At 41.9% G+C, this 72089-nt stretch overlaps 1 protein-coding gene and 1 pseudogene across 4 annotated transcripts; both read left to right on the forward strand.

Annotated features, from left to right (window-relative positions):
• Positions 1 to 7862: 7862 nt before the first annotated feature.
• Positions 7863 to 49167, forward strand: LOC104612577 (katanin p80 WD40 repeat-containing subunit B1 homolog KTN80.1). 4 transcript variants are annotated; one of them, XR_737828.3, is made up of 19 exons: positions 7863 to 8207; positions 8527 to 8657; positions 9012 to 9129; positions 9493 to 9719; positions 9826 to 9928; positions 33036 to 33106; positions 35697 to 35771; positions 35860 to 36003; positions 36112 to 36292; positions 36886 to 37407; positions 38674 to 38730; positions 38822 to 38967; positions 44565 to 44690; positions 45361 to 45435; positions 45569 to 45681; positions 46553 to 46669; positions 46779 to 46847; positions 48624 to 48789; positions 48902 to 49167. XR_737828.3 is itself a non-coding variant. In XM_010280028.3 (18 exons), exons 1-18 carry the CDS (start codon positions 8183 to 8185, stop codon positions 48682 to 48684), a joined length of 2361 nt encoding a protein of 786 aa, XP_010278330.1. In that variant the 5' UTR covers positions 7863 to 8182; the 3' UTR covers positions 48685 to 49167. The 4 variants fall into 4 exon arrangements, 2 of the variants coding, with proteins under 2 accessions (XP_010278330.1, XP_088750520.1); XR_737829.3 differs by having other exon boundaries at positions 48910 to 49167; XM_010280028.3 differs by having other exon boundaries at positions 48624 to 49167.
• Positions 12932 to 20429, forward strand: LOC109115852 (pentatricopeptide repeat-containing protein At2g21090-like; annotated as a pseudogene).
• Positions 49168 to 72089: the final 22922 nt, after the last annotated feature.

Genomic DNA, 72089 nt, shown 5'->3' on the forward strand with positions numbered 1-72089 from the left:
AGTCTTGACAAAATAAAAGTTTTGGGGTAAAATATAACTGATCACCCGACCGATTCCCAGTTTTCACTGTCCGACCGTCCGGTCCGATTTTGAAAACCATGATCAATACTGATCATATTTTGTTTTAATTGTTGAGAAATACCTCACGAAGTTGTTAAGAATGGAGTGGTGTGGGTCTCAAGTGCATTGGGACTGGCTACTGGTCGAAGAGCAACCTACCCACTAACTACTCTGCACTCACATCCATCAATCACATAATTAGTTATATACTCAATCCAACCTAACTGTCACTTAATATAATCCACCTATTGAGTCGATGGGTGTCCTTTTTATCCGATCCAATGGAAAAGCTTATATGGGCTGCCCAATGCCAAGATCACTAAATTTGTTGTTCAGTTTGAGGAAAAAATAATTTAAAGAAAGCAGCTGATGAAGGGACTGAGGGAGTAGAAATGAAGATTCAGTATTTCGGTTGCTGTCAGATCACAGCAGGCGAAGCATGGTTGGAAAACCTGGTTGCACCTTGCACCAGATAGATCCAATCCTCATACCTACCAAATGGGTGGCAGTTTTAACTGTACCTTTTAATAACGCTGACTTGTTTTTAGGTTTAGCTTTTCCCCTACGCAAACCTGATGTGAAGTAATTCCATAAAAGCTCAACAATCAATCACTTTCTTTCTCTCTGCTTGTAATATAATACTACTCCACAAATAAATCAACTGCTCTCTCACCTGTCACCTTACAAATTACGTGTGGCTTATAATACTAACGGTCATGTATGGCCATCTGTATTTTACTTGGACGTTTTCTATACCACGAGGAGCTCCAATTCGACTTATGCCACTCACTACGTGTAAAACCTGGAAAGCCAAAGTATACCTTAAAGCGCATTTGGGAGGGTTTTTGCATTGAGTGAATCGCATTGGATAAGCTATTTTTTGAGGATTTTGAGAGTGGAAAAGTTAGTCAATGGGATTTTGGTTTCCATTGACCAATAATCCATACCAAAATCCCATGTTTTTTTTCAGATTTATGTAGAAATCAGGAAAAATTTATTTTTATTTTTTTGTATCACTTACCCTTCTAGGTGGGTAAATAACTTTTCCATCTAGGGAAAAATTGCCAACACTTAAATGGGACAAAAATACCCTTTTTAATAATAGATTTTTATGGCTAAAATGGTCATTGCCTTATTCACATGAGAAATAAAATAACATGAGTAAATGCACTTACTCATATAAGTGTTTTCCAAAAAAATTTATCCAAATAAATGCATTTATCCGAATAAATAACTTACCGAAAAGCAAACGAGGCCTTAAGATAATATAGCTTCACTGAAAAGTCCACTTTTGGGCACATATAAACCTATTTTTAGTTTTTGGTTTGCTTACCAAATATAGCTTAGCAGCTTTTCGGGTTTTTAAGCTCATTGGATGTCAGAAACCACCATGTGAAAACCCTCCCAAAATCCCAAAATAGGTACTTAATCCAGTTAATAGGTGGTGTTTGCCATGGCCTATTATATCAATTTTTTTTTACATATAAAAAAATGTAAAACCTGGGGGCAAAGAGAATGGTAAACAATAATTTTGCATTGACCAATAATATTGTGGACGATCTTTTTTTTTAAATAACAACAATTTTCATATTAGTAAAAAACAATTTTTTATTGCTGACCTGGCAATTGTTTTTTATAGTAACAAATCCTTCCATAAGAGCACCAGTGACTGCAAACCTGCAAATTCAATTAAGATTGTATAAGGTCAGACTCGACATTGAAAAATCCGCTTTTAGTTTTTCTTCCAACATGCTGACATGGCAAATCCATATATGCAATATAAAGATCATAAAAAATAAAAGACAACCATGCCAAACACCACCTAGATCATTCACATGCAGCGGTAGGACTCGGGATTAAAAACATCCCGGGTTTGTTCTGACATAAATGTAGTGACATGTGTCTTTACTATATTATCCAGTTGATTACCAAAAAAGAAAAAAAAAACCATATTATCCACTCCACTTCAAAATTCAAATCAGCCAAATAAATAATTTTTAGAAAATAGTAGAAAAGTAACAACCACAACTATTAATACTTTGCACACAAAGGACTTCTGTTTACTGAAAAACAAATGAATATTACTTCTCAAATACACAAAAATTAATTATATGTTCAAAGCTCAAGGTAATACATGTTCAACTACCAGCTAGACCTAATAAGAATAGTCAATAATAATTAGGATAAATTGTGGACAGCCACCCTATACTTAGGGGTTAGTGACATTTAACACCCCCAAACTTTGCATTGCGACAAAAATCCCCCCAATTCTAGCAATTTGTACTTGTTCTTGGCATTCGGTCAATTAACTTCTTAGAATATTTTATTAAATATTTTCTAAACCTCATATTATCTTTACAAATGAGTGATGGCTGAGTTGGTACTGATGTTGCTCAATCCGAGGTAGTGCATGAACCGATGTTGCAGATAGATAGTCCATGCCAACAGGCAGAGCCGAAGTGGTAGGACGGAACCGCGCTTCAAGACCTGTGATCAAGAAAGGATGTCAGAGGCCCGAGGAGTTATCCCCGGGTAGATACTCCGATGCTCAAGTCAGTAGAAGGTGGTGAATGGTCGGGCCAAGCAATAAGGGTACTGGTCTGAGCAGAGTAACAGTATGGATGCTAGAATTTGGAATCCCTACCTTGAGCAAGAGATACCTCTTTATAGCCGAAGGTCTGTGTCTTGGTCAGATTGGGCTTCCAAGGTTGTCAAGATGAGGTTAATCGTCGAGGTCTTTGGGATAGAGTCATATTCCCCAACGGAGTTGTCCTCCTCCCTTCTCCTATCCTTAGTCGTGCTTATCCGTGTGATGTGTAGTTGACGTGGCTGAGATGATAAGATGGGGGGCTACAGTAATAGCGTAGCGCGGCCACAGCCGCATAGTCGGTGTATGCTGCAAAGCTGGCTGGGGATGACCAGGCGATGATTGGGCGGTTGCGTGTCGTCTAAGGCTAGCTCAACCATAACCCTGTTAGACAGTTTTTGTATGCCCTTAGCTTCAATCAGAATGATGTACTTTATGAGTTTATTGTAAATGAATAAAAGTGCATATTTGATTCATGTTCCCTTGGTATGTTTCTGTGTAATACCCTTAAACTGAACACTTAATGAGACTCGTGTTAGTTTACAATGTTCACAGCCAGTGGATCGGTCTGGGGAGACCTATCCTGACAAGGTTGACACTGTGGTGCCACCAAGTCGGTTGGGGTGGCCTGTCTCAGCTGCCAGGGTGAGACCCTAGGCACATACAGTGTAGGATTAATTGAATCTTTGAACTGGACCAGATTTCCAGTATTGCCCTGGACCTTGGAGATTGATGGGCAAAACTGGAAAGTTACACCCGACCCCTAGACTCGATTATGATACTGCACTAGGTGTCGGATTGGGCTGTCTTTGATGTACCATTCAGTGAGATCCTTAGCGGGGGTCAAAACCTGGGTATGTTGGGACAGTCTGAGAATTCATCTGAGTGGGTGATCATAGTGACAGGATCAACCCCTTTGTCGGACAAAGGTAATGATCAGGGATGCACTCTCACTAATGGAAACCAAGATTGTCGGCAGCCGATTTCAACCGTTGAGATTTGTTTTGCAAAGTATATTTTATATGAGATATAAAAGTATATATATTATGGTTTCTAAAATGTTTGCAATAAGGTTTTAATTCCCGGGATCCATATAAGTAGAGTGCAACACTGTTCCTTACAGCCAAGGGAGAGGTCTTCTCTTGTCGGGCAGTGTATGATCATTATGGGCTGAGAGGTTAAGTGTAAGACCATTGAGGATAATACCTGATGGGCTAATCTTGCATCTGCCCACAGTCCCTGGGTGTTGCAAGGTGGCTTGGCCCAGGGACCACTTAGGGTAAGTGTTGGGCCCATAGAGCCCATTTGATGGGTTTCAGGGGGTGCACTGTCCATAACAGTGTATTCGGCCAGGCCTTGTAACAAAGGCTGGGCCGAACCCATGTGGCTGATGTGTAAATCAATGCTTGGGTCCCACGCCATACAAGGAAGCCCAACTGGGCAGCAGTTAGGAAGGTTAAGTGAGCACATAAGCTTAATAGGCCTAAAGCCCATTTCGAACTGGGCTATTTTATTAGTTAATAAAGGGGCGAATTCTGAGATGGATTAGCAGATACGATAGGGTCTTGACCCTATCCACTCATAGAGTCCAGATCTGAATAGAAACCTCCTAATGAGATTAGGATAAAGCTAATCTAATCTACAGATAAGATAAGGGTTTATCCCTATCACCTAAAAGGGGTCTTATCCAAATATGATTTGGATAAGTAGCTCCTAATTGGATTAGGAGCTGATCTTTTAGGTTAACAAAAGGAGGGGGCGGTAGCCTTAAGGAGACACACAATTAGATTTTCTTTAGTGCTGAAATCACAAGAAGAGAGAATTCTGCACCCTGCAAATTCTTTATTGCCGCCTCCCTGTTCTTGCCGCCCTGTTTTGCCAGTTCGATCTCCACTAGTGGGAGAAGTCAAGATTTGATCTTGACATCAGTTCTTGGAGGAAGAATTGATAGGAAGTTGTGCTCACGTGTCATCCTGCTGTTTCTTGCAAATGACAGAGTTCTTGGAGAAGAACATTGCTGATTCTGCTCCATCTTGCACTACGCCATTTTCAGTGGGAGCAGATTTTGGATCCTTCCTTGGGCGTGAACACCTCCATTGGGAGATACTGTTTCTCCGTATAAGGTATAATCCTCTCATACTCTTTTTGGTTCAGATCTGGTTCAGTTTATGGTTCAAGAATGATCACTGAAAATATAATTTTCTAAATATGGAATGCGATTCCTAGTTGAAGGGAGAGAAATTTTTGAAATTCGCCCCCCTTATTCCGCAATCTTTGGGCGTCCATGGGATGGATCTCTCATCCCTTCAGACCCGAACACCACTCCCCCAGTTCTGAAGTCGAGGACTGAGGTGCTCGACCGAGGCATTGCGTGGTCGTGGGAGGAGTGCTCGGCCGAGGCATTGCGCGGTGTTGTTCGTAGCCAGATAACCAAGTAGGCAAATGTTGTTCGTAGCCTGAAGGCGGAGAGGGAGCGACTGAAGTAGGAGGGCCACCGAAGCGGCGATGGCTCAGTTCAAGGGCTCGGTTGAGTACCGACAAGAGATGGATGAGTATGCCTCGAGCTCTTATGAAGCAGGGCTCAACGTCTTCCGGTGGAAGGCGCTGCGTCACTGTCCATAGTTGGCTGACATTGTGCAGGCTTGGGGTGCGTATGACGACGAGACCCCACCCACCGAGGATAACCTTGTTGCTGATGAGGATGATGGGGGCGAGTATGGTGAGGAAGGAGAAGAGGTTGCTGATCCTCCCACCGAAGATTGAGTTGTCGCGGGTTTCTTTTGTTTCTCTTGTTCTTTTTGTAATGGCTCGATATGCCGAGCTTTGAATCATGTACTAACGATGTTAACTTAATGAAAATGTACTCTTTTTGTTCTGAACTTGCGTACCACTTATCTCTCTCCTTTTGTTTTTTGCTATTTGGGTTCCTCGGTCTTGTCGTGGCCGAGGTCTGGGGTTGGCCGAGATCTTCAGTCTCCGATTAGTGGGGCTAGAGTATGTTTCGAGCTCTCATCTTCGGGACGCTCAGTTACTGGTCTCAGGAGCTTTTTGGCTCTTTGAGGGCTAGCCGTTGCTCAGCTAGCTCTGGTCTAATTGTTAGTCAGTGGATTGTGGAGTTCAATGACCGCCCTCAGGCCCTAATGGGCGGGGGCATTCTTCTCCGCTTTAGGCTCGGACCATGGACAACCAAGGCAGTTTACTTGGTCGGTGATACGCTGCCGAGCTACGCGTCATGGGCTCAAGCCGTTCAAAGATCAATCGAGTCATTGTTGTGTGCTGAGCTATGTGTGTATTGCACGGCTTGTGTTGCACGGCGTGTGTTACACAGCAGGTGTTGTGCGACGTGTGTTGTGCTTCGACGCGTTTTGGGGTCCTCAGGGCGAGGGTCGTCCTTCGTACGCATCGGGGCGTGAGGGGGGACAGCCTGGTTGGGCAATGCTGCGGAACCCATCGTTTGCATCATCTTAACGATCTTGTCGACCTTTTCTTGCATTACTTGGAATTGCACAGGGTTAACCGCGGCTGGGGGTTGCGGGATTTCTTGGTGTGGAGGGCTACGACGGTGAGATTCTCGAGATGGGGATCGGCCTGTCGATCGCTCGGACTAGTTCTTGGGCATCTTGATCACTTTCTTGGTTGTGCGGTAAGGAAGAGATTTTAGGAAAGGCTTTTACTGCGTTTCCCACTGACGACACCAAACTGATACTGCTCAATCCGAGGTGGTGCACGAACTGACGGAGCCGAGGTGGTAGGGCGGAGCCGCGCTTCAAGACCTGTGATCAAGAAAGGATGTCAGAGGCCCAAGGAGTTATCCCTGGGTAGATACTTCGACGCTCAAGTCAATAGAAGGTGGTGGATGGTCGGGCCGAGCAAGAAGGGTGCTGGTCTGAGCAGAGTAACAATATGGATGCTAGAAATTGGAATCCCTTACCTTGAGAAGGAGATACCTCTTTATAGCCGAAGGTCTATGTCCTGGTCAGATTGGGTTTCTGGGGTTGCCGAGATGAGGTTAACTGCCGAGGTCTTTAGGATAGAGTTCTATTCCCTAGTGGAGTTGTCCTCTTCCCTCATCTTATCCGTAGTTGTGCTTATCCGCGTGACGTGTAGTTGATGTGGCTGAGAGGATAAGATGGGGGGCTATAGTAATAGCGTAGCGTGGCAACAGCCGCAGAGTCAATGTATGCCGCGGAGCTAGCCGGGCCATGCTGACATGGCCGGGGATGACCAGGCAATGATTGGGCGGCCACGTGTCGTCTAAGGCCAGATCAACCATGACCCGAACAGGTACATTAACTAGGTAGTCCTAGTGGAGATGCGGATTTAAGTCCTGTTAGCAACGTTTAAAGACACACAAAAAAAGTAAAACTCATATTACCCTTATGTTATTTGTGAGACCAATTTGTCTTTTTAAACTTTAGTTTTTATGAAATCTTAGGTGTAAATGTTTCTCAATTTTCTTTTAACAAAATTCATCTTAAAAACATGTTGAGAGTCATTATTTGTATGTATTTGGAACCGTAGATGTTTATTTACTAAATATTTATATTTGATTTATTTGTAAAATCAAGAAAAATAATAATGAACCCATTTATTGATAGTTAAGTGTCATTAAACATTACATCAGCAAAACATTTTATAAACGCCGACCTATTTGAGAGAATGTTAAAATGAAACTTTCCCTAACGATAGAAGCACATAAATCAATGCTTATTTTTACAATTCTCTATTTATACAAATCCGCATAATTATCACCCCTAAACATAGGGTGGCTACTTGTAATTTATCCGAGATGATTCAAACCGAGGTCAGCTACCGAAGAAGAAAAAGAGTAAAAAACCATCTCGGACCAATGTCTCTGGTAAAAAATACTCTCAGGGTTGACGGTCCACTTCTACAGTTCTACGGTTCTACCAAGAAAAGAAAAAGTTTAGCAGTTTACGGTCCACCGACCGACCAATGATATCGAGTCAGTTGATTCAGTCCAATCGGTCGTTAGGTGTCTTATTCGATTCGTCGTCGACTGCATGTGCGAATGCGAGTTCGAGGGCAGTTTGGTAAAATTGTGCTATCTTCAAACCAACTCAAACTGAGGGGCATTTCGGTCAAAACAAGTAAACAGAACAGAACAGTCCCAATCATGGTCTGAATACCGAAGCTGTGAAGAGTTTTCCTCGAGTGGCGGCCTTCTTTCTCTCTCCTCCTCCTTTTCTTACTTGGCGCGTCTAAAAAGCAGAGAGGGAAATAAAAAAACATTAAAAAACTCTGTCTTCAGGGGATCCCCCCTTCTCTCTCTCACACACAGTAAACCAAGGAAAATTCTAGGATTTCTCTGCAATTCTTCCAAATATACTCTCTGAATCGAGTCTTGCTTTTAGAGGCGGAGCTCATAATCCGCCCCACGATTGCTCTTGTTTTTTGGCTTTCGCAACCGCGCCGGTGTTGGATGAATTTGGGTTTCTCCAGCACATCGTTGTCGGTCTCCGATCTCGTTCTGTCGCTAGGATTTGACAAGAAAAATTTGCTGCTCGTTGGTTGATGGCGAAGCGAGGTTATAAGCTGCGTATCCGTTCATTTGATTTAGCTAAGTGTTTGGTTTTGAATGAGTTCTGCATTTAGATGCATTTGTCTAAACTTAGGGTTTGTGTTACTTAGCTAAGATTTTAGCTCGAAGAGAGTGTTACTTGGTTTAGCGGGGTGGCTTTCATTTTTTATTTATTTTTATATCTCTTGCTTAGTTTTTGTTCTGTTGAATGTTGCCCCACGAATTGGTGAGGAGGAATGTTTTAGACTTTGTATAATCCGATTCATTAAGTTCTTCTGTTCGGTGGATTCATTTTGCTCCATTGGATTGTTTATTTTGCTTGACCAATTTACTTTAGAAGAATTCGTTGCCCATGCATCGAGTGTGAACTGTTTAAGTATCGGAAAGAAATCGTGTAGACTTCTTGTGACCGGAGGAGAAGATCATAGGGTCAATTTGTGGGCGATTGGGAAACCGAACTCATTACTGGTCAGTTCAAATTCCGAAATTCTCTTCGGCTACACATTCGTGCTTTTCTGAATTTGTCATAATTTTTGAACTCATGGCTTCTAATAGGTACTTCTGTTTCTACATCTTGTGGTAAATATAAACTAATAACTCAAACCGAATTGAAATATACACGGTTTAGTTAACCAAAGGATAATTCTTTGATGGACTTAAACGGGCCACTTATTTTCTTTTTAATTGCATGCTAATGTTAATCCTATAACTTCTCATTGTCTGCACCTTTATCTAATTTGGCAAGGAGATCTGACGTTTAGGTACATAATTACCTGCTGTGACAGGATATCACCCTTCTTTTTTTTGTGTGTAAATATGCAGAGCCTGTCTGGTCACACAAGTCCAGTTGAATGTGTAGCTTTTGATTCAGCAGAGGTTTTGGTGGTTGCTGGAGCTTCTACTGGTGCAATAAAGCTGTGGGATTTGGAAGAAGCAAAGAGTAAGTCTATTCTTTTCACCCCATTGATTGTTTAAGTTGGAAAACACTTGCTAAACAGTTGGTGGCACAGCTTGCTAGGTAGTTTAAGTACCAAGATATGGCACCTGAAAATTGGAACTCATGGCACATGCACTGTAATAGAACGCATGAGTTAATGACTCAAGGAAGCATATAATTGAAATAATCCTGTTGTTTGGTCTCAGTTGGGCTTGGGAATCTAATCGCTTGCATCCCAAGTCTGACTCATTAATTTTGTTGATTAAGACCTTCACATAGCAATTCCTTTACTTTTTAAACTAAGGCTTGTATTCGGAGAATTTTTGGCATTTTCTAATTTGTTTTATGATTCTTGTTGAAGTGTAGTTGTTCGCACCCTTACTGGACACAGAATTAATTGCACTGCTGTTGAATTCCATCCATTTGGTGAGTTCTTTGCATCTGGTTCTCTGGATGCTAATCTAAAGATCTGGGACATCAGAAAGAAGGGATGCATTCACACATACAAGGGCCATACTCGGGGAATTAGTACCATTAGATTCACTCCTGATGGACGCTGGGTTGTTTCTGGTGGACTTGATAATGTTGTGAAGGTAACCATAAAGCCATTGATATACTCCATCCCCTCCCCCCAAATAAATAAATAAATAAATGAATGAATAAAACTGTAAATAACAGCTTCTAAAACTATCTGAACAGGTATGGGATCTAACAGCTGGAAAGCTTCTACATGATTTTACATTCCATGAAGGACGAATTACCTGCATAGATTTTCATCCCCTTGAGTTCCTGCTAGCCACAGGTGAGTATGACTTTTAGGTTATCTCTGTGACATATGCATATGTGTATATTATGTATGTATAGTGTATATTATGTTTTCTTGTTCCGTTTGAGATGCCAAGACTTGATACATATCCATAGTTTAATGATCACCTTATTTATCATATCGAATGCATTTCCATTTATAAAAGTTTATGCACATTTGTCGACTTGGTTTTCAAGAAGTGAACCGGCAATTAGGCTTCTTATAAACTTAGGAATCTCCTTCTGTATGGAGATGGTTGTCTGTTTACAGAAAGATCTATGCACCTACAAATAGACTGTAGATGGATAAAACAGGACCTCTTATAATTATAAAGAAGGAAAGTAACAAGCAAATCAAACTCAATAAAGCACGCGACTTCTGGACCCTCCAGACCTCACCCCTAATGATTAATATGACTGAATTCCACTCTCAAGATAGCTGAGTCACTCCCGTGACTCCCCCCTACCACCTGCCATCTCTCCTTCATTCTTCTTGAATTCTCTCTTTTAAGTTTCCTGTTGTCCTTTCTCTATTCCTAATATGAACATCTCTCAGGTCAGGATGTTAAAAACCTGCTTTGTTGTTTCACATGTTCCCCCTTGCTACCTTGGCCCTTGTCCAAGTCAGGTGTGCATTTGTGACAAGCTCCTCTTACAGTTTTTCAAGTTGTTTCTTCAGCAAATCCATCCCCATCTGTAAATAATAAATTCAATGGTCTTGTCACCAAGACTCACATTGCACAACTTGGTCCAAAGCCACAGGAACTGTTCTTTCTTTAGCGAGACCTCATCCAACATCACCTACTCCATATCTGGGTTACTCTTCCCACTTCTACAGCTGAACCATCTCAAGTATCCTCCCGTCCCCTCCCCTCCCCAACTAAACCCAACACCTCTTCAATAACTTCCATAATAAAATGTGCTTATAGGTTGTAGGATTATCCCCTCCCTTAGAAGCGGTATCAGATGCATTAAATGTAGGCTACGAGAGATTTCACCTGCCCCTGACCAAACCAACCATGGTTTATCTTCTGCAGAAGAAGATGAACAAGAAACTGCAACCACAACAGCTGGGTGGATGTGTGCTGAATTTGGATAAACTCTCCCAAGATGCTTGTCCATTTATGTATAAGATCAAGTTTCCTATGTCATTCCCAGGTGCTCCATCATTCTCGAAAATTGCAGTTTCAGTTCATAGTTTTCAAGGTGCCAAAAGGCAAGGCAGGCAACAGGGGGGCATCTTGTTGCCTAGGCACCCTAGGTGTCACCCAGATGATGGATTTTTTTTTTGAATGAAAACTATGAATCCTAGGGTAATTTCCCTAGGTTCCATAGCACCCAGCAAATATCTTTCACTAGTAATTATATATAATCTTCATAGAAAAGTATAAACTTCATATTAAAATATAGAAAATCAATATATTCATGAGAAGGATAGAATGAAAGAAAAGAAAATTCAAAAAATATAGCAATCATCTGAAATACAAAAGAAGAATGTATTGATTGGACAAAAATATGTTCTTACTTGCTTAGTTGCTTTATCGGCTTAGGTTTTGAAGTCTTCAAGGGTTCAAGACAGCATACACCAACATGTGTGTTGACTGAACCGTAACAAATAAGAAAATAACACCCAACTAACTCTGTTTTCTACAGAGTGGCCAAGGACCCTCTCCCTCATCAGTAATACAATTTCTTTCTCACTTTCCAAAAAAAAATATAAACCTTCAAAATTAATAACTTAATTTAGTTATGTCTATTTGGTATTATAATCTCAAAAAATAAAGAATATAATGACATTTCATATACAAATAGCTTGGCACTTAAGTAAGGCAACCCTTCATGGGTGCCTTGTTGTCTAAGTTTCAGCTTAACTGTTTCTTAAGTCCATGTGGCCCATGGGCCTTTAATTTGTTTTTTTTTTTTTTGAAATAAGAGTTAATTGATTGTATTGATAAAAGGAAAAGTACATGAGGAGATGTACAGACTACAACAAAACTAGCAAAAAGAAATTACAGAGGCAGATGATTTTCCCTAAAGGTACCTGATTTAGCTAAACCATCAGCTGTAGTATTCAGTTCTCTGGGAATCCAGATTAGATTTACAGTCAAGGTGTTCAATATGTCTCTGGCCTCAGATGGGTAATGGGCTAGTCTCCAAGGGCCCCCCCTCCCCTAACCATCTTATTGTGTTTGCAAAGTCTCCTTTTAAAGGGGATGTTTGGTATGGCTTCTGTTTATTAAATAAACATTTGTACTTGATTTGTCTTCAAAACCGAGAAAAATTGGTTGATAAACATTTTTCTAGTGTTTGTTGACAGCTAGGTGCCACATAAGCGGAACAGTAAATAAACACCTTTGTATTAGGGGAAATGTTAAAATGAAGCTTCCCTCAACGGTTGGATTGCACGTAAAGCGATGCAAATGTTTATCAGATAAACAGGCCCACCAAATAACAATTTGGGACAAATGCCTACATGGCGATGAGCTGGCACCGTTTATCTAATAAATGGAAGCCATACCAAACACCATCAAAGTTAGAACAGACCAGCCTTTTTCTTTAGCAATTCGAAGACCTGTGAGTGCAGCCAAGATTTCTGCTTTTGGTGAATCAGCAACCCCGATTGGGCCACTAAATGCCCACTTAATGCTTTCGTTCCTTCCTCTAAAAACTCTGCCAATCCCAGCAACTCCAGGGTTTCCCAAATCACTTCCATCAAAATTTAGAATCAGTTCTGATACCAAACTTACAGGAACAGCAATTGATACCAAACTTACAGAATCAGTTCTGCAGATTCCATAGATTGCCCAAGAAAATAATGTGGAAGAGTAAATCTTCAAAAGATCTGGTTGTGTTTTCAAATCTGCAGAGTCCATAGATTGTGCACCAATAAAATTTCCCCCTGCTGGGTCTCACAGAAAAATCGTCAAAACCCTTCCCAAGGTGAAATGGGGCCTACCAATTGCATGTGGACTATGTCGATGGCTATAAGCAGATCAGACACTGTCAATCAGGTCCACTCGACGAATGGTGGGTCAACTTCGCGTTGTCACAGCCGGCTGGCGGTGGTGCCCAGGGTGGAGCGTCCAAAACTTGGCAACTTTGAACCGGATTCATAGATGATGACACCTCACATGATCTTCTGCAATGCCCTCTCTCCCCTCCCCAAATCGCATTCTCTCAATCAGTCGGACCCGAAAGAAGAAATCCAACCGTCCCTGTGTCGTCCAATGCCTCATTGATCTCTGCTCGCAAGGGAAGCTCAAAGAAGCAGTTGGGTCCTTAGAGCTCCTATCCCGCCTCGGTCTCTGCTTAGACCATAGGACGATTACTTTTCTCTTCCAACAGTGTGCGAGCTCTAGATCTCTCAGAGAAGGAAAATGGATTCACCTCCATTTAAAGTTGACCAGCCTCAAGAACCCGAAAATGTTCTTGTTGAATCATTTAATTAATATGTACTTTAAATCCGGCAACGACCTCGATGCCCACCGGGTTTTCGACAAAATGCGGGTAAGAAATTTGTACTCTTGGAACAATATGCTCGCTGGCTGCGAAGCTCGGAATGCTTAAGCCAGCAAGGAGATTATTTGACAGAATGCCTGAAAGGGATGTTGTGTCTTGGAACACCATGATAATTTAATTGGCCCAACATGGATTTTGCGGTGAAGCTTTGAGGTTTTATGCTCAGTTACGTCGTTCTTCACTTGGGTTCAATCACTTTAGCTTAGCTGGTGTTTTGACTGCATGTGTGAAGTTGGAGAATTTGTCTCTTACTAGGCAGGTACATGGCCAGGTTTTAGTTGTTGGGTTCCTTTCAAATGTGGTTCTCTCGAGCTGTATTGTTGATGCTTATGCCAGATGTGGGGTGATTGGTGATGCTAGAAAATTATTCAATGACATGCCTACAAGGGATGTGCTTGCTTGGACAACTTTGGTTTCAGGGTATGCCAAATTGGGGGATCTTGAATCAGCTACAAAATTGTTTGATGAGATGCCAGAGAAAAATCCTGTGTCATGGACAGCTTTGCTTTTTGGCTATGCTTGGAGTGGTATGTGACATGTGCACTTGAGCTCTTCAGGAAAACGATGACTATGTGCATTAGACCGGATCAGTTCACTTTCAGTAGTTGTCTTTGTGCTAGCGCAAGTATTTCTTCACTCGGGCATGGGAAACAAATCCATGCCTTTATGGTAAGGACTGGTTTCAAGCCTAATACGATAGTTGTCAGTTCACTCATTGATATGTATTCAAAATTTGGAAGTTTGGAGCTTAGTTTACGGGTTTTTGATCTCATGGGTAATAAGCAAGACACTGTGCTATGGAACACAATGATCTCGGCCTTGGCACAACATGGCTGTGGAGAAGAGGCTATACAAGTTCTTGACAGTATGGTCAGCCAGAAATAAGAGGAAGAGAAGAGAAGAGAAGAGGAGAAGAAGAGAAGAGAAGAGAGGAGGGAAGAAAGAAGGGTTTTGCAATGTAACAGTGCTGGCGACGCCAACCTTTATTTTAATATATATAGGGCGGCAGAAATAACAAGGGAAAAGACCCTTGTGCCCCTGAGTACAATAACAGACATAACAGAAAGAAAAAACGAAATAAAAAACACTTTAATTATCCAAACAGGCCCTAACATTAGCAACTAAATTATTTTAACACTCCCCCTCAAGTTGGAGCATAGATGTCAATCATGCCCAACTTGTCACACAAATCTTTGTACCACACATGATGGAGACCTATGGTGAAGATATCTGCAAGTTGTTCTTCTAAGCTGACATATGGTGTACACACTTCTCCACTTTCAAGTTTCTCTCTAATAAAATGCTTGTCCACTTCAATGTGTTTCGTCCTATCATGCAGAACTGGATTAGCAGCAATATTGATGGCAGCTTTATTGTCATAGTAGAGTGACATAGGATTGCTTACTACGAAACCCAGTTCACCTAACAGATTTCTTATCCACATGATTTCCGCAACCCCATGAGCCATCGCTCTATACTCTGCTTCAACACTAGATCTAGCCACCACACTTTGTTTTTTGTTTCTCCATGTGACAAGGTTTCCTCCTACAAAGGCACAATACCCACTGGTAGACTTTCGGTCATTGACTGCTCCTGTCCAATCTGCATCTGTATATACTTCCACTTTTAAGTGACTGTGTTTCTGGAACAACAAACCAGCTCCAGGAAACTTTTTGAGATATTTCAAGATCCTCTTTGCAGCATCAAAGTGAGTTGTCCTAGGGCTGTGCATGAATTGACTAAGGACACCCACTGCATAGGCAATATCAGGCCTGGTCATAGATAAATACAAAAGTCTCCCCACGAGTCTCTGGAACATCTTTACATCTTTCAAAAACTCTCCCTGACTGTCTCCTAGATGGTGATTAGGTTCAATAGGTGAATCAAATGGTTTTACCCCCAACTTGCCTGTATCTTCTAGTAGATCTAGTACATACTTCCGTTGGGAAATAAAGATGCCCTTGTGAGAGCGGGCAACTTCAATTCCAAGGAAGTATCGTAAGGGGTCTAGATCCTTCACCTCAAATTTAGTGGCTAAGAATTTTTTCAGTCTCCTGATTTCAGCCTCCCAATCTCCTGTGATCACTATGTCATCCACATACACAATAAGGGTTGCAATTTTACCTTCACTTCTTTTCACAAATAGAGTATGATCTGACTAGCATTGTTTGAACCCCATCTATTGAACTGCTAAATGAAACTTACTGAACCAAGCCCGAGGTGATTGTTTCAACCCATATAGAGATTTTTTTAACTTGCACACCTTTTGTTCACTGCCTTTGGCATAGAACCCTGGGGGTTGGGTCATGTACACTTCCTCTTCCAAGTCACCATTCAAGAAAGCATTTTTGATGTCCAATTGGTGAAGATCCCAGTCAAGATTTGCTGCCAAGGAAAGAAGAATCCTGATAGAGTTCATCTTGGCTACTGGAGCAAAAGTCTCTGCATAGTCCACTCCATATACCTGTGTGAAGCCTCTTGCTACCAGTCTAGCCTTGTACCTTTCAATAGTTCCATCAGCCTTGTGTTTCACTGTGAACACCCATTTGCACCCCACTAGTTCCTTCCCTTCAGGAAGGTCTACCAACTCCCAAGTGCCATTTTTGTGTAAAGCATCAATTTCTTCCTGCATTGCATCTGTCCATTCAGGTTTTGACAAAGCTTCTGCCACAGTCTTAGGAATGGGAACACTGTCCACAGAAGAGAGAAAGGCATGATATGAAGGCGAAACATGCTTATAGGACACAAAGTTAGAGACAGGATGATTAGTGGTATAAGACCTAACACCCTTCCTCTTAGCAATAGGAATATTAAGATCATTGGTGACAGGTGAATCAACATTTAAAGGAGCAGATATATCAATGGGAGCAAGTGTACCTGGCTGATGAGACGGATCTGCCTCGGGTGAATCCGATGATGTTGGTTACATAGTGTCGGGCTCCACGGTTCTTGAACTCTGCTGGCTCTTATGGCGACGATGAAAAACCCGGAATGGAGGAGGATTGGGTAAAGGAGGTAGTTGAATTTGAGTCGTCGCCTGTTTCTCCTCAACCCTACTCTCCCCCTGAGGAGAAACCGAGAAAAAAGGTTGATTCTCAAGGAATGAGACATCAATGGAAACGTAGTACTTGCGAGTAATGGGATCATAACAACGATACCCCTTTTGAGATAAAGGGTAACCAAGAAAAACACAAGGAATAGCCTGAGGATCAAGCTTACCACGAGTAGGGGACATGTTATGGACAAAACAACGACACCCAAAAACACGCATTGGAATGGTGGACAGCGGGGCTGTAGGGAACAAGAGCTGATGTGGGGCCTTATACTCTAGTAGCCGAGAGGGCATGCGATTGATGATATATGTCGCACACAAGACTGCATCCATCCAGAACTATTTTGGCACATTCATATGAATCAACAAGCCACGAGCGACTTCGAGAAGGTGACGGTTCTTCCGTTCAGCCACACCATTTTGTTGGGGTGTTCTGGCACAAGAGCTTCGCTGAAGTGACCCACTCGAAGCAAAAAACTTCGTGAGATCACTATGGAAATATTCCTTCACATTGTCCGACTGGAAGATATGGATTTCCGTTTGGAACTGAGTGAACACCATGCATTGAAAATCTTTCATAATTTGTGGCACTTCATCTCGAGATCGCATAGGGTAAACCCAAGTGTATCTAGAATAATCATCAATCAAGGTAATGAAGTACTTATAGCCAGCCGCAGTAGGTAGAGTAACAGGGCCCCAAACATCAGAATAAACAATATGAAATGGAAATTCAGATCTTTTATTTCGTAAAGGTAAAGAACTTCTACAATGCTTACTCAACTGACAAGTTTGACACTGTAACTGACTCACTGACAAGGACTCAAACAACTTTGGAAACATAACTTTTAACGACTCAAAAGAAAGACGACCTAAACGACTATGCCATAAATAGGCTTGACTCTCACTTGACGAACTCGTGGACTCTGTTGCCACTAGACCAGCATTATTCTCCAACACATAGAGACCATCCACCATGCTTCCTCTACCAATCGTCTTCCCCGAGGTCAAATCCTGAAACACACATGAAGACGGAAGAAAAGTGATTGAGCAGTTCAAGGAGTGAGTTAGACTACTAATAGACATCAAATTAATAGGTAATTTCGTAACATGCAGTACATTAGGAAGAGTAAGGCCAAGTGGGAGAGGTATGGTGCCTCGACCAACTATGGTAGAAAAAGAAACATCAGCCAGTCTTACCTTATCTCTCCCAGAGAGAAGGTTATATGTCTGAAACAAATTAGACTTACCGGTCATGTGATTTGAGGCTCCAGAGTCAATAATCCAAGGCGAATCAGTAGTATGAGATGACACATGGAAGGCTGTGGCATTACCTGATGTAGACGCAAACGAGGTAGAGGGAGTAGGCCCAAAATCCATCTGGCGGAGAGTCCTACCATACAATTCCAAATGTTCATGGAAGGAGTTGATAATATCTTCCTTAGGGTCAGAACTGGGATGTCTCTCCTGAGTTACCGAAGGACTAGTTTCTGTCGATGCCATATTAGCTGAGTTATACCTTTTTTTATTCTGCTGGCCTGGTTTCTTGCCCTGATCAGGTGCTGACTTCTTACCCAAATCTTATGCTCATTTAGGTTTTCCATGGAGATCCCAACATGTATCTTTCGTGTGTCGTGTCTTCTGGCAGTGAGTGCACCAAAGCTTACTCTTATCATCTGATTTTTTCTGAGTGTCACCCTTTTTAAAACCACCTCCGACATTTGTATCTGAATTTCCCCGGACAGCTAGGGCAACTGACTCCCCTTCTACACCATTCATCACACTTCTTCTGCTTTCTTCTGATTGCACCAAGGCATACACCTCCTGAACTGATGGCAAGTCTTTACTACCCAAGATCTGCACTCTGATGGACTCATACGACGGATTCAGCCCTAGGAGGAAGGCAAACACTCGTTGCTAAGATACAAGTGACTTATAGGCCTTTGCGTCTTCATCACACTTCCAATTCACATTCTGATAGTGATCAAGTTCTTTCCATATTGATGTCAAATCAGAATAGTACATCGAGAGACTCCTCTCCCCCTGCTTGCAAGTAGAGGATTCAACTTGCAGTTGATATATCTTGGCATAATGTCTCTGCTCTGAATAGGTGGACTTCGCTTGTTCCCATATCTCACAAGCAGTTTCAGCCCACATAAAAGTCTTCCTTACTTGTGGCAGCATTGAAACCAAGAGCCAAGACATCACCATACTGTTCTCTTGGTTCCACCTATCATGCTCAGCACTTCCATACTTCGGTTCCTTCACTCTCCCATTGATGTATCCTATTTTCCCCCTAGCAGTGATGTAAAGTTTTATTCCCCTAGACCACTCAAGGTAATTCAGACCATCAAAGGGAATAACAGCCATGGGAAAGCTCATATCCATTCCCCCACTCACTCCATTGTGGCTCCCTGAAATCTCTGAAGTAGCAGAATTCTCAGTCGACATGGTCAAACAGTTAATCAGTCCCAAACACCGGACTTAGGACCCCTCCTTACTCCACAAAACAATGCTCCACTCAGTTCACACCCACACACTTGGGTTTAACAACCAGGTTGAGCACAAACAGTACCAAATTCCGGACAAAACAGAGGTAATATTCGGCAGATTTCAGACCTGTATAGTTTTAACAGTTCCAACCTACCAGAATTCCAGAATATCTAACAGCCATTAATCAGCAGGAGAGATCCTTCTTACTTATAGTCAAATCAAACCATTGAGAAGACAGGTCATCCTTGACCTACAGTTGTCTTAACACATGAACAGGATCACACGATCCAAAAAAACAGGGGGTACACAGATTTGACAGCATTCAGCCGCCCAGACTCATAGGGTTTTCACTCGGCACATGACCAAGGAGGGTAAAGAAGAGAAAAACAGGGAGAACTGTACCAGTTGTAGCTGTTTTTCAGTTCAGAATCCGATTTCTGTTCCTCCCAGGTTCTGCTAGTCTGTTCGATCTGTTCTCTCAGTAAGGTTGTTCGATCTGCTCTCTTTAATCAGTATTCCCACTCTGATACCATCTTGACAGTATGGTCGGCCAGAAATAAGAGGAAGAGAAGAGAAGAGAAGAGAAGAGGAGAAGAGAAGAGAAGAGAAGAGAGGAGGGAAGAAAGAAGGGTTTTGCAATGTAACAGTGCTGGCGGCGCCAGCCTTTATTTTAATATAAATAGGGCGGCAGAAATAACAAGGGAAAAGACCCTTGTGCCCCTGAGTACAATAACAGACATAACAGAAAGAAAAAACGAAATAAAAAACACTTTAATTAGCCAAACAGGACCTAACATAAGCAACTAAATTATTTTAACATTATTTTAACACAAGTGTTGCACAACATGGTGCAAGCAGGGACAAATCCAGATGAGATCACCTCGGTTGTCTTTCTCAATGCATGTTGTCATTCAGGTCTTGTGCAAGAAGGAATTGGCTATTTTAACTGCATGACCCATGATGGTGGTATTGTTCCAAACCAAGAGCACTATGCATGCTTGATTGATCTTTTGGGCTGTGCTGGACGTTTTGATGAGGTGTTGGATCTGCTTGAGAACATGCCTTGCAAACCCGATGGCAGAGTTTGGAATGCACTACTTGGTGTTTGTAGGATTCATGGAAATATAGATTTGGGAAGGCAAGCAGCAGAGTTGGAGTCAGTAGAGAAGGATATGTGTTGGAGCCTCAATCATCTGCTGGATATGTGTTGCTTTCAAACATATATGCTGCAGTTGGGAGGTGGGAGTCAGTAGAGAAGGTGAGACACCTCATGAATGAGAGACAGGTGAGAAAAGAACGAGCTATCAGTTGGATAGAAATCGAGAATAGAATGCACACATTCAGTGTATCAGATCGATCACACCCCTTGAAAGATGAAATATACTCAATTTTGGAACAATTAGCTGGTCAGATGGAAGAAGATACTTCTATTACATGAGACTACAAGATTCTGATTCTGTTATTATTTCTTAACTCAGCAAGGAGCGTACTGAAGAAGTAGCACAGAAGCTGTACCATTTTGCTTGTTCCTGGCAGGTTATAGGCTCTCCTTTATGGAAGGTCATGCTGTAGGAGTTGGTCTCAATAGCGAGATACTTTTAGATACCCTTTCTTAATGAAAATTAAATTTGGTTACCATGTGCGAAAAAAAAATTCCCCCTGCTTCCAAGACCACTGCCCCACCATAAACTTCTCAGTTTATGACATCTTAAGAGGCCGGAATATAGTGGAAAATTCTACTTCTTTGAGGCTGAATCTCAGGATATTTGGACTCTTACTGTCCAAAGGGTAAAACTGAACTTTGATGGAAACTCTTTAGGCAACCCGGGCCCTTCTGGAATAGGTGGAGTTCTAAGCAATGCAGAGGGCAGACTAATTGCTTTATTTTCTGGGCCAATATGAGTGTGGGATTCACTAAGAGTGGAAGTGTTGGCTGTACTACAAGGCTTAAGGCTGGCTAAGCAGATGGGGCTTCATCAAATCGAGGTAGAAGGGATTCTAAGCTAGTAATTGGGTGGGTGCAATCACAAAGTTTGGGAGTCTGGGTATAATTGGGTGGTTGATAGTTATATTTGTGTTTAATTATCTTAATGAAAGTTGTAGGTTTTCAAGACTGCTATTCAGTCTTGATCACTAAGAGATTTCAGGTTCGATGAGAAGAGAAAGTGAAGAAGATGTAGAAGAAAGAGTGATGGAAGAGCAATAGAACACAGATTTTGAGGAGAAGAACAGAATGTCAATATTTTGCCGCCGCCACTTTAAGTTAATATATATAGGTTATGCTAGTTACATGAAAGGACATATCTGCCCTTGGTGTTTACATCATAACTGCTAACAAATAGCAAACAATATAAAACTGAAACTAGAAATAACAGAACAGCAAAATAACCACAGCTGTGACTAGATACATTCTACCCTACGGACAGAGTGGGATCACAGCTGTGGGGCCCACATCAATGTTCTCTACACTCCCCCTCAAGTTGGGAGTATATGTTCATCATTCCCAAGTTGGATAGATCCGCCTCTAGCTTCTTTCTTGATACGGCTTTAGTAAGAATGTCTGCTAGGCATACTGGATGTGATGTAAGGGAGGCATACTTCTTGAGATGAGACCCTCTCTCGCACAAAATGGCGGTCGACTTCAATGTGTTTGGTTCTGTCATGCTGTACTGGATTATGTGCTATATTAATGGCGGCTTGATTATCACAGTACAGCATCAGGGGCTTCTCATACTCAATACCCAACTCCTCAAGTAGAGATCTTAGCCATAGGATTTCAGCCACTCCATTGGCCATGGACCTGTATTCTGCTTCAGCACTTGACCGGGAGACAACACTTTGTTTCTTACTTCTCCAGGAGACAAGGTTTCCTCCCACAAGGGCACAATATCCCGAGGTAGACCTTCTGTCATCAACACTCCCAGCCCAATCTGCATCAGTATAAACCTCCACCTTCATGTGATTGTTGTTCTTGAAAAGTATACCCCTACCTGGGCATCTCTTCAAGTAGGCTAAGATTCTTTCTGCCGCAAGAAGATGTGTGGTTCTAGGAGAATGCATGTACTGGGTGACAACACTAACAACATAAGTAATATCTGGCCGAGTGAGGCAGAGATATAGGAGCTTTCCTACCAGTTGTTGGAACATAACTTTGTCTTCAAGAAGCTCCCCACTCTCGGCACTAATCCTGTGATTCTGTTCAATTGGTGTATCTGCAGGCTTGACACCTAACTTTCCAGTTTTCGCCAACAGGTCTAGGACATATTTCCTCTGAGATATGAAGATCCCCTGTTTGGATCTAGCAACCTCAATACCCAAAAAATACCGGAGTACACCAAGGTCCTTCACCTCAAATTCTTGGTGAAGAAGCTGTTTAAGAGACTCAATCTCATGGCTATCATTCCCTGTGACCACAATATCATCAACATATACTGCCAACAGTGTCAAAGAGGACTCCACCCTCTTGATGAATAGGGTATGATCTGACTGGGCCTGTACATATCCAAACTTCACAAGTGCTAGTCTGAATCTATCGAACCAAGCCCTAGGTGACTGTTTCAAACCATACAAAGCCTTGTTGAGCCGACAGACCTTCTTACCTACTTCTGCATCATAGAATCCAAGAGGCAAATGCATGTAAACTTCTTCCTGCAGATATCCATTCAGAAAGGCATTTTTCACGTCCATTTGGTATAAAGGCCAAGTGTGACTTGCTGCAAGGGACAAGAGAACTCGAATAGTAGTCATCTTGGCTACCGGTGCAAATGTCTCCAAGTAATTTATGCCCTAAGTCTGTGTAAACTCTCTTGCAACTAACCGAGCTTTATACCTCTCACTAGATCCATCTGCATTATGCTTCACCGTAAATACCCATCTGCATCCAACTGGTTTCTTTCCTTTTGGCAAATCAACTACCTGCCAGGTGTTGTTCTTCAACAGAGCATCCATCTCAACTTGCATTGCATCTTTCCATTCAGGGACGGATAGGGCTTCTTGCACTGTTCTTGGAATAGGGACATTGGAAATGGAGCTAAGGTAGGACCTGTAGGTAGGAGATAGGCGATCATAGGATAAAAAATGGGAAATACAGTGGGCTGTGGATGTGGTACAATGTCGTTTTCCTTTACGAACTGCAATTGGAAGGTCAAGATCATCTGTAGGGGAAGTCTCTGTGGGCTTTGGGACTGAAGTATCTGGACCTGGAGCTGCAGATGAGATTGGAGCTGGTCTGGACTGCTGATGATCATGATCAACCTGCCTGCATCGCCTGTGATAAACCCTCAACTCCTGATCCCTCTGACCACCCTCACCATTGCAGTTGTCATCACCCAATGGAATAGGTAAAGGAACTGCCCCACTCTCACTGCTCTCCCCCTGAAGACAAGAACTCAAACCCCCACTCTCACTACTCTCTCCCTGAGGGGCAACCCGAGGATAATAGGGTGTCCCCTCAAAGAAAGTGACATCCATGGAGACAAACTTCCTCCCGGAGACAGGATCATAACATCAATAACCCTTTTGAGTTTGTGCATAACCAAGGAAGATGCATTTGGAGGCTTTGGGTTCGAACTTGGAGGGATGGGGTCCGAGAAGCTGAACAAAGCAAGTTCAACCGAATGTCTTAAGGGGAATAGAAAACAAGTCCTCACATGGGTGTAGAAGCGAAAAAGGAGATCGCATATCAAGGACCTTGGAAGGGACCCGATTAATAAGGTATACTGCCGTGAGGATAGCATCCCCCCAGAAGCGAATAGGGACATTGGAAGTAAACATGAGGCTTTTAGCCACTTCCAAAATGTGCCTATTCTTCCTCTCGGCAACTCCATTTTGTTGAGGTGTATGAGGGCAAGAGCTCTGGTGGATAACCCTATGATGAAGAAGATAAGATGTCAATGATTTAGCAAAGTATTCATTTCCGTTATCAGATCGGAGAACTTTGATCTTGGCATCAAACTGGGTTAGGATCATTTGATGAAAATTTTGGGTCAGGGAAGGTACCTCATCTCGTGAACGCATGAGATAAACCCAAGAAAAGCGGGTATGGTCATCAACAAATAACAAAAAATATCTGTACCCACCCATGGAAGCGATATGATAAGGCCCCCAAACGTCAGTATGCACAATATCAAAAGAATTATCACTCCTTTTATTATTCAATTAATAAGGCTTTCTACAATGCTTAGCAAACTCACAACTTTCACACTGTAGCTGATACAACTCAATAGACTCAAATAAAGTAGGAAACAGACTCTGTAAAGATCAAAAAGACAAATGACCTAATCGGTTATGCCAAAGCATAACCGGACTCACACTCTGAGAAACAAAAGACAACTTCTCTACTGCCTCTCCCTGACGGAACCACTCCCCGAGCAGATAGATCCCATTCGTCTCACGGCCAGTCCCAATCACCTTCTGCGTCTCCAAGCTCTGAAAAACACATCGGTTAGGGAAGAAGGTTACTAAGCAGTTCATATGCTTGGTAATACTACTGACTGAAAGAAGGTTAGTATCAAGCTTAGGCACATGCAAAACAGATGATAGGGAGATAGTATCTGAAAGCTTGATGTCACCCTTCCCAGAAATAGGAACCAGGGAGCCATCAACAATAGATACCTTATCCCTACCAGAAGACAAATGGTAAGTAGTAAACAGTGAAGGCAAGCTAGTCATGTGATCAAATGCACCTGAGTCTATTACCCAACAAGGTTCAGTAGTACCTGGAGCTGAGGCATGATAGGCTGAAGCTCGAGTACCTGAATGGGCGAAGGCAGATGTGACAGGGGCTGATGGAGGTTGCGGTGGCTAAGCTGAATTTCCAACCTCCTTTTCTAGCTGTATTAGGGCAGCTCGAACTGCAGCTAAGGTCTCCAAAGATGTTCCTTTTGTGCCAGATGAGGATGCTGAATCAGTGTTCATGGCTACATGAGCAGTGCCCTTCTTGTTTCTTAACTTCGCAGGAACCAAGTGGGGATGCAGTTTCCAACATGTCTCTTTTGTATGTTTGGGTTTCTTACAATCTTCACATACTACATCCTTCTTGTCTTCCTTTCTCCTGTCCTTCTCTGAATCACCCCCTGATTTGGGTGTAGCCGCTACAAAGGCTGATATGGGTTGCATCATAACCTTCCTTCTGGTTTCTTCACTGTGTACAAATGAGTAAGCCTGAGAGAGAGTCACACTGTCTCTAGTCAAAATCTGCTGCCTCACAATATCATATTCTGAGTTCAGTCCCGCTAGGAACTCAAACACTCTGTTTGTCTCGATGTGCTTTCTATGGGTCTGAGCATCTTTGGGACTCTCCCACTCAAGAGTCTCTAAGTGATCAATCTCATGCCACAGGGACTTCAAGGTAGAGAAGTAGACCGATACCGGTTTCTCTCATTGTTTAAGGGTGTTCACTTCACATTTCAATTCATATGCTCTGGCAACATTAAGGGGTTGGGAGTAAGTTTCTTTTATAACATCCCATATCTCCTTAGCTGTCTTTGCCCACAAATAATTCCGGCTAATATGAGGCTGCATAGAATTACACAGCCATGTCATAACCAAGTAGTTTTCTTGCATCCACTTGGTATATGTCGGGTCTCCCTTGGAAGGTTCTTTCATATCTCCCAGGAGGTACCCTAATTTACCTCTTCCACCAATAGCCATCATGGCTGATTGGGCCCATTCCAAATAGTTTGATCCATCAAACTTTACGGTCGTAATCTGACCACCCATCTCAGAAATACCACCATAACTGATGTTCCCAAGACTGCCTTCTGCCTGAATTTTAGACTCCATTTCTGTCAAGTCTCAAAACAGTACTTGAATCACCAATCACAATCAAAACAGTATAGGCCTGATCTGTATTCTCAGTGTATGTGCACAAAACCAAAGTAATTCTGATCTGAAACCAACTAGCCGACACAGCAGTAGCTGTCCGTAGATCTCTAACCCCCTTAGAACTCTGAGAACAGCTTTAAAACAAAAACGATATGCTAGGGAAAGTTAGAGTTTTAATCAGTCCTGAAAGGAAGCAATTCAGTCGCACAGTCCAAACTGTATAGATAAGCTTGCAGTAGGGTTAATAAGAAACCCTAAAATCTGATCGGACCTACCAATCAACTTAAGAGTAGCTCTAGGTAGATCACAGGGTTCAGTCAACCGCTAGGCATTGCCGTAGATCACTTTCAAACCCTAGAGTAGAGAGAAACACAGTTCGGTTCAGGGTTTGCTGTAAAACCCTAGGAAATCGAAGAGAGAAAGAGCTAGAATGGTTCGGCCTTCCCCTCCAGATAGATCCAACCTATCTTCTCAGAAAGAACTTCTATTAAAAAGTAACAACTTACAAGGAAAAAATAGTTCGCTGCCTTCTAGGGTTACCTGAACCCTAGTCTTCTCTGATCCTTCCTGACCACCAACACTCTGCAACCCTAGCAAGTTTCCAACAGCTGCTAGTACCTCTGGCAATCTCCAAGAATTAGTCTGCGAACTCCTCCTTTTCAGCTTTCAGTCCTAGGAGATTCTCATGTGGTCGGCTGGTATTAGACTCACATGAAAAACCCTAACTTGGCTCTGATACCATGTAGGTTTTCAAGACTGCTATTCAGTCTTGTCACTAAGAGATTTCAGGTTCGATGAGAAGAGAAAGTGAAGAAGATGTAGAAGAAAGAGTGATGGAAGAGCAATAGAACACAGATTTTGAGGAGAAGAACAGAATGTCAATATTCTGCCGCCGCCACTTTAAGTTAATATATATAGGTTATGCTAATTACATGAAAGGACATATCTGCCCTTGGTGTTTACATCATAACTGCTAACAAATAACAAACAATATAAAACTGAAACTAGAAATAACAGAACAGCAAAATAACCACAGCTGTGACTAGATACATTCTACCCTACGGACAAAGTGGGACCACAGCTGTGGGGCCCACATCAATGTTCTCTACAAAAGTAACCGTTTCCAATAAAAAAAAGGATTAAGGAAGTAGAACCAGATTTTCCTTGTTTCTGGGCAATGGAGAAAGAGGTGATCAGTGGATCCCATGGGCCTTTAATAGTCCTTAGTCTTTCCTGAATTTTGTGGTCTCCATCATCAGAGGCCCACCATCCAAGGCCCACATTGACCCATAAATTCTTCCTCTCAGTCCAGTCTACCTGGCTTACCAAAGACATGGTGATTCAAATAAGATGGATTAGAAGATCAGCTAACAACATGACTGATGGTTTAGCTAAGCAAGGAGTTCAAAGACAATCTACGTTTTGGGCTATGTTCTAGTTAGTAGGTGCAAATGAAACTGATAAGGAGGACTCGGTTGCACAGTTTGTTGAGCAAATGAGCTGTAAAATAAAGGATCCAAATGAGTTGAAGGTATTTTTGAGGAAAGGAAAGGTAAAGACAAAACCAAGGAAGAGGAAGTTGAGTGAGTCAGACAGGCTAAGACGAGATGTAGAAGAAGATAAGGAGTTCAGTGAGAGAAAGGACAGAAGAAGAGGGATCAATTGAAAAGAGGACAGGTAAGGGTTTTTTTAGAAAGTGATGATGAAGATTCTTAGTTGGAATGTTAGGGGGTTAAGGGGGCTAGGAAAAGGCCTTTAATAAAAGAAGTACTAAGAAAAGAGAATCCAGATTTGGTGCTGATTCAGGAGTCTAAGCTGATGGAGTTTGATAGGAGATGGGCTAGATCGGTGTGGAAAGTAAGGGGCATCAATTGGGCTTTTTGTCCTTCGTGGGGAAGGTTAGGAGGTTTAGTGACAATGTGGAAAGAAGAGGTTTTTGAGGGAGTGGAGAAGTTGATTGGGAAGTTTACTGTTTCTATCAAGTTAAGACACAGGGTAGATGGATTTGAGTGGGTATCAACTAATGCGTATGGTCCAACTGGTTATAGAGAACGAAGTGAATTTTGGGAGGAATTAGGAGACATTAGAGGACTTTGGGAAGGTCCTTGGTGTTTAGGAGGAGATTTCAATGCCATTAGATTCACAGAGGAGACTAATAGGGTGAGGAGAGGTGGTAGCACTAGCATGAGAAGGTTTAACAGCTTCATAAACAGTTTTGAGTTGAAAGAGGTTCCTCTGCTACATGGCCTATTTACTTGGTCCAATCTCCAAGAGAACCCTATATGCTCTAAGTTGGATAGATTTTTATTCACAACAGATTGGGAGGAGCACTGGGGGACTATTATTTCTAGAGCGTTGCCTAGGGTAACATCAAATCATTGGCCTATTACCTTAATGAGAGAGGATCTCGGTACTAGAGGGCCCACTCCTTTCAGATTTGAGAACACGTGGCTATCTCACCTTGGGTTTATTGAGTTGGTGGAAAATTGGTGGAATGACGCTAACCCAAGTGCTATTTGGGAGGGGATGAAATTTCATTGGAAGTTGAAGGAGTTAAAAAGGAAGATTAAAGGTGGAATATTCTACAGTTTAGAAGGATAGAAGAGAGAAAAATTGAAGTGATCAATTAGATTGAGGAGTTAGATGCCAAAGAAAGGGGAGGCAATTTTGAAGTGAGAGACAAACAAGAAAGATGGAAGCTCAGGAAGCAACTAGAAGACATCCTATTCAAAGAGGTAGTCAGCTGGAGGCAAAAGTCTAGATATAAGTGGGTGAAAGAAGGTGATAGAAACACCAAATTTTTTCATGCAATGGCCGATGGTAGAAGAAGGGAAAATCTTGGAGATAGATGGGGTGTCAATATCTCAATAGGATGAGATTGCTAGGGCCTTTGTGGAGCATTTAAGTCTTTATTTAGAAGGCCTTTAAACCAGAGAATCTGGGTGGAAGGGTTAGATTGGCCAAAATTGTTCGAGGAGAAGATGTGGCTTGAAAGAAATTTTGAGTTGGAGGAAATAAGGGAAGCGGTTTTCTCAATGGATCGAGCTAAAGCACCAGGACCGGATGGCTTTACCATGGCTTTTTACCAAGATTGTTAGGAGATATTAAAGGAGGATATCCTTAAAGTGTTTTTTGAATTTTCCCAGAGGGGAGTAATAAATCTGGGGTTGAACTCAACTTTTATTGCTTTGGTCCCAAAGAAAGTGGGAGCAAGTCATCCAAGAGACTTTAGACCCATTAGTTTGGTTAATAGCTTGTATAAAATCATTGCGAAGGTCTTGTCTAGAAGAATTAGAGAGGTGTTTCCGGAGCTAATCTCATATAATCAAGGGGCTTTTGTTTGAAATAGGCAGATTGTGGATCAAATTCTAATTGCCAATGAGTGTGTGGAGGATAGGCGGAGAACAAGGAGGAAAGGGGTTGTGTGCAAGTTGGATTTAGAGAAGGCTTACGAAATGGTTGATTGGTCTTTTTTGATGCAAGTGTTGGATGTCTTTGGTTTTGGGGAGAAATGGTGTAAATGGATCTTGGGTTGTATAGAGACTTGTCATTACTCCATCCTGGTAAATGGAAAGGTAGTGGATCACTTCCCGACTATTAGGGGAATTAGACAAGGGGATCCCCTCTCTCCATTTCTTTTCACCTTGATCGCTGAAGTGTTGGGGAGGTTAATTGAGAAAGCATATTCAAGAAGTCTTGTGAGGGGATGGAGAGTTGGAAAAGACAACATTCCTATCACCCACTTATAGTTTGTTGATGATACAATTCTATTTTGTGAGGGGGAGGATGTGAGATGGGCCAAAAACTTGGAGTTGGTGATTCAAGTGTTTGAACAAATGTCAAATATGAAGGTGAACTTCGATAAGAGCTGTGTGGTGGGGATCAATATGTGGAAGAAAGAGCTATATTGGAGAGGGCTGAAGCTTTGGGTTGTACGGTGTCTCAATGGCCGCTAAACTATTTGGGGATGCCCTTAGGGGATAACCCGAGGAAAGAGAGCTTTTGGAGCCCCCGTAATTGATAGATTTGCTAAGAAGCTAGCCTCTTGGAAGAAGAACTATTTATCTCTTGGTGGTAGAATTACTTTGATCAAGTCTACACTAGCTAGTTTGCTTGTGTATTACTTATCGGTTTTTAGGATCCTAGTGAAGATAAGTAGGAGTTTGGAGAAGTTAATGAGAGACTTCTTGTGGGAACTAGGGGAGGAGAGGAAGGATCATAGGGTGAATTGGGATCTAGTCTCTAGGAGTAGGGTTGACGGAGGGTTAGGTTTAGGTAACATTCGGAGGAAAAATGAAGCCTTGTTGGGGAAATGGCTGTGGAGGTTGGGAGGTGAGAGGAATAAACTGTGGACAAGGATAATTTTAAGTATTCACGGTCAAGTAGATGATGGCTGGGACACTAGGAATTTGGCAAGGTCTGTTGGTGCCTGTCCTTGGAAATCTATACATGCCATTCTTCCTTCATTTTTGCAGCACATTAAGTATGACCTCTGCTCTGGGAATCAGGTAAAGTTTTGGGAACACATTTGGGTGGGTGAGATACCTTTGAAAGACCAATTCCCTTGCTTGTTTTCACTCTCCCGATTTAAGGGCAAGGTTGTATCTAGTTTTCTAGTTCCTTCTCAGTCTAATTTTGGGTTTGATTGGGATCTGGGGCTTAGAAGAGGCTTAAGGGATGTAGAGGTTGAGAATGCCATGAGTCTAGTTCAGATCTTAGACCGGGTGGTGTTGGCTCCCTTTGAGAGGGATAAGAGACTGTGGACCCTAACTCCTTCTGGAACCTTCTCTTGTGCCTCTTTCTTCAAGTCCGTACTGCCTTCATCCAGTCCATTTGTACAAAACTTTCCAGTTAAGGATGTTTGGGGTAAGCCGATTCCTCCAAGGATTGGAGCCTTTTGTTGGGAAGCCTTCCTCGGAAGATGTAATACATGTTACGTACTCCAAAGAAAAAGGCCTTTTTGGTGCTTGTCTCTGAATTGGTGCATTCTTTGCAGGATAATGGTGAAAGCTCCTACCACTTATTAGTTTCTTGCCCCTTTGCTACTGATCTTTGGGAATGGTTTCTTTTCTCTTTTGGTTGCAGGTGGACCCCACCGCCAAACATTCAAAGTTTGTTTAGCTCCTCATACTTTGGTTGGCCAAACAAAAGGGGAAGGATAATGTGGAGATGTGTGAAGGCTGCTGTTTGTTGGACTCTTTGGGAGGAAAGGAACACCAGAATTTTCTTTGAAATTGAAAGAAGTAAAGAATGCCTTATTGAAGTAGTAACAGTGAGGGTGGTACATTGACTGAAATCCTTGGACCTGTTTGTTGATATTTCTACGGATATGTTGCTGAATAGCTGGCTGGAGGTGGCATATTCTGCTCCTGCTCATTCTTTAATTTGTCCTGTGTGGTCACCACCAGGAAGTGGACTTATAAAGCTAAACTTCGGTTGAAGTAGTGAAGGAAATCCAGGTCCATCAGGTGTAGGAGGGGTTTTCAGAGATGAGGATGGGAAGGTGCTTGCTTTGAATTCAGATTCCATTGGGTTTGGAGACTCTCTCAAAGCTGAGGTCTATGCAGTACTGGAGGGTATAAGGAGGTCTTAGGAACTGAATATACAAAAGTTAGTCGTTGAAGGGGACTCAAAGCTGGTCTTAAGTTGGTTACAAGAAAGTAGTGGACTTTGGAAATATGCTAATGAGAGGAGGGAGATTAAGTGGCTAACTAGAGGACTGGAAATCAAGTTTCAGTGGGTCAAGAGAACAGCAAATGCATTTGTGATGCTTTGGCAAAGCAGGGGGTGGGAAGGGATCAAATGTTTTGGGCTGTTCTGTAAGTTTTTCTTTTTTGTTATCTTCCCGGAGTGAGTTAAGCCTGTTTATCTGTTATTGATAAAAAAAAAAATTAAAGGGATTGTCTTTTGGGTTTGCTTTGGGCTGTGATGTATTTAGTGAGACAGTGTGGATTGCTCGTCCACCCACAACTTCTTGTTGTACTTGATTTTTCTAATTAATGAATCTTATGCTTTTTGTTTACAGAAAAATGATCATGAAGTTATTTGAATTTTGATGTTTGGTAACTTTCAGTTCCTGCCCTTTTTTTTTGTAATGTTCAAAAAGTTAAAGGACTCCAATCAAAAACTTTTCTTATCAGTTTTTTGAGAGTAGTCTTCTAGTCGTCTTCTAACTGACCTTTTGGGTTTTTTGACGAGCTTATTAGGCCCATTGCCAACTTTTTAGGCCTGAGTTTCCTTCCTCTCCTTTCCTTTTATTTCTCAAGGACTCTAAGAGGATGCCTTTTTTCCTTGCAATCAAGGCTTAGCTTCCCATAAGCACATGCCAGGACATTGCCATGTCAAATGTAATAGCATGATCCTTGATTCCTGGTTTTTGCCCAAACCACTCACTGGTTGAAAGAGATGAAATAAGTGATACACACTATTCTTGTGTAGATACATATAAATGCATATAAACAAATCCACTTAATCCAATAGGTATAGGAAAACTAAAAAATGTAGAAAGGGACTCACAGGTCAATACTGCTTGGTTAAAAGGAGAAATGAAAGGAGTCAAAGGGCCATAGATTAGATAAGTGAGATCACTAACATGTACCTTAGAAGCTATTTTTAGATGGATTCCAAGACTTGCTGACTTACATGCTGATTCTTTAGCTAATTAAAAGAGTTAATTGCAATCAATGACGTGGAGGAAGTACCCTCTGGGATGAAAGAAGCTTTGTTGGTGGAGTTTCAGCTCCTCTTGGAACTAGGAGAGCAGCACCGGGCTGTATCTGTTGTACATATATTGACTATACCGATTGCATTTCCTTACCATATATTTTTAATGTCAATAAAACATACAGTTGATAAAAAAAGACAGTCACTTAGTCATGCATAGACACTGATGTCTATTTGTTATAACCAAGAGTGCATAAGTATTTACAGTGTAGGTTTTGCAAAATTTTATTCAGATAAATCTTCATTGAGTTGAGTTGACAACCAAGTTTCAATTTCAGACAACTGTGGTTGATAAGATGCAGCCTAGTGGGTAGTTCATTTTTATTGTTCTGTTCTGTACATGGGAACCCATTCTTTCCCTTCTTGAATTGTATGTGTTACAAATGGTCAATAAACTGGCTTGAAATAACTTATGCCTCATATAATGTAGTTGCAAGTAGCAAGTTTCATTCCTTTGTTGAAATGATTAGGGTTAATATAAGATTTACTTTTTCAGGTTCTGCAGACAGGACAGTAAAATTCTGGGATCTAGAAACATTCGAACTGATTGGATCTGCAGGACCAGAGGTAAACAAACTGTTTGTTGTGCTTCCAGTCTTCCTTAAAATGTTAATTATTGTCTCTTCGCCAGGACCATTTCTTGGTTTAGTGGTAAAATCTTGGACTGGCAAGTGTGAGAATGTGGGTTTGAGTTTAAGAGCAGCCACTTTGTGCAAAAAATGTCAAAAGTTAGGGACTGTATCCACTCTACCCCTCCCAAGACCCCAGATATCTGGGATGAATATTGGATAATGGGTTGTAACCCTTGTCCAGGTCACTAGGAGGGTATGTTTTCACATGCCATCCTAGTGACCTGGGTTCATGTCCTCCTGATTACTTTGTGTTCCATTATGCATAAAGGAATGAAAATTATATAAAAGTACAGTGCTTAACCAAAAAGTGTTTATCGCCTCAACCAAAAGAATTATACAGAAGTACATGTTTAAGCAAAAGGTGTTTGTGGCCTAATCCAATGGCCTGCAACTCCAATTGACCTTACATCCCATACTACAGGATGAATTGGATTTTGAGGTTAGACCACTTGGACAAGCCTGACTGGCCAGAGTAATATTTGAATCTTATTCTCTATTTCTATCTAATTATTACTTGATCTTACACCTTACAAATTTTATCTTGCTAAATATATCTACATTGACTCAGTGTGACCCAATGTAGATTGCTTATTGTTGATGCTCTTTAAAGCTTGTTGGTGTCATTCACTTGAGGATAGTACTTGCAGTTCCGTGTATATACCACTATAGATGTGTGGGTGTTGATGTTTTCATGTAAATCTAGCAAGTAGCAACTCATGCCCATGCCATGCATACTGGCTTTCGTTGTGAATCTAAACAAATAAGCTTCCGATAGTGCTAAGGTATTTGGACACTCTAGGTAGGATTCTCAGATATGGGTACAAACACAGTATTTGGATATGACTTTCCATTTCTTGAGTTCAAGAACATGGATAGGGATGCGTATCATATCTTACTTGCACTCCTATTAGCCCATGGTGCTTTATATGCCACAACTTTTGTTTCAAAGCTCAGGCCCAAGTTCTTGTCTTGATTATTATAGGGATTGAGACTATAAAGAAGATACTAAATTGTAAGGATCTGCAGTTTAACTTGAGTTGTTGAAGTGAGGTGCTTTATCCTTCTCCCTGTGGCCTATTCTAAACAATATGGATTTCATTAATAGGGATGCGAATGGATCAGATTGAACCTGAGACATCTAGATCCAAATTTGGTCTATTAACCTCATGATTCAAATAAAATCTTATATATCGAAGAAAGATTGAACTTGGATTGGTTTCAGATATTGAATGCTATTTATAAATTTAACTAAAAATTATAAGAATATTGTATATAATAAATAAAAAAACTTATGAGACTCGAAACAGTGACTCTTTAATAATCATACAACAATTAGACCAACTTTACTAATAGACACATATTAATTTTATGAAGATATAGATCTGATCATGTTGGATTGGATAGGGGTGGATCCATGTTTGATCCAATTATAAATGGATTCATTTAAGATCACCTTAACTGGATTGGATTTGAATTCAAATTCAGACTAACAGATACCATTTACTGCCCTATTCATGAGGTTGGACCTGTGAATAAAATAGAGTGTATGTCATAAATGCCTACATTCTAGCAAAAGACACATTAAAAGAGTGAAAAGGTAAGGAAACATGAGAATAATCACAATTACCATTCATTAACAATTAGAATATTTTATGCAATTGGCAATAAAGAATTTCCCTTTGGAACTATGAGGTAGTAATACATGTATTTTATTATTTATTGCTTTTGCAGATTTTTTATGTTCTTCCCATAGTTGTCAAGGTGTTGCCTAGGCACCCTTGGCTGGGTGCCTTGCCCAAATGCCTTGAGTTATAGCAACTAGGCGCCCACCCTAGGTGACAAAAATGACAAGGCGGACACCTTATTGTAAATTTGTAATATAATTTATATTGCTGAATCTTGTTAATATGTGTATTAATACATTCTACTATACAGTATGTTTATATACACACACATTTTGTTTTAATGTTTTATTATTGAAATTTAAAAGATCAAAGGGTTTTGAGAAGAGAAAAAGAAAGAATGAATAGAAGAATAGAGAGGGTTTTTTATTCTCTCTCTCTCTCTCTCTCTCTCTCCTTCTCATCAATTAAATAAAGTAGCAACTCCATCCTTGTTTCTTTCTATCTAACTTTATCATCTTGAATTTTTACCTTGTAAAGTTGATAACCTTCTTTAGCTGCTAATTAATATGAAACTGCTCTTTTAGATATGATAATTTTCCACATTTTTAGAGGAATTTTAATGTTCTTAATGAAGAATCTTGCTATTGTTTCAATTAATATGCATGCTGAATGGTATGTAAAATAGGAAACCAACCAAAAAGTTATTTCTTTATATTATAAAATTTTTATTGCCTAGGCGACTAGGCGCCCCAATGTTGCCCAGAATTGCCTAGCACCCTTTTTCTTATATACTGTGATCCATTGTTTATTTCCTCTATTTACTCAGTAAAATTACACTGTATTCTTGGTTACGTCAAGTTTCATTAAATTTCTAACAGATTGGCCTTGTTTCATTCCCAGGCTACAGGGGTTCGCTCTATGATCTTCCATCCTGATGGAAGGACCCTGTTTTGTGGACTGGAAGATGGTTTGAAGGCATGTATCTGTTCATAAATGTAATTTTCTGAGGATGTAACTGGGAATGAGTGATTGATGACATTGTCTTTGTTTTCTCTAACTCAAGGTTTTTTCATGGGAGCCCATAATATGTCATGATGCTGTTGACATGGGATGGTCTACACTGGCTGACCTCTGTATTCATGATGGAAAACTCTTGGGCTGCTCACACCATCGAAATAGTGTCGGAGTGTGGGTTGCAGATACTTCGGTACTTTTTGCTTTTTCTTCCATGCCAATTTGATCAAGTGTGTCCTTTTCGATATATAACACAAACATAATTTTAGTAACTCAAGATTTTAATGGTTGCATTCTTCAGTTCATTGGGCCATATGGAGTTGGGGTCGTACCCCGGTCGCATAGTCATATGGAGCAGAAATTTGACCTTCAAGAAAACCATTCTGTACAAAAATCAGGGAGTAGTATAAAGTCTAATGCGGGAGTGCTGAGCATGCCACAGGATTATGACAGCAAAGAGATAAAGAATATATATGTGGATTGTAAGTCAATTTTGCAAAAGTTGTAAATAAGTGGGTTGGGCTCATAAGATCATAGGTTCTGTGTTCCTTGTCTCACAAATTCTAATTTGTATGCAATGAGGAGGGTAAAAGGGGGAGAGCTGTTAATCCTGCATATCTTGTCAGTTTAATAAACTTCAAGGGGGTTAGAAGAATCAAATTTTCAAGGGAGTTGGGAATTTAATTCCCCTCCCTACTTATAAAAATGCCACAAGGGCCATTTTTCAATGTTGGTACTGGCAATTTGGGGTCTTGGGTGGGGTAGACTTGGTACAGACCCAACCTCTAGCATCTCTTGCACAAAGTGGCTACTCTCAGATTCAAACCCACATTATCATGCTTGTCAGCCCAAGATTTTACCACAAAAATGCCATACATATGGAAAATTTTGGGTTTGTGTTGGACACACCTTTTCTAAGATAGCCACATTGAGTATGGTTTCAATGCTCTTCATTCTTTTGAGCAAATCAATACCATAAATACTAAATATTTGATCCTTGTTTTCTGGTGCATGGTTCTCTTTATATGACTTTTTTTTCCTTCCTTGGTCTCTATATTGGTGTTCCATTGAAAAGCAAGTAATGGCATTCAGAGGAGTCTACAACGACTTGGATCAATCAATTCTTCAAAGGTGGCACTCCCCCTGGATTCTGATGAAAACCGTTACCTGTCAACTCTGAAGAAGAGTCCTCCAGTGGAGGTGAAAGGTAGAACTGGTAGCCAAGTGACTAGTAGACCTTTCACAGTTCCTGTTGTTGTACCTAGAAACAGTCCAAGTGGAGAAAATGTTACCAATTCCAGAAGAGAATCTGTCATTAGTGAAAGAAGCACCCCTGGTATGTTACTCAAGCCATCTCACATTCGCAGGCTATCAAATAGTAAATGTGATATGGAGAGGTTGCCGCTGGAAGTCGAATCTGATTATTGCAGAAGCAAGAAAAGTGGTTTAGATGATCCAAACGACCATTCAAAACTTGTTACAGAAGATGAAGATACAGAAACCTGTGAAGTGAAACCCTCAGGTATCAGGCATGTAGCAGAGAAGTTTGAAAAGATTCTAACACCGGAGCCTCCATTATCCTCCAAAAACGAAAACTGTAAAGTCATTTTACCTGAGTGCCATATTACCATTATTTCATTGCTATTTTTATTATATCTCTCTGCTTGTGTCTGTCACAGAAATACATAAATAAAATGCAGTCTTTTACTTTTATATATTTGTTTATTTTATTTACTAGTTACTAGATTGTGCTTGTTATTATAAGAAATATAAACTTTAGTGAGATAGCTACCAGTACACACAATGGAATTTCTATTGAAGTTTCTCTTATTTTAATTAAAACCAGTTTGTTCTGTTTTACATTGTTACATGAGCTTTGTGTTTTTGATTGGTAATTGTTGACTTTATTGAATTGTGGAAAAGAATGTGTTTTGTACAAGTGATTTGCTGAGCACCCCTCATAACCTGGTACCCCCTGGTCCCTGCTACTAACCCAGTTATACCTCTTTTATACCTGCTAGTTTGTTTGTACACTGTTTACTAGTCCCCCAAAATATATCAGTTGTGTTCACCCCTTGTTTGGCTAGTGAATCAGCCAAACTGTTTGTTTCCTTTGGGTCCACCCAATGATAGCTCCTAATTCCCTCATTAAACTCTTGGTATCCCTTAACAGAACCAGATTCCTGTACCTCCACAGTCCTGGATTGTTGTCTTAAACATTCCACTGTTATGTGTGAGTTTCCTTCCATCAAGATGTCTGTGTGGTTTAGATATACAGCAAGCTTTAAGCCAAAAGATAGGCTGATAATTCTGCCTATAAAGAGTCTCCTTCTATTGGGCCAGAATATATTGCCGATATCAACTCACTTCCTTCTTTGATCACAACACCAATATCTCATCTGACTGGGTTCCCATTCTACTTCCATCAAAGTTCAATTTGAGTTGGTCCATTTCGGGAGGTCACTAAAAGGAAGCATCTGGAGTCCTTGCTGAAGATGAACTTTCTTTTAATTTAGTATGTTGTTTTGAGTAATGCCAGCATCATGACCCTTGTGTGTCATGGAGCCCTTAAATCACACAATGACAAAATGAACATGGTTTCTTGTGCAACTACAGGGGTTTATGGAGATGTGATATCTTTTTTCAAGGGCTTTATGGTGGTCAATCCCGTGATGTTAGCATTTATATCTTTGTTCCTAAACATTTATGTCATGTTTCATGTTTGTCCATCCAAGTGCCATTCTGTTTGGGAACCTTTTATAACGGATGTAACTACATAGTTTTTGCTGAAATTTTGAGGAGGATTACTTTTGGTAGCTCAAAAAGCTCATGAGTTGTATCTCAAAATTACTTAATTTTTCAGGTGATGATGCACTCAGCTATGACAAAGGAGTAAATTCTGTGAAGTTTGTTAATGGAGGTTTGGCCGTTAAATTCTAGTTGTTTTCCCCCCTTTTGTGGAAAAAATGCACTGAATGGTAGTTGAGTTGTTCAGTTTTCTACTTTGGCAGTGGCTGTTGTACCAGGAAGGACACGTTCTTTGGTTGAGAGATTTGAAAGGAGAGAGAGGTGTACTAACACTGATGCTCCAACAACTAGTCCAGCGACTCCGGCCTCTAACATGATACCTGAAACTGATACTCTACCTCCCAGTGTGGTATGATTGTTTTACTTTTATAGGATTTAACTGCTTAACTTCTTCAACCAGCACCGTTTGTACCTCAAGTAGAAATACTTGATGCTCAACCTTTAAGAGGTCGATACTAGATAATGATGTACCAGTAGATATTTAACTGATAATATTATTATGTTTTTGATAATTGAAATGATTTTATAAAACAGCAATAGACAATAGTACAAAGTCCTCAAGGAAAGGTACGAGTTGCAACCTCTCCGGGCTAGTTAAGTACAGATTTCCAAATTAATAACAACTTACATAGAAGCACATAAAAGATCTTCCCTAGAAACCCCCTGTTTGGCTAAAGCATCAGCCAAAGAATTAGCAGACCTACTAACCCATTTTACCTAACTCTCATATTGCTGGTTAACCACTTTACTTTTTTGATGAGATCTTTGTAGCCCCAAATGGTGGTGTCCAAGTTTAGGAGCCACCTAGTTACCACCTGAGAGTCCCCTTCAACTAGGAGATGCTCCACCCCAAGCTGGTTGGCGATCTGAATTCCTTGTACTGCAGCAAGGATTTCTGCCCTTGTGGAATCCCCCACTCCCACCGGTCCTGAGAATAGGGAAATTATGTTGCTGTCCTTATTTCTCAGGATATCCCCTATACTTGAAGGCCCGGGGTTGCCTTGGCTGCTTCCATCAAAGTTCAGCTTGATGACACCTTCCAACGGTGGAATCCATTCTGACAGAATTCTATCCTTCTTTGTTGAAGTGTTAGCTATTACTAGCCAATTTCTCCACAAATCATCAAAGGAGAAGTCATCAAAGATATCCACAGTTTTCAGCCAATTTAACTGATAATATTATGATTTAGTGCTTTTATATAATCAATAGGATTTTTTTTGGGTGCATAATGTGTAGACTGCAATGTTCTTGTTTAGTGCTTTTATATAATCTTGTCTGTAAAGAGACTGGGCCGAAGCAAGATAATTTGTCCCATCTAGCTTGATTGTGGTCACACCAGTCAAAACGAAATCTACCAAGCCGAGGCCGGAAACCGGCACTTGCTTGAACTCACTTCCTTATGGCTCCATTAATCAAACGAAAATCAAAGAACCAGAAATTTTGTCTATATAAACTTACTTGAAGTCAAACCAGAACCCAGATGCTTGAAAACTAGGGTTTTACTCCGTCCAGCTGTTGGGGAGGAAGAGAGAAGATGCAGCCGCTCCTACTAGAGCTTCCCAATCTCTTCCAAACCTGAACCACCCTCCTTTAGGAGTCAAAAGACACCTCCCAAGCATAGAGCGCCACACCCAAAGCTTCACCTTTACCTGTACCATCGAAAATCTCTAATCGGCTAGGGTTTTGGGCAGCAACAGAACAACACCACTTCTTGGCAATATCCAGCCAGATTTAAACTCTCCAAACCCTCTACCAACTAGGCCAGAGATCCTCTGAACTATAGAGAACCTATCTCTCCGTACACTCTCTTAATCTAAGGGTGTATGGGAAAAGAGGAAGAAGAAAAAAAAAGGAAGAAATAGACCTGCTCTGATACCAAGATGTAAATCAGTCCTCAAATATTAGGTGTAAATTTGAAGATTAGAGGGAAAAAAGGAAGAAGAGAAGTAAGAGCAGCAGTACAAGAGAAGAAGATGGCGAAAAGAGAAGGAAGAAGAAGAAGAGTCAAATTATCTTCCCTTTCTCCTCTAATCCTTTTTTATTAAGAATTAATGTTAGAGTAATGACAAGTATGCCCTTAAGTGGGCGGCCAGGTAGGCAGTAACATAAAGAGATTAAACAAAAGGAAATAACATGCCCATTAAGAGAGGCCCATTAGCCAACAAGAAAAGAAAAGATATTACAAGAGAAGATACTAGGACCCATTCTATAGTAGAGGAAAACTCGGGTATCTCACAGGTAGTAAAGTGAAACCCGAAGAGACAGACCCTGAATTTGAGAGATGGATGCAAGAGAACTATACTGTCATAGGATGGTTGGTCAATTCTATGCAACCTCATATAAGTCAACATTATCTCTGGATGTCTTCGGCTAAGGAGATATGGGATAGTGTTACTGAAACCTATTCACAGAAGTTGAATGTAGCCAGAGTCTATAAGTTGAAAAGTGATGTGAAGAACCTAAGACAAGGGGAGAAGAGTGTAGCAATCTACTACTCTATACTGAAATCTCTATGGCAAGAAATTGATGTTATGGAGACAGTTGTATGGGAGAGTAAGAATGATGTTGAAATGTATAGGAAGTTGGTGGAGAGAAATAGGGTGTTTGAATTTCTCACTGGACTCAACCCTGAGTTTGACATCATTAGGAAAAATATCCTGGCCAGAGATGAGGTTACTCTTTCCCAGGCATACGCTATGATAAGCAGTGAGGAGAGTAGGCGGCAGGTTCAGTTGCAAAGTCCACCTACAAAACACTTTGCACATGCTAGAATAAAACCAAAGGGTCCTACTGAGAAAAAGGAGCAGATATGTGAATATTGCAAGAAACCGAGGCATACAAAGGACACTTGCTGGAAGCTTCATCCTGAGTTTCTTCCTGATAGGTTTAAGAATAACAACAGCTCTAAGAAGGGCAGTCAGGTAGGAAAGCCTAAGACAACTAATGTTGCTACAGTACCTGAATGAGGAAATAAGGAGAGTGAAGAAAAATCAACCATTGAGCAGTTGGCAGCAATGAAGGCGGATTTTGAAAAGTATGGGAGGCTACTAAATCACTTGGAAGCTACTGTTTCTTCATCTCACTCTTCCAACAACAACACATCATCTTCATTTGCATTTGTTCACTTGGGTATTCGTGCTTCTGCAAATCATGCTTCAGTTTCAGGTAATCATAAAATCCCTTGGATTATTGATTCCGGTGCTTCAAACCATATGACCAGCCTGTCTAATCTCTTCTGCTCATACCACCTTCTCTCTGGCAAAGAGAAAATATCCCTTGTTGATGGGTCTCTTGCTCCCATCTCTGGTAAAGGAGATATAAAGACCTCTGACACCCTTTATTTATCCTCGGTCCTTCATGTCCCTAAACTTAATACAAACCTTTTATCTGTTAGCAGCTTAACTAAATCCATGAATTGTAGCATAACCTTTTTTCCCACTCATTGTGTTTTTCAGGACCTGGAATCTCAGAGGATGATTGGGAGTGGCCATGAGGCAAACAGAATTACTTGCTGGACACATCGACTGGATAGAGCTTTTGGACCACCTCATGGAGTTGCCTTAGAGTCAGTTTTGTCAGAGTTTGTTAACAAAGTCTTGTTATGTCACTTTCGGTTTGGTCATTTGTCTTTTTCTGCTTTGAGTCATTTTTTTCCAGATATGTTTAAGGGAGTGTCTTTATCGAGTCTTCATTGTGAGTCGTGTGAACTGGCAAAGCATTGTAGACATTCTTATTCAGTAAGCAATAAAAGATCTCTTTCTCCTTTTCATATTGTTCACTCTGACGTGTGGGGGCCATATCATTTGCCAACTATGGGGGGTTACAGGTACTTTATCCTTTTTATTGATGACTACTCTTGTTACACTTGGATTTATCTCATGAAATCCAGGGATGAAGTACTAGCTATTGTGCAAAAATTTCATGAACTCATCCTCACCTAGTTTAACACTTGGATCAAAATATTCCGTTCTGATAATGCTAAGGAGTATTTTGAGAAAACCCTCTCCACCTATCTTGAAACTTTTGGGGTTATTCATCAAAGTTCTTGTTCCTACACTCTACAACAGAACGGGGTGGCGGAAAGGAAGAACAAACATGTGGTTGAAGTTGCCAGATCCCTTTTGTTTGCATCCCATGTTCCTATAAAATTTTGGGGAGATGCTGTTCTTACTGCTACTTTTTTTTATCAACCGTATGCCCTCCCGGGAGCCTTCTCTTCCCGGATGAGGGTATTTTTTCTCTTCCTCTCTGTGTTTTTGGGTGCACTTGCTATGTGCATATTCACAGTCATCAAAGGCACAAGTTTGAACCTAAGGCTCGTAAATGTGTTTTTCTGGGATATGCTTCCACACAGAAGGGATATTGCTGTTTTGATCCAGTTAGTGGCACTTGCTTTGTATCTCGGTATGTCACATTTGCTGAGTTGACTCCTTTCTTTAGCATTTCTCCTGAGTGGGAGAAATCTGAAGAGCCCTTTGCTATGTCTCCAACTATTCCTCTTCCCATTCCTCTTGAGTCCTATCATGAGGTGTCTACTTCTCCCACTGGACCTAACTTCGATATTCCTATTCCTCCTCCTCCACGTCATTCTCCTATAATTCCTCCTCATCCTGTTCTCTAAAGGTGGTACCAAAGGCATAGATTCAGACATGGGCAGGTTGTTTCCACTCCTAGAAGAGCCTCTTGCTCCTCCCATCATTACTGAGGTAATAGGTCAGCCTTCTTCTGACCCATCTACATCTTTCCTAGACCTTGACCTTCCTATTGCTCTCCGCAAGGGTAAGCGAAAGTGTACGACCGCCCATTGTATCTCTAGGGAAAGGTATTCTATTTGCCAAACATGGACACATGAAGCTGGAAGCTTTTACTGATGCTGATTGGGCATGATGTATTGATGATAGATCCTCCTCAGGTTATTGTGCTCTAGTCGCTGGGAACATTGTGTCATGGAGGAGTAAGAAACAGTTTGTAGTTGCTAGATCCTCATCTGAAGCAGAATACAAGGTAATGGCACATGGTGTGTCAGAATTACTGTGGCTCAATCCCTTTTAAAAGAATTGGGGGTTGACTACGAGAAGCCAATGATGCTCTACTGTGACAACCAAGCAGCTATCAACATTGCACATAATCTTGTTCAACATGACAGAACTAAGCACATTGAGGTTGATAGACATTTTATAAGGGAAAGAGTTTCCTCAGGAGAAGTTTGTTTGCCATTCATCACATCAGACGAACAATTGGCTGATGTCTTGACCAAGGGAGTTCCAAGAGGGAAAATGACACACTATATAAGCAAGCTAGGCATGATTGACATCTATGCTCAGCTTGAGGGGGAGTGTAAAGAGATTGGGCCGAATGGGTCCTAGTATCTTCTCTTGTAATATCTTTTCTTTTCTTGTTGGCTAATGGGCCTGTTTTGTTTAATCTCTTTATGTTACTGCCTAGCTGGCCGCCCACTTAAGGGCATACTTGTCATTACTCTAACATTAATTCTTAATAAAAAGGATTAGAGGAGAAAGGGAAGATAATTCGAATCTTTTTCTTCTTCTTTCTCTTTTCGCCATCTTCTTCTCTTGTACTGCTGCTCTTACTTCTCTTCTTTTTTTTTTCTCTCTAATCTTCAAATTTACACCTAATATTGAGGACTGATTTACATCTTTGTCAAAGGGAGTAGTCTTTGTTCCAATAACTTTTCTTTTTAGCCTTTCATGATGATTGCTTCAAGTTGTCTTTCGTAACTTGTAAGTCATCGTCTTTGGCCAATTTAGTTTCATTGATTGGTAAATGCAATTCTTGCATCAGGCTTATTTTTCATGGACGCTATAAGTCCCTAGCGTCTGCATATAGTTTCTTGTTTCTTGTTTGGGGAAGGGGGAGGATGTTCATATATGTGTGGATTGTATTTGTCAAAATAACCCACTGATTCATCATATTTTTTATGAACAGAAGGGAGAATCTCGAACCTCTGGAAGGGAGTCTACATCTGGAAATGACAATGATATTGCTGAAGCTCTAATGCTAAATCATGAGATATTTTTAAGTACACTCAGATCTCGCCTGACCAAATTGCAGGTATCATCTCTTTCCTGCAAAAATGCTTCTGGGATATGACTTCCATGGAATGGATGGTATTAGTTTATTATCTGTCCCTGCATCCTTGTTCTTACTTGTAGTGATTGGTATGTAAGTTGAATGTGGATATGCATGTCAGGGATGTTGCACAAAATTTCTGATGTAGGCAAAGCTCCAGTGTGTGGAGTGTCTTTAGAGAGCAGTAATGTATGAAAACTGCCTTTAAATGGCCCTGCTCAACATTTTGTTTGATAATAGATCTCCTTATATTTGGCTGCAACTGCCTCTACATACATTGTGCTTCACTTCTGTACCACATGTCAAGAGGAAGAAAACCTATTACGTTCTTCACTCTACAACTTGGGGTCCAAGTGTCCAAAAATGAGCATGAATGACCTTATATTTTGACACATCAAGACATTTATATAATATATTGCTCAAGCTATATTTATGCACAGATAACCTTAAACATGGTGCTGAAATTCTGTCTCTCATTAGAATATGCAGTTAGTCAAGCATATTGGTTTTTGGTGAGACTCCCTCATTTTTCAATATTTTTAATGTTTCCATCATATGCGTTATAAAAATATATTTTTAGCAATATTTCTGCTTAAATGTGTTGTTGCCTTGTTAGGGTCTTGGGGGCACTTATTCTGACCCAAATTTGCAGGTTGTACGGCATTTTTGGGAAAGGAAGGACATTAAGGGTGCCATAAATGCAATGAGGAAGTTGCCTGATCATTCTGTAAGTGTTCATTTGAGGCACTTGGTTGTTGTTTCTTTCTAGTTTGACAGCCCAAGTGGAAACTAGTGGTTTTATTTGACTACCTCTTCTCTGTTGCAAATGTTAATTCGTGATCATCTGGTCCATGGTATAGGTGCAAGCTGATGTTACAAGTGCTCTCATGGAAAAAATGGAGAGTGTTACATTGGATCTCTTCTCTTGTTTGTTACCTGTGCTTACAAGCTTACTGGATAGCATGACAGATAGGTAAACATGAATAAATTCATTATGAGAACTCTTGGCCTTGAACTTTGGAAGACTTGTAAAGTTGTGATCTTAGACATATGAAGAGAAGTGTTGAATAAAATGCAATAGGCTGTTTGTCAAGACTGCAGAGGAAAGAAGAAAGAAAATATCTTTAAAAATGGACTTAGTTTGAAATGTCCACAGGTTTTATGATAAACCCAGTGTTGCTTATCTCTTGTATATAAGGAATCGGCTACTAGAGGAAGAAAAGAATGTGGAGTGTGGTAAAGGAAATATCTGAATAGGAAATTTCATTGTCTAGTATTTTAACCCATGAGCTCAAAGGTTGTAGTGCAGAGCTCCAAAGAACGTGACTAATGGTTCTTCTACAAACAGAGTAAAAAGTAGCTGTACATCCAAAAAGGACAAAATAATTATGCATATAGTTTTTATTCTTAATTTCTTATATTTTGTTTATTTACTTTTGTTAGTAAAGACGCATGTGCAAGCTTGCATATTACAAATTGAGAGGGGCTATAATTTGAAAACAACAAAAAGTTACACCTTTAAATTTATAGGCGCCTCTACATTTTTTGTTTGAACATACAATAACAAAGACACATTCATACAGACACACACCTTACAAAAACTAAAAATAAACAACTAAATTTAATTTGTCACACAATCTCAGACTTGTATGAGTTCTGAACTATTGAAGTGGCATCTTCTCATTGTTATTTTGGTAACATCACTAGATCTCTTTTTGGCATTAATATGCTTTTTGTGCCTTTCTAGTTAATTTTATAGCATGATCCCACTGCCTATTCCTCTGGGACTTAAACTAGCAAATTTCATGAGAGGGTTGTGCTGACATTATTTCATAAATGAACAGGCATACAAGTGTCTCATTGGAAATGCTGCTTAAGCTTGTCACCGTATTTGGGCCAGTAATCCGCTCAACCCTGTCAGCCTCTCCATCTGTTGGGGTTGATATTCAAGCAGAGCACAGGTGCCTTTCTTTATTTTTTCTCCCTCACTGACCTTCTTTTGCCCCCTTTCTGGTTTTCTACTGGTTTGGTTTCCATTTCCTATATCTGAATCTGAACAAATGGGAACAGACGGGAATGTTGCAAGCAGTGCTTTTTGCAGTTGCAGAAGATCAAGCAAGTTCTTCCTACAGTGACTAGGTAAGCGTACTTTTCTTTAAGTGTTAACTTTGTAAAGGTGTGAATTTAATTGAAGAAATGCCTGCATAAATGTTGCATTGGTTGGTGGAACAACTTGCTACTTGTTGGATAAGCTGGAAGGGCAGAAAGGCTTTGGCCTTGAGCTGATCTTTCAAAAATGATCAAATTTCAAGTTTGTTTTGTAACAAGTACATTTTTAGAATTTTGCAAATGTGGTACTGATATTAAAATTTATCTTGAATCCTTTATCAAGATCCTAAGGTTTACTTAATGTTGATCCTAGCTATCCAGGGTTTTGGGACTTGGGAGGGGTAGAATGAGCATGGTCCTAACCTTTGGCCTTTTTCTTTGGCACAAAGTGGCTACCCGCAGACTTGAACTTGCATTCTCAATCTTGCCAGCTCCTACTGGGTTTTAATTGTTTTTGGGTCTGAGATAGCGATTGGATGATTTATTTCTTTACCAGCTTTTATGTTTTTTTTTTTATTGGTTTAGATTCCATTGGTTGTAATATTACAGGGAGACAACTTTACTTGTTTGATGCCTGGACCCTGGATTTTTTTGTTTTTTATTACAACTTCTAATATTTTTTAAATTAATATACCACCATTTTTGTTACTTTATTTTCATTGTTCCTATTTATGCCCTTGTCTTTTTGTGCTTATTATGAATTAATATTTATAGTGGCACACCTTCGTGCATCACTATGGCATGTAAAGCTTCTTAAAGTCGTACTCAAGGTTTAAAATTTCTATGTTGGTGAAAATCTTAGTCATTGAAATGTAAGAAGTATGTCAGAAATGCCGTATTGAAGAACTATAAAATATATAGACATGTTGAAATCATTGTGAAATATGCAAAAATATACAATGATATCTTATGAAATGATAAAAGAAGCATAAATACACCCCTTTAGATTATTATGTTGTTCCAAACAAACAAAACAAAGAAAAACTATGGTTGTTAGACCTTCTAACAAAAAAAATTGTGGTTTTTAGACAAAATAATACACTACAAGGCCGTCCTATGCACTTTTAAGAGTTAAAATTACATGATAAAGTTAGCTGAAGCAAAATTCATACTCAAAATCTGCAGACAATTCTAATATATCAACAAAATAATCTATTTCACAAACAAAAACTAAGATTTAACATCACATAAAAAAAACCAATATGACTCAAAGTGGTCATCATTTCCCTTGGGTGTGTGATAATACCATTGCTCTGCATATCTACAATACTGTTACCAATTCCTCATGTCACAACACCACCTTCTATACTCAACATCATGCTAGTAGTTTCCACTGAGGAATATGTTGATTCCAGTAATATATTATTATTCAGTACCATGGAATTGGAAATATTAGGAAATATGTCAAAATTTTAAACCCTGATCGTCACAGTTAGGTGCATGTTTCCATGTTTTATCATCGTATTATGTCAAATGGATTTTCTTTGTCTGTGATATTAGCAGTAGTACTTCATAATGCATAAAGGGAACAAAATATTTTCTACATCATCTAATCTTTGGGTGTTTCAGTTATGATAAACTATCAGCAAGCAGCTCATTGGGGTAGGTCTGGGGTTTTAATAATAAATAATAAAGTTTTGAAGCAAGTTGTCTGCATGTTACTTCTAGTTTCCTAAATGCTTGATGACATTTGGTTTTATATCTTATTGATTGAATGGCCTGTTTAAATATGTTCCAAGATTACCTAGCTACAAAATAAAATTGAATGCAGAAGCTTAACATTTCCATGTTCTGCTTTTGGTTTAGGAGGGGAGGGTTGATTGCCAAGTGTGCTGAAGAATTGCATCTAGTTCTTCAAGAACTGTAACTTCATCTTGCTATGCCAACTGATTCGAACATGCGGACTGATAAGATTGTTCATCTTAAATCATTTAACAGGATAAACATAAAAGTCACTCTTTTCCACCCACAGGTATTAGTTCTTGTGAATGCTATATTTCTTGGTGTTTGTCCGGGAGTTCTGAAATTTTGACATTCTGTTTTCAAATCTCTTCTACTGCCTCCTGTTGTTTCTGGTAACCAAGCAATACAGCTCAAGAGGTGAAGCTCGAATCATTGCCAGTTTCACTCACTGTTGCGCTCAATGTTTCATCATGCGGTGATTCCCAAAAATTTTGATTGCCTGACCGTGAGATGCAACTCCTGCTATTATTCCACTAGGGTTGATGACATGTATCGCGGGCATTATTTGTATGTAATTGCGTATGAGTTTTGTATGTTATTCAAAATAGTAAGTTTTGTTAGTCACAGTTGTAATCTTCAATTGAAATTACATATTCAATTTTTTGAACCGCCTCTCTTTTCATGGTTTTTCCTTTTCCTTTTCTTTTTTTTTCCCTAATTTATCAATTGTACGGTTTTGATTTTGGATTTAAAATCCCCTTTCTTTTTGCTCTGCTTCACTTGGTAGGATCCAACCTTTAGGTTAATTTTAGGACCTCTATCAGGTCTTTGACTCTGGAAAAATTAACGAACTACATATTTATTTGAATGGTCAATAGGAGAGAAATAAATCCGACTTGCAAGGAGTAGATAGTAATGTTAGACAGTTTATGTATGTCCTTAGTTTCAATCTGATTTGATGTACTTTAGTGGAAATAAATAAAGTGCATGTTAGATTCATGTTGTTTGGTTTAATTCTGTGCAAAACCCTCAAATTAGATATTTATAGAGATTCATGTTAATTTTAAATGTTCACAGCCGTTGGATAAGTCTGGGGAGATTTATTCTGCCAAGGCATCATGCTGGTGTGCCACCAAGTGTTGGGATGGCCTGTCTCAGCCACTAGGGTAAGACCCGAGGCACATGCAGTATGAGATTACTTGAATTCTTGAACCGGACTAGATTTCCAGTTTTGTCCTGGGCCTTGGAGATAGATGGACAAAACTGAAAAGTTACACCTGACCCTTAGACTCGATTATGACACTTCACTAGGTGTCGGATCTGGCTGTCTTTGATATACCAATCAGTGAGATCCTTAGCGGGGATCAAAACCTGGGTATGTTGGGGCAGTTTGAGAATTCATATGAGTGGGTGGTCATAGTGACAGAATCAGCCACTTTGTCGGACAAAGGGTAATGATCGGGAATGCACTCTCTCTGATGGAAACCAAATTGTCAGCAGTTGATTTCAATTGTTGGAATTTTGTTTTGCAAAATTAATATACTTATATTATATGTACGGTTTCAAAATGTTTGCAAATGGTTTTAATTCCCGGGATCCATGTGAGAGGAGAGTGCGGCACTGTTCCTTGCAGTCGAGGGAGAGGTCCTCTCTTGTCGGGCAGTGCTTGATCATTAAGGGCTGAGAGGTTAAGTGTAAGACCATTTAGGATAATACCTGATAGGTTAATCTTGCACCTGCCCACAGTCCCTGGGTTTTTATAAGATGGCTTGGCCCAGGGACCACTTAATGTAAGTGTTGGGCCCATAGGGTCCATACGATGGACTCAAGGGGTTTATTGAGTTTTTCAGTGAATTCGGCTGGGCCGAACCCATGTGGTTGGTGTGTAGATCAATGCTTGGGTCCCACGCCATACAAAGAAGCCCAACTGGGCAGTAGATTGGAAAGTAATTAGACACTGAACACTTAATGGGCCAAAAACCCATTTCGAGGTGAGCTGATATGATCACCCATCCATGGGGCGAATTTGAGATTGAAGTTAGTAAAAGGATTGGGCCTTTAGCCTTATCCACTCTTAAAGACCAAATTCAAATTAGATTTGAATCTGGTAACCTCCTGATAAGATCAGGAGTAAGCTAACTCTATCTGTAGAAAGGATTAAGATTATCCCCTATCCAAATACTGATTTGGATTGGGATAACTCTTGATTGAGGAGGTTTCTTAATCAAGAAGAAATGAGGAGAAAAACAACAGTTTTTCGAACCAAGAAAATTCGCAAGAAAGGTTCTTGCGAATAGAGATCAGATTTCATACTCTCCAGAAAAAGAGAAAAAATAGTTCAGCTTTTTCGATTTTGGAGATCTCCTACCGCCGCCATCTACCATTGCAAGATCAGATCTTTGCAGAAAAAGAAAGTCAAGAAATCTGTTCTTGACATCAGTCTTGCAAGAAAGACTGAAAATGATTCAGTGTTTAGAACTTCCTGAGGATTCTTGTGAAGGATCCTGTGTGTAGGACGCACCCTGCTGGTTCTGTTCCATCCACAGCTGTGTCATCTTCAGCAGGAACGGATCTTGGAGCGTTCTTTGGGCGTGAACACCAACTTTGGGAGATAGTGCTTCTCCGGATCAGGTATATTCCTCCCATTTGTCTTTTGGTACAGATCTGGTTTGTTTAGGGTTCAAGTAGGATCCTTGAATATTGTATTCTAAATTTAGGGAATATGATTCCTAGTTGGGAGAAGGTAGGAAATTTTTGAAATTCGCCCCACCCATTCCGCAACCTTTATGGCGTCCATTAGATGGATCCTACCATTCTTTCAAGTAAATGTATTAGCTTCACAGGAAAAACTTTGGCTGTTGATGGGGCAGCCTAGGCTATTGAGAATGTTCTCAGGCATGATACGTAACCATGGGTGTGGGGTAAAAGTGTAAATTCTCCCATTTTAATTAAAAAGACAAATAAGGGCATCAATGGGTTAACCCAAACGGGATTTGCTCCTTACAAGGGTGCCTCACAGGCACATCCACCGTGAATAATAACTTACAAGTATGGGAGATGTTCTCAATGCATGGTAGGATGTGGGAGTGAGGCGCCCATGTGAGTAGCAGATCCAGTCTCGGGTTAACCTGTCATGTCAGAGCGTTCTTGACAACCTTCCAATTAGCAAAAGTTTTCTCCAATATTTTAAAAATTGACTCCGTAGCCACAGGTGTCCAGGTTAGCGGTTTAACTAGTTGGGTCAAACGGATATACCTTTTTTTTTTTTTTGCACACAAGAAAAAACAGCTTCATTGATAGTAGTAGAATGATATGCTTCTACATGGTTGAGTGACCTTACCCTTTTATGGGCCATTGGATTTAGCTGTCTATTTACATGAATAAAAAAGAAGGATTGGAAACTAATCAGCAGATTCCGGATGTGAGCCCAGTGAATCTGTTCTACCCATGAACTTGGTCTGGTGTGAATTGTGAAGAGATTAACAAGTTTTTGGCAATCAGAATATATTGTTATATCAATTATATTGGCTGTTGAGGCTGCTTCTAGACCACTAGTTAAGGCACGAAGTTCTGCATCATAACTTTTTACGGCCCAACAAATTCTGCCTTCTGCTATTGTGAGGTTTCTATCGGTGTCTTGAAGAACGAAAGCTTGTCCTGCAGCACCTGTGTTTGGGTCAAATGAGCCATCTATGTGAAGAGTAGTACAATTCCCACTCCAATCATGTTGATGCGTTGTGCTTGCATACCCCTTGCCATTAGATTGTTATCACCGGAGAGATAGTATTTGGCTTTGCTTATTATATCAGAAGGCATCATCTCAACTCCATAAAAAATTTTCTTGTTGCGTGCTTGCCATATTATGTAAATCATTACACAGAATTTCCCAAAGTAAGAAGAGATTTTTTGCTTGGTCATTTGAAATTACAAAGACCTGAGCCACTCTGAGGTTGCATCACCATTGCGTCTGGATTGATTCCAATTTGTGCTTCACACCAAACAGCCCTAGCATAAGGGCATGTGTAGAAGAGATGATGAAAAGTTTTTTGCTGTTATAAACAAAAACAACAAATTTGATCATGTGAAAATAGCCATTTAGCACACTTGTCATTTGTTAATGGGTCAAACGGATATACCTGTAACACCAAATGTCTGAAAAATATACCTGATATTGTAATGTGTAATAACAGTGGAACTGATGTTTAGAGAGAGGTGTCAGAAAAAGAGACTTGAGAGGTTGATACTTGATGATAGGTACCTACCTAGAAATAGGGGGATAACTTTGGCTGCTTTGAGGCAACAGGCCAACAGCATAGGTTGTGTTGAGAGTGTTTTTAGGCTGGGCTCTTCCACCTACACACGCACCCATGTCTATGTTTTTGGTCCAAATAAAATAAGGGCAATTACTAATTTACCCACTCTCATGGTAATGTGACATTTTTAAAAATGCTCTCGACAATGTATGCTGTTGGCCCCCAACAGCCACAGTTTTTCGGGGAGAGAGAGATAAGTTGATCGACATTATAATCGGTTAGATTTTCTGTATGAGACTGAGAGGAGTCTCTGTCTTTTTCAAAATTTGAATTTGATTTCAACCTCAAACCGTTGTCTAGGTCGAACGGTTTAGCAATATGATTACTTGGGTCAGCGATTTTTTGAAAAAATTAACATATTTTTCATAAAAAGCGGTCCAGGCTAAAATTGAACCTGAAACCAAGGTTCAAACAAGGATTAAAAAACCGTTACATATCGGCCAATATGTATCATTCCGGGACCTCTCCGATATGCCCTTACAGTGGGTGTATCAGGGGTCTGATCGGTTCAAGGGGTGGAGGAGCCCTAAACCGGTTTTGAAAAAAGTAAAAAAAGCTATCGATATCAATAGGGCATATCGGCCTGTATCGGTATTATTTTTTATGTTTCTTTTTTTTGAAACTAGTTTAAAGGGGCCGGCCTACCTTCTGAACCACTCGCCAACCCGAAACACTCTCTATAGGGACATATCGAAAAGGCTCCGATACAATATATAACAAAATTTTGATCCTTACCCAAAATTATAACTGATTCCCAGGTCAAACAGTCTGACTGTCGGTCGGTCCGATTCAATTTTGAAAACAGTGTGTTTTAACGTCACAAAAAAAGCCCCACGCCATTCATAAATGCTAGTTAAGTGAGTGGTTATAATAACATGGGTCATATCATTGGTTTCACAGCGTGCTATACTGCCATTGTATTCAGCTCTCATTCATAATTTCATATTTTAAGCAGGCACAGTAGTGGTTAAAAAGGAATCTTGGTCTGCCACCCCCAAATGATGTATACGTGCTATAAACAACAGGACACTACATATGTATATGTACATTGGGAAATGGGAACATGGGAGATGTTTTTACTAAAAGTACGGACAGGCCCAATGAAGAATTTTGATTTATATGCATAACTATAAATATTCAAAATGTCAAAAATCCCCACTCTATACATCAATGCCCTCTCTGAATTGGCATCAATTCTAAGCTGACACCCACCCCAACTGTATTTAAGGCCTATAAATTCTGACCATGGACTGAATTGTCATTCTCCCATGTTTTTATGTACAGGAGTTCAGATCTGCTATCAGGTTATGTGCACAATGCTTAATACACACTATGCACAGAACACTACAAATACCTCCCTAAAATGTTATCAAACTCATGGTACATGCAGCATATCAGTGTGCAGTGTTTCAAGAAAATCGAAAAAAAAAAATCTAGGGGTAAGTAGACTGCAGTCCACCTCAGAAATCTGAAATTACAGCCCCCACTTAGTCTACTAAGCAGCCCCTTATAAACCACATCCTACCCGTAAATATGGCATCGATTCACGATCAGGATTCATCCCACCTGTACGGTGGGCTCAGATTTCTGGGGTGAACTGAACAATAAAAACCCCAAAAATCTATGCGAACCAAAACTCTCATGAGTTTGATAAACACAATCGGATTAATTATTCATAATTTAATGCAGAATTCTGAATTCCACTACAAACTTATAAAAGTTCAAAATGTCAAATACCCCCACCCTATACATCAATGCTCGCCCGTGAATTGGCATCAATTCCGATCTGACACCTACCCCAATTGTACGTTAGGCTTAAGAATTTTGACGCTGGGTTGAACCGACATTCTCCCTAAAAACTTTTATGATACAATTGATTGATTACACGCTAGTAGCTCTTTCTTTCTCCCATTCCCCTTTTTCATCTCTCTTTAAGCCTATCTTATTTCTCCCTTACTCAGTTACCCCTTTTCGTCTCTCTTATTCACTCCCTCTCTTTCCAATAGGTCACGTGGCAAAGTTCTCTAAAGTCAATAATCGTGTTATACAGCAAATACATGTACAGGAAACTTCATAAAAATATTTTCCTCTCCTTCCCTTCATAAAAATATTACTCCTTTTACAGTCTTCCTAACCTATCAATATCTTCTCCAACTTTCACACTCCCACCTTTCCTAACAAAAATTAAGGAAACCTTTTCTTTCACTATGTCTGAAGCTCCGATACCAGTGTTTGTTTTTGACCGCAAAATAGGGGCTTCGCCCTCCGCCCCATTCTCCCTCTCATTGCAGAGTTTTTTCTTACTTACATCTAGTTGTTTTCTACTCCTAATTATCATTCTTTTTTTTGATAGGCGTTTCATTGTTGTTGTGTTTTTCGTGTGAGTTAGTTATTGTTCTCTTCTTTGATTTTCTTCTGTGGTTGTAGAAGGATTTATTTCTTTCTCTCGATTTCATTTTTCCACTGTTAATTTTTACCATTCCTTGAGGCATCATCTAAAGCCCACTGTTGCTTAGTGTTGTAGAGAAGGTTGTGGCTGAGGTGATAACTAGAATTGATGGAGCTTTGGCTCTATTTCAAGTTGTTGGAGATGTTTACATAATTTAAATCGCTGTATTAGTATTGTGTTTTTATTGAATGTTTTTTCTTCTCTCTGTTCTGTAGGATCGCTATGGATCTCTGGATTGTAGTTTAGTTGCACTTCTATTGCTATAGTCAAGTTCACCACATCGTTGTCAACCCAGGTAAAGTGTCATGTTTTCTCCCTCCCTCTCTCTCTCTCTCTCTCTCTCTCTGGACTCAAGATTATCCAACCGGAAAGTATGACACCATCACACTCAACTAGAAGCTGTCATTGCATCGTCATGTTGCTCTGAAGCTGATTCTGATTCGTGTTTTCATGTGGAGTTGGATCCATTGAAAGCAAAATGTGGGACTGAGAACTAGCCAATTTGCTAGAGCAGAGGTAGGTCTTGTACCAAAGAAAGAACACCTGCCCTATGTGTACCATGTGAAATTTCAGTTACCACATCCCACAAACGAGAGCCAAATACTATATATCTCTACCACTTGACGTTGAGCTCCCTGGAGAGCCAACCAAAACTGAGGATTGAGAGAGACACGGCTGTGGAATTATCATGTAGGTTCCATAATTTTTCGCTTTTAAGCAATTGGTTATGGTAGTATTCTCCTAAAATTTTTGTTGGTGTAAATATGTGAATTATGAATTCGAGACAAGTCTTATTTAAGATGCCTCTCATTTACTGGTTTAATTGATGGAACAAAAGGTTAAGTTTGGTTCACCCTTCTATTTTCTTGGCGTTTTTGGACTTTGGATATTAATCCCCAAATTCAAAGTTTGTGGGTAGAAGTTGTGTGCAAAGATTAGAAGATTGAGATAACAATAAATACTACTATAAATTTATAATATAAAAATTAAGAAATAATTAACAAAATTATTACGTTTAGATTTAATTATTATTATTAATTTAAATTCCCATAAATTCTATTTAGAAATAATAAAAATTAAATAAAAATAAAAAACAATTTAATAAAACTAAAATGCATTGCCATTTTATATGCCATCGTCACTTTCCTGTGACGTTTTATATTTTGGTTATTAAGATTTGCTTAATGTACCTTTTTTAACAAATGGGTGAATGTTTACCTTAAAATTTCCACTCCATTATATTTTTCCTTGAATTCCATTGTAATTAAGTTTTTTTTTTTTGTATATTGCTGGGCTATTCGTATATTGAAACAGGTATTGTTTCTTCTTATTTGGTTAGTTGAATCTAAATCATAAGTACTTTACCAAAAAATAAAATAAAATCTAAATCATAAGTTGGAGTTGCTTATATTTTTGGGGGGTGCATTTCAGAAGGGCTTATTTGAAGATTGCTATTCATTTTAATATCTTATATAACCAAAAAAAAAAATGGATGCTTACCTAAGCATTTCCACTCCATTATATTTTTTCTTGAATATTGAACATTTGAAGTATCATTGCAACTAAGTGCTTGTTTTTTTTTTTTGTATATTGCTAGGTTTTTGTAAATTGAAACATGTATTGTTTTGCTTCTTATATGGTTAATTGAATCTCTGATTCATGTATGTTGTAGATCTATGTGTAGTTAAGACACCACATTTTTTGGGTAATGAGCTACACAAGAGGGGATAGTCATCATAAATAAAATTAATTAAAATAAATCCCTTAATCCAAATTACTAAATTGTTGTTGTAGTAATTTACTGATATTACTATATGAAGATGTTAATGAAAATATTCGACATTTTAATTAATTTTTTATTATTGTATGAAATTAATTAAAAATTACTATTATTATATAAAATTGACAATGATTATTTCCAGAAAATTATGTTAATTACAATAATTAAAATATCAATTTATTCTGACATTTTTAGTAATTAATTATTCATAAATACAGAAATTTTTGAGAATTACTTTATTCATATCAATGATCTTTAATATTTTTTCTAATTTCTTACTAAAAATTACTAGATTTGATAATTTAATTTAGTGAAAGTTCAATTATAAAATTTTTAATTATTCAAATAAATAATTAGAATTAATAATTTTCATAATTATTAGTTATGGGTTTGAGAAATGAACCTCTGCATTGTGTAGCCCATGAAGCAGTCTTAACATCTTTTTTCCATACATCATATGGGCCCCACTAGTATATATACACACTAGTGGATAAGTGCAAAGATGTGATAAGAGTCTATGGATTTTCAAAAAAAAAAGGGGGGTTTTATGGTTTAGTCCACCCCTAGGTGGAGCTAGGATTTTTTTTAGGGGTGGACTGAATCCTGCCCGTGGATTGATGCCAAATTCATGGGTAGGATGTGGTTTATAGAAGGGGGCTACTAGTAGACTAGGAGGGGGCTGCAAATCAGAATTCTGAGGTAGAGTGTAGGCTAAAAATCCCTTAGAAAAGGGTTTTTATAATTCAGTCCACCCCTAGGGTGGAGCTAGGATTTCTAGGGGTGGACTGAATCATGCCTGTGGATTGATGCAAAATTCATGAGCAAGATGCAGTTTATAGGGGGGGTCTACTAGTAGACTAGGAGGGGGCTACAATTTCAGATTTCTGAGGTGGATTGTGAGCCATGGTGTGTGGCTTATTCAAGTGACACATGGAACATATTGGTTGTTTATGTGGCATCCGTTGTCTACTCACCACACGTCGTAATTTGGTTTGCCATTTTTGTTCCTTTAATCTAATAACTAGCGGAGGGGGCCCTATGTTGTAGAGGCTCACTCATAAACTATCAGGCTCGAGCTCAATTCGAATTAGAGAATTGAGCTCAAGCTCGAGCTTGGCTCGAGTCAAAAGCTTAGAAGTTCGAGCTCGACTACCTTTGATTGTAAATCTCTCAAGCAACCGAGGTGCCGAGCCGAGGTCTCCTTCAATTGCCGAGGTGCCAAATCGAGGTCTCCCTCGGCTACTGAAGTGCCGAGTTGAGGTTTTCCTACTAGGCAAGGTGTCGAGCTAAGGTCTCCCTTAGTTGATAAGGTGTCGAGTTGAGGTCTCCCTCAGTTGTTGAGGTGCTGAGCCGAGATCTCCCTTAGTGATCAAGGTGCCGAGCTGAGGTCTCCCTAAATGGTCGATGTGTCGTCTAGCTAGAGCTTGAGCTCGATTCAAATTAGAGACTTGAGCTTGAGCTCAAAAGTTCGAGCCATGCTCAGTTTGATTCAAACTCAACTACCTTTGATTGCAAGTCCCCTAGCAGCTGAGTTGAGGTCTCCCTTAGTTGGAGAGAGAGTGGCATTCTTATAATTTATAAGGAGAGAGAGAGAGAGAGTTGGTAGGAGAGAGTGGTGATGCTGCACGATCTGGGCACTCCTGGTTGGCTGTGACCTGGCTTATGAATGGAAAGAACGTCACCTGAGAGGAAGGAGAAAGTGAAGGGTTCCCAGGGAGTTATCCCGGTGGGAACACTCCGATGGCTCACTTAGAACTGAGGAAAAATCTCAAGGAGAGAGTAGGGAGTAAGAGTGCTCAAAGTGCTTAAGCTTCAATACCTTTTTCTTGTGTGAGTTAGAGTTCTTTTTATGTTGGAGCCTGGTCATACCTGGCATAATCGCCACCGCCCTTACCGTTACTGCCAGGGAAGGTGTGGTAGGCGCAGGTTTCCGCCACAAACTGTCATCACCAGGTACGGGCTTGACAGATGTGTCATGCTTTACAGAGGGGGCAAACTGAACACTGCCTGGCGAGGAATCAGAGCTCTGCCATTGGGTCCGATGGGTACGGATGTCAGATAGGGCTCCCCGCAGCCTACCGAGCTAACGCACGGCAGATTGTCTGGGGCAAGTTTGTCCCTGTACAGAGGTGCCAAGGTGCTTGCACTGGAGGGAGGGAGGACGGTGTTGTCCCGAGGTGCTCGGGCCACTTGACCACAAGCCAGGGTGCCTCCTCTTTGGGAAAGGAGAGCTCCGGGCCCCTTAGGGGGAGCTCGGGACCTTCCACACTTGGTGGGAGTCAAAATTGGCCAGGCGTCAGTCCTCGGCGAGTTGCTTAACTCGCCGAGTGGCCAGCGTTGGGCTTGGCGTGTCTCTCCCGTCGAGTTGCGGTTGTGTTGTTAGGCTGAGCTGTTTACTATGCCAGGTCATGCACACGTGTCCCCGGGCTACGAGGTTGGGCCAAATTACCCTTCATCAATTGCCCCCCACTCCCCGTGCTGGGGGTGGTGACCCAGCACGGAGAGTTCATGACGCGCTGGGTGGATTTGGTTTAGTCTTCGTGCCATCCTGTCGGGGGACTCATTGGCCGAACCAATCCGGCATTCGGTTCGTTCAAAGAGAAAACCTGGGTCGTGTACAGCTTACGCATGGACGCCACGTGATCTAGACTTCGCGGACACCAAAAAATGCGCTAAACTGATTTCGCCTTGGGAGTCTCCCAGCTGGTTTTCTTGAGGACCGTTAGATCGCTTCAATCCTGGCTGTAGGCACCCAGGCCCATCGGCTATAAATACTGGGGGACCCTGGTCAATTTCTTTCGGCACTAAGTACCTTTCATCTACCGTGAGCTCGCGTCTGGGGTCTTCAGCTCGGGTCTTCTAGTCCGGTTGCGTCATTTTCCTGGTGAGTCTCTGAGCTTCCCTTTCTCTCTCTTTCTTTCCCAGTTCATTCCCTTCGATGTCTAGCTGGGACAGTCTTTTAGACGAACCCGAGGTGGGTACCTCGGGTCAGGGTGACCCTGCCGTCGCCCGTCCTTCTCACGAGGCTCAAGTGACTTCGGGCAAACTGGCGTCTACCTCTCGTCGAGGTCGGGTGCCGGACCAGTTCGGTTCGTTTGTCATGACGCAAGAGAGGCTTCAGCACCTCATCCATCAGTTTAACCTACCCTAGGAGTACTTGTACAGTCTTCCTACTGGCAACTTCCCTTGGGAGCACGGTCCAGATGAGATCGTGATCTTCAGGGAACAACTAGTTGGCGGGTTTCGTCTCCCGCTCCACCACCTTATTCCCGAGGTGTTGAGGTGCTTTAGCATCACGCTGGACCAACTCCACCCCAATTCTATTCGGAACCTGGTCGGGACTATCTCCCTCTGTTCCAAACAAAACTTCTCTCTAGACGCAGATATTCTCTGCTCCATCTTGTTAATAAAAAAGAGTGCCTCTAGCGCTCCACCCGAGCATGGGCAGACCTACTACTTGTCCCCTTGCTCGGGTTTCAAAATGCTACACAAGGTCCCGGCCTGGAGGCGGGACTACTTTGTAGTCCGGAGCAACACAAAGTGGCCTACATTGCTGAAGAAAAGCTCATTCAGGCCGGTTTGAGCCCGGGTAGGTCGATTTCCACTTTAGCATTTTGTTCAGTCTACCTAGTGTCTTCGAATTTTACTAACGCCGAGCTCTGTTGCAGGTTCCATGGAGGAAGAGAGGATTACCGGTTTGAGGCTCCTCTGTCAGATGAAGAAGAGGAAGAAGCGGGCTACCAAGAAAGCGCGTGTGGAACCCTCGAGGACCCATACCCCTGAACCTGATCTCCCGCAGGTCCCCTCTTCGGGGCCCGAGCTTCCTAATGCCCCTCCTGTGATAGATTTGGAGGGGGACTTACCACCTCAAGGGCCTGAAGCGGCGGCAGAGTCAACCGTTGAGCTAGCCGGTGTTGCCGCTGAAGTCCCAAATCCCACCGGGGCTGCCGCCGAGGTCCCACATCTCGCCGGGGCTGCTGCCGAAGTTCCCAAAGGATCGACCCATTGCGTCGTGGATACAGTGGCATCCAGCTCGGGGACTGAGGAGGAGGAGGAGAGCATCATGAATCCCGATACCAGTCTGGAAAGAAGTAGGGGGGTTGTTATCACCGCGGAGGTCGTAGACTGGGTCGAACTCTCTCCTGGTCAGCTTGGAGCCCGTGCTGCAACCCATGCCATGGTGGTGAGTTCCCTCCCTAATAGCTACCTCTCTCTCTCCTTTCTTTCCTTCTTCTTTCTTGAGTACTAACGAACCTCCCTCTGCTAGGTGAACACGGCTGTGCACGCACTGACCTTTCAGTCCGACAAACACTTGAGGCGTGTGTGACCCGTGGTCACTCTAAACTATTTTGCTGGAGTCTGTCCCTACCGGGGGAGTGACTGGACTTCGTGCTGCCGAGGTTGTCGCTAGTTCGGCGGATTGGCCCTAAGGCTAGAAGGGAGTGGCTCGCGGTTCACTCAGTTCAGTGGTTTACGGGTAATATAGTCTTAGGTTGACGATATTCCACTCCCGAGGTACTTGTTTCCCTTCTAGGGTTTTGAGTTCGTATGTTCCTTCCCCGAGTACTCGCTTTACTCGGTAGGGCGCTTCCCAGTTCGGACCGAGCTTGCCAACGCCGGGCTCAGGCACCATAACCTTGCGGAGAACCAAGTCACCAACGCGGAGAGTTCGCTTTTTGACCTTGGCGTTATAGTACCGAGCTATCCTTTGTTGGTAGGCCGCGGTCCCAATGTATGCGAGGTCCCGCACTTCACCTAGCAGGTCAAGGTTGGTACATAGCTCGTCCTCATTTGTTCTGTCTTCGTATGCTTATGATCTTAGCGAGGGAACTTCAATTTCGGCTGGGATGACTACTTCGGTACCGTATGTAAGGTTAAAGGGAGTTTCTCCTGTGGCAGTCCTTTCCATGGTACGGTAGGCCCAAAGTACACTAGGCAGCTCGTTCGTCCACAGTCCCTTAGTTCGGTCCAGGCGCGCTTTCAGTCCTCGAAGGGTAGCCTTGTTCGTAACTTCCGTTTGGCCATTCGCCTGAGGGTGCACCACTGAGGTGAAGTTCTGCTGAATTCCCATCTCTCGGCACCAGTCCTGGAACTTGATGTCCTCGAACTGCTTTCCATTATCGGAGATCAGTACCCGGGGTAATCCGAAGTGGCACACTATGTTCTTCCAAAAGAAGTTCTGCATGTTCCGAGCTGTGATTGTCGTGAGAGGTTCAGCTTCGACCCATTTTGTGAAATAGTCCACTGCCACCACTAGGAACCTTCTTTGCCCTACTGCTGGCGGGAATGGCCTGAGTAGGTCAATCCCCCATTGTGCAAATGGCCATGGGCTAGTGAGGTATTTCAGATCGGCGGCAGGCCGGTGGTGGATGTTAGTGTGCTTCTGGCACTTATCGCATTTTTTAACAAGCTCGGTCGCATATGCTTTCATGGTTGGCCAGTAATACCCTTGTCATAGTGCTTTCTGAGCGAGGGCCCTGCCCCCCCAAGTGTCCACTGCACAAGCCTTCATGAGTGTCACAGAGGACGAGCTTGGCTTCCGAGGGTTGCAAGCAGCGCAGGTAGGGGAGTGTGTAGGATCTTTGATACAGCCGTCCGTCTATTACGACGTATTTGGCTGCCTGGCGCTCTACCCTTCTGGCGGCATTACGGTCTGCAGGGAGGGCCCCATGTAGCAGAAAGCTCGTGAGTGGGTCAATCCAGCTCGACTCTACTTGAACGACAGGAGCGACCTCCTCTGCCCCCCTGAGAATGCTAGGCCGATGTAGGTTTTCTATATACACAGTCCTCATGGTATTGTCCCCCGTGCTGGCTAATTGTGATAGGGCATCGACCTCAACATTCTCTGATCTTGGGATTTACCGGATGAAATGTGACCGGAAGTTGAGTAGAGTTTCTCTCACTTTGGATAAGTATGCTACCATAGTTGGTTCGCGGGCTTCGTACTCGCCCAGGAACTGATTTACCATGAGCTGGGAGTCACTGCAGACGACGATGTGCTTGGCTTTCATTTCCTTTGCCAGGGCCAACCCGGCTAGCAACGCTTCGTATTCTGTTTCGTTGTTGGATGCCATGAACTCAAAGTGTAGCACGTACTCCAGTTTCACACCGCTTGGTCCGTACAGGACGATCCCAGCTCCGCTACCCTGCCAATTCGACGAGCCATCTACGTGAAGGATCCAGGGTTCTTCATCCCAGTTCGGGATTGGCCTAACTAGGAGAGATGCCGCGTTGGTAGCTACTTCACGGTGCTCGAGTTCAACCGGTCTAGGAACTCCGAGCTCTCCCGTACCAGGGACCTCGCGTTCTACCAGCCTGGGGACTTCGGAGCTAAAGGTACATTCTACGACAAAATCTGCCAAAGCTTGGGCCTTGATAGCGGTTCGCGGCTTATACTGGAGCTCGTACTCGCTAAGCTCGATGGCCCACTTTGTCAACCTTCCTGAGACTTTGGGCTTGAGCAAAACTTGCCTCAAAGGCTTATTGGTAAGGACAACGACGGTGTGAGCTTGGAAGTATGGGTGAAGCTTTCGGGCTGCTATAACTAGTGCATAAACTAACTTTTCTATCTCTGGGTATCTCGCCTCCGCTCCCTGCAACATCTTACTAACATAATAGATGGGTCATTGGACCCGATCTACTTCTCTTATTAGTGCCGAGCTGACCGCCTCATCACTCGCCGAGAGGTACAGTTCCAAAACATCACCCACTTCAGGCCTGGTCAAGACTGGGATGCTGGCGAGGTGCCTTTTGAGCTCGTCAAACGTGAGCTGGCAGTCTTCAGTCCATTCAAAGCCTTTGCTTTTTATGCCTTAAAGAAAGGCAGGCAACGATCTGCGGACTTGGATAAAAAGCGACTTAGGGCGGCCAATCGGCCATTCAACTTCTGGACCACTTTTAGTTTTCGAGGTGGTCTCATTTCCAAGATGGCCTTAATTTTGTTCGGGTTGGCTTCAATGCCTTGCCGGTTGACGATGAACCCTAGGAATTTACCCGAGGTGACACCGAAGACGAACTTATTCGGATTTAATTTCATATTAAATTTACGCAAGATTTCAAAGATTGAGTGCAAATCATGTATTAGTTCATGTGAAAAACTGGGTTTTGACAACCTTGTCATCTACATAACACTCTACCTTTGTGCCAACAAGTGGCTCAAACAGCTTATTTACAAGTCTCTGAAAAGTAGCCCTAGTGTTCTTCAACCCGAAGGGCATGACCTTGTAGTAGTACAGGCCAAATTCGGTTATGAAGGCGGTATTCTCCTTGTCTGCTGGGTCCATTTTTATTTGGTTATAGCCTGAAGCTCAGCAACTCATGCCCTGAGGTTGCGTCCACTAGGCAGTCGATCCTGGGAAGTGGGAAGTAGTCTTTAGGGCAAGCCCGGATCAGGTCGGTGTAGTCGACGCACATGCGCCACTTACCATTTGCCTTTTTTACCAGAACGGGGTTGGCTACCCAGCTCGGGTAATGGACTTCCCTGATAAAATTGGCTGCAAGGAGTTTCCCGACCTCCTCGTCGACTTCCCTCCACCGTTCTAGGGCTAGGTTGTGCTTCTTTTGTTTAACGGGCCTAATTGAAGGATCAATGTTAAGTCTGTAAGTGATAACGTTGGGGTCTATGCCGGGCATTTCTGCCGCCGACCATGCAAAAATATCTAGGTTTTCAAGCAAGAAGCTTACCAGTTGAGACCGCAGGGGTTCCTCGATGGAAGCGCCAATTTGAAGTACTCGAGCTGGATCATCTGCCGAAGTTGGAATGGAGATGGTCTCCTTGGTAGCCGTAGCACGCTCTGCGGGCTGCTCTGCGGGTCGTCCCAGTTCGAGGTCATCAACTACCTTGGCCTTTCCTTTGAGGGTGGCTACATAGCATTTGCGGGATGTGAGCTGATCGCCCTGCGCCACTCCGACTCCAAAACCCGTAGGGAACTTCATCGCTAGGTGGTAGGTGGAGACTACTGCTCGCAGGACGTGGGTGATAGGTCGGCCCACTATCGCGTTGTATGGAGAAGGGGTTGCAACCACTAGGAACTCGTGATTGAGCCTTACCACATTGGGCCAAGTACCGACCTCCACCGACACAGTGACTTTCCCTAACGGCCTGAACTACTCGCCGCTGAATCCCACTAGTGGAGTACATGCGGGCTTCAGGTCACTCTCCGGGATCTGAAGCTAATCGAAGGCTGCCTTGAAAAGGATGTCTACCGAGTTGCCCGAATCTACTAGGACACGTTTGACTTTGAAGTCGTTGACCTTGATCTTGATGACGAGCGCGCCGTCGTGGGGGTAGTGGACTCCTCGCGCGTCATCTTCAGTGAAGAAGATTGACTCTTCCACCTTTGGCCGCTTCAGGGGGTTTAACTCTTCTCTGGCAGCTTCGCGGGCTGATGACCGAGCTGCTGTCGAGGTGCAGCCCGCGACAATCAATCCCCCAACGATTACGTGGATGGTCCCTCGGACCGGCCTCTCGTTTGGAGGCCGTTCCTGCGGCTGCTCCGCCTGTCTGCTGGACTCGGGGGTTTCTTTATTTTGCCCCCCGTGCCGACCTGCTTTATTATTACTATTGCCATGCTGTACAAAATTTCTCAAATATCCGCGACGGATGAGTTCTTCTATCTCATCGCGGAGGTTATTACAATTTTCAGTGCTATGACCATCTCTATGGAAGCTATAGTACAAGTTCTGAAGGGATGAGAGATTCATCGTATGGACGCCCAAATCATGCGGAATAAAGGGGCGAATTTCAAAATTTTTTCTCTCCCTTTCAACTGGGAATCACATTCCCTATTTAGAAAATCATATTTTCAAGGATCAATCTTGAACCATAAACTGAACCAGATCTGAACCAAAAGGACTAGGAGAGGATTATACTTGATACGGAGAAATAATATCTCCCAACGAAGGTGTTCACGCCCAAGGAAGGATCCAAAGACTGCTTCCACTGAAGATGGCGCAGTGTAGGATGGAGCAGAATCAACAGTGTCCTTCTCCAAGAACTCTGTCATTCGCAAGAAACAGCAGGATGGCACATGAGCACAACTTCCTATCAATTCTTTCTCAAAGAACTGATGTCAAGATCAAATCTTGACTTCTCCCACAACTGGAGATCGAACTGGATGTCTGGTGGCTGTAGGAAGGAGGCGGCAAGAAAGATCTTCGCAGGGATTGTAGAAATCCTTCTTCTGTGATTTCAGCTCTTAAGAGGATCTGATTATGTGTCTTTTCTAAAGGCTGCCGCCCCCTCCTTCTTTGTAACCCCAAAGGATCAGCTCCTAATCCAATTAGGAGTTGTTGATCCAAATCTTATTTGGATCAAAACATCTCTTTAGGTGATAAGGATAAACCCTAATCTTATCTACAGATTGGATCAACGTTCTCCTAATCTCATTAGGAGGTTTTCAGATCCAAATCACATTTAGATCTGGAATCTCTGAGTGGATAGGGTTAAGGCCCTATCCTATCTGCTGATCCATCTCAGAATTCACCCATATTTAACTTATTAAATAAGTCCAGTTTGAAATGGGCTTTAGGCCCATTAAGCTTATGTGCTCACTTAACCTTCCTAATTGCTGCCCAATTGGGTTTCCTTGTATGGCATGAGACCCAAGCATTGATCTACACATGAATCACATGGGTTCGGCCCAGCCTTTGTTACAAGGCCTGGCCGAATACACTGCTATGGACAGTGCACCCCTTGAAACCCATCAAATGGGCTCTATGGGCCCAACACTTACCCTAAGTGGTCCCTGGGCCAAGCCACCTTGTAACACCCAGGGATTGTGGGCAGCTGCAAGATTAACCCATTAATTATTATCCTCAATGGTCTTACACTTAACCTCTCAACCCATAATGATCATACACTGCCCGACAAGAGAGGACCTCTCCCTCGGCTGCAAGGAACAGTGTTGCACTCTCTACTTATATGGATCCCGGGAATTAAAACATTTTTGCAAACATTTTAGAAACCATAATATATATACTTTTACATCTCATATAAAATATACTTTGCAAAACAAATCTCAACGATTAAAATCGGCTGCTGACAGTCTTGGTTTCAATCAGTGATAGTGCATCCCCGATCATTACCCTTGTCCGACAGGCAATCCGATCATTACCTTTGACCCCCGCTAAGGATCTCACTGATTGATACATCAAAGACAGGCCAATACGACACCTAGTGTAGTATCATAATCGAGTTTAGGGGTCGGGTGTAACTTTCCAGTTTTGCCCATTAATCTCCAAGGTCCAGGGCAATACTGGAAATTTGGTCCAGTTCAAAGATTCAATTAATCCTACACTGTATGTGCCTAGGGTCTCACCCTGGCAGCTAAGACAGGCCACCCCAACCGACTTGGTGGCACAACAGTGTCAGCCTTATCAAGATAGGTCTCCCCAGACCGATCCGCTGGCTATGAACATTCTAAACTAACATGAGTCTCATTAAGTGTCCAGTTTAAGGGTATTACATAGAAACATACCAAGGGAACATGAATTAAATATGCACTTTTATTCATTTACAATAAACTCATAAAGTACGTCATTCTGATTGAAGCTAAGGGCATACAAAACTGTCCAACAAGTTCTTGTTCCTAACACTAGGATCGGCCTTGAGCCGAGGTGGCCACTTCACATACGGGGCGTCCTTGATTGCCATGAGGATCTCGGCCCGCTTCGTGTTGAGGGGTGTAAACACCCTTTCGGCTGCTGTAGTTCGGAAAGGCTGGATTAGCTGCTTCCCCCGAGTTTGATCCTTCTTCCTCTTGTAGTCATTAGGAGCTGGGGGTTCCGGTTCCCTCTTTCTTTTTTCGGGGGGGTGCTCGCCCTTCTGGTTGATCTCCTCTTCTGGTCCTATGAACCGATCTGCGAGCTCGAGGAACTCGGACACGATTTTGGGCTGGTTGACGACCACGTGCCATCTGAATTCTTTGTGGGTGATACCTCGTTTGAGGGCCGTCAGCCGAACTGCAGGGTCCAGGTCGGGTATCTGTAGGCAAGCGTCATTAAACCTCTTGATATAGCTTCGAATGGACTCCCCCTCCCTCTAGACTATGCTGATGAGGCTTCCTTGAGTCCTCGGGCATCTCTTGCTAGTGACGAAGTGGGAGGTAAAGACCTCCACGAACTGTGCCCAGCTCCTTACCGAGCCCGACGAGAGGTTTCGGTACCAGGTGCGAGCCACCCCTTTGATCGTAGTGGAGAAGGCCATACACATGCACGATTCGCTTGCCCTGGCCAGATGCATCTGGGACTGGAAGGCGTCGGCGTGGTCATTGGGGTCGAAAGACCCATCGTATTTGTCCAACAGTGGGAGCTTGAAGTCTTTGGGCATGTGGACTGCGAGGAGCTCCGGGGACAGAGGAGAGGGGACCGAGAGAAGCGGGGTGGCTCTCACCTCTCCCGAACTTACTTCTATTTTGCCCTTGAGCTCGGGTAGGTTGGGGGCGGTGGTAGTTCGGTGGGCCCAGCGACGCCTTCGCTGCTTCTTGGCCGGCTCGACGTTGGTGCTGCTAGCCTCTGTATTGCTGAGTGCGATGGGCCCAGCGGGAGGTGGGGATGGCTTTCGGTAGCTGCGGACAGAAGGACCTTGCTCCGGGTTGTCGGCTAGCACCTCAAACCGATTCTCCGCGTGCAGAGGCTCGAACTGCGAGTGTTGGGGTGACATTGACCTAACCAGTTGGGAAGCCCCCGACTTGACTGCGGGCCGCGCGGCGGGGGTAGGGAGTCTTCCCTTCCTTCCGTGAGTTGATGCCGAAGCTTCTCCATACTGGGAAGGGAGTTCGATGCGGCGCTGAGGCTTGGCTGGCCGCACTGCCGGGTGTCGGGGAGGGAACGAAGGAACTGTTGGTGGTACTGGTACTAAGACACTTGGTGCAGCGCTTGCTGCTGGTGAAGCTGGAGTTGTTGGAACTGCTGCATTTGGGCCTGCATGGCCCGCATGCACTGCATCAAGTCTTCGAGTTGGCCTTGGCCGTCCACCGGAGGGAGAACGGTGGGTTCAGCGAAGGTCGTCCGGATTGTCGGGGGCGGCGGGACGGTTATGGGTACCACCGTTACGGGCGCGCTCAGGTTAGGAATGCCGTCCGCAGAGAGGGGGACAATGAACTACCCGATGCAAACGGTGGTAGTTGGAGTTGCTCCTTTGGGGTGCTCCGGCGTTCAGAGTTGCTAGAAGAAGCCATGGGTGTCAATGGTGCTGGTCTGCAAAAGAGGGAAGTTTCGTAGGGATTAAAGGGAGGCTTTTTGAAGCGTTTCCCACAGATGGCGCCAAATGATGCTGCACGATCTGGGCCCTCCTAGTTGGCTGTGACCTGGCTTCCGATTGGAAAGAATGACACCTGAGAGGAAGGAAAAAGTGAAGGGTTTCCGAGGAGTTATCCCGGTGGGAACACTCCGATGGCTAAGTTAGAACTGAGGAAAAATCTCAAGGAGAGAGTAGGGAGTAAGAGTGCTCAAAGTGCTTAAGCTTCAATACCTTTTTCTTATGCGAGTTAGAGTTCTTTTTATGTTGGAGCCTGGTCATGCCTGGCATAACCGCCACCGCCCTTACCGTTACTGCCAGGGCAGGTGTGGCAGGCGCAGGTTGCCGCCACAAATTGTCATCACCTGGTACGGGCTTGACAATCGTGTCATGCTTTCCAGAGGGAGCAAACAGAACACCTTATGGCGAGGAATCAGAGCCCTGCCATCGGGTCCGGTGGGTATGGATGTCAGACAGGGCTCCCCACAGCCTACCGAACTAACGCGTGCCGGACTGTCTGGGGCAGGTTTGTCCCTGTACCGAGGTGCTTGCACTGGGGGGAGGGAGGACGGTGCTGTCCCGAGGTGCTCGGGCCACTTGACCACGAGCCAGGGTGCCTCCTCTTTGGGAAAGGAGAGCTCCGGGCCCCTTACGAGGAGCTTGGGCCCCTGGGGGAGCTCAGGACCTTTAACACTTGGTGGGAGTCAAAATTGGCCTGGCGTCAAAGTCAAAATTGGCCAGCGTTGGGCTTGGCGTGTCTCTCCTGTCGAGTTGCGGTTGTGTTGTTAGGTTGAGTTGTTCACCGTGCCAGGTCATGCACACGTGTCCCCAGGCTACGAGGTCGGGTCAAATTACCCTTCATCAAGTGGCATTCTTGTAATTAAAAAAAAAAAAGCAAAAGAGAGAGAGAGTTGGTAGAGAGTGGCATTCTTATAATTTCTATGAAAAAAAGACAAAAATTACTGTAAGATTCCATTTCCCTCATCCTCAGGCCTTCTTACGTACACATTTCAGTTTAATATATTTATATAGATTTATTCTGAAAAAAAAATAAAAAGTCAGGAAAAATCTATGATCCAGGAATTGGGCAAGAGCCACGAGGCAACTGCCAAGATGACCCATCCTAAACCAACAAATCGGACCCACCATTTGATGAGACCGAATCTGCTCCTCACACATAGGCGCCTCAGGTGTGAGTGATGGGATCTGCTCCTCACAACAAATGGGCGCCTCACAGCCACATATACCATGCATTGGGAACATCTCTCATGAATAATAATCAACAAGTACAGGAGATGTTCCCAATACATGATAGGATGTGCGTGTGAGGCGCCAATCCGATTTCCATGTGTGAGGCCAATGCATGGTAAGATGTACATGTGAGGTCGGTGTGAGGCGCCGTGTCAGGAGCAGATCCATTCTCCCATTTGATTGGTCCCACCTAATTGTCTCCATAGCTTCATTACACGAGTAGAGGATAATTGGTCCACGTGTTTACTTTGTATACATTCATCTCCTGCCATCTGGCATGCCTCAGCACTTTAACCCTTCTTCCACTTGTCAAATAAACGGCATATGTTCCAGATTTTTTTAGGATTTCTCTGGAAGGGCCGGGTAGGCATTTTCCACTTTCCAGGGCCCAACCCATCTCTCCCGTCCCGTTGACTAATTCTTGTAATAATCTCAAAAGTCAGAGTTACATATTTTTAGAGAGGAATGCTCAAGGGTGGGGGTAAGGGCGACGGAATCAAAGTACTTTTATCTCCTCCATTCCCAACTTAATGTGAGTGGGTCATAGTCGATGAGTCATACATGCATATGATATGAGAAAATCTTCACCGTCTATCATCCTCTTAATCCAACAGTTCAGATTAATAATGTAGCCCACTGATCCGAAAAAACATTCGGGAAAAAAGAGGGGTAGAAAACAACAGCATGCCGTGAGAAATCATGGAGACTTTCCTGGAATTTGGACAAAAGGCAAAGGACAAACACGAAAACAAAAATATAAAGTAGGTTGAAATTGAAAGGGTGATTTATTTATTAAAAGTTATTAAAATATTTCTTATAGTTTGCAATGAATTTACTTTTATGGTGTTTGAAAGTATAGGCCTTTTTAGGATTGATTTTAAAGAAAAAATGTCCATCCTTTCAAAACTTGTTTTTCCCAAAAAAAAAAAAAAAAAAAACGCTTCTGCCACGTAGGCAGTGAGTAACATTATGCTGTTTGGTAAAATGATTTTCATTACCGTTTTTCATGTATGTGCTGATAGGTAAGCACCACATAGGATACACATCAGTCAACCGTTGGGAAAATGGTTCACCGATTTTTGAGGCCTACCCGATTTTTTAATAATTAGCTGAACCAAACAATGAGATACATGGGTGTTTATTGAAATGCCTATGTGGATCTGGCGTGGCATCGCTTCTTTTGAAAAATGGCCACGGTTCCAAACATCCCCTTAATTCGCCTTTGAAGTGGAAAATGACAGTTTTGACCTTAGCATTTATTTGATATATTTAATTTATAAAAAAGGATAAATTTCTTAAAATACTCCTAATTTAGGAAATTGACTAACTCTATTTTTATTATTTACGTATTATCTTAAACCGTTAAATACTAACGTGAAAAAGCAAAATGTCATATTTGTCCTCATTTACTCCTCAAATTTTTAAAATAAAACCCAACTACTTTATTGCTGAGATTCTCTCACCAATAAAGATTTGATTCAGGTTATATACGTTTTTTTCATTCTCATCGACAAAACTCAGATAAAAAAAATCCATTTTAATCTATTATTCTACAACT

Source organism: Nelumbo nucifera, chromosome 1 (assembly GCF_055504915.1).
Source record: "Nelumbo nucifera cultivar China Antique chromosome 1, China Antique-T2T, whole genome shotgun sequence".
Lineage (NCBI taxonomy): Eukaryota > Viridiplantae > Streptophyta > Magnoliopsida > Proteales > Nelumbonaceae > Nelumbo > Nelumbo nucifera.

Excerpts from the sequence above, each read along its gene's own strand:
- LOC104612577 (XM_010280028.3), top strand. The coding sequence starts at position 8,183 with ATGGCGAAGCGAGGTTATAAGCTGC. Across the intron at positions 36,293-36,885 it reads AAAGAATATATATGTGGATT|CAAGTAATGGCATTCAGAGG; the intron begins GTAAGTCAATTT and ends TCCATTGAAAAG. Across the intron at positions 44,691-45,360 it reads CTCGCCTGACCAAATTGCAG|GTTGTACGGCATTTTTGGGA; the intron begins GTATCATCTCTT and ends CCAAATTTGCAG.